Below are 69,743 nucleotides of genomic sequence, written 5' to 3'. Positions count from 1 at the left end.
CATCAGCTGAGAGTGTGTCTCCTTTTATCCGAACCATGGCTTGGATTTGGATGTGGGGAAATGAAACAAAACACACCACGCACCAGAGTCCCGTTTGGCCCTCAGATGAGCCCGAGGACACCCACTGGAGGGCCCCACTTGCAGCTCCCCACCCCAGCTGGCCCCGGCCCCAGCATGGCCACAGCTGTTTGCAATGCCTTAAATGTGACATTTATTTTTCTCGTCTAAGTGCAGAGTCAGGTGAGGTTATAGCAAATAGAATATAGAAATATTCATTTTTCCTCTCAACAAGGATCTTAAATGTCAAATCAAATTAAATGAAATCATTGTATCGGGCAGAGCACATATAAGCTGCAGATGGTGTAGTCCATCTATAAATTCTCCAACCCCACTGCTTCCCCTTAGAAGCATTTTATTGACCTGGGCCTGTTTAAATAAAGTTCAAACACACTTATTAGTTGAGCAAATGCCATTTGCTAGAGTCTGAGCAAAATTCATTAGCTAACTTCTCCTTCCGGGCCGCCCCACCACCCCACTTTGCATTTTCCTGCTTGGCTTTCTTGCTGGGCTAATTACGAGGTTTCTGACAGTGAGTGTGCATGCAGAGGGTTAGCTCCAAGGTCCACCTTTAACACCTGAAAATGATCAAGCAAAAATTCCTGGTGCGCAGCATCCAGGCGTCCTTGTTTCTGGGCAAAGCCTCTGTGGGGATCCGAAGGCTGTGGAGGGCAGGAGAGGCAGGGAGCCACGCACAGGACTGCAGGGCTGCGGCCCCCAGGAGAGCCTGGCCTGGCCGCCCCACTCCGTGTGAGCCAGTGTGGGAGGCATGGCCCAGGGATAAACAGGCCCAGCTCAGAAAGGCAGGACCCTGTGCACAGATGTTGTGATGTTATGAGATAATTTCCAGCCCTCAATGGGGTGAAAGGGTGGATTTGTCGGAGCCGGCTACCTCTGGGGGTCTTTTCAGGGCGCAGCACCATGACTTCATTACCATGTCAATTCCTGGGAGTAAGCCTGATTTAACACAGCGGTCGGCTGGATGCATATGGAGTGGTTGGACCCCTGAATGAATAGTGAATGGAAAACCGGCTGGAATCTGCCTTCAGCTTTGTCTAGGGGATGACCAATGTAAGGGACCCCAGAGCTTGAAGCACAGATGGTAGGAGGGGACAGGGAATCTGCTGGGCTTCTCTTCTTTTCTTTTTTTTTTTTAAGAGTTTTATTCTTGCAGCATTTTCGGGTACATATTTCAGTTGCCTAACTGAATTTACTTTAATTTCCTCACTTCACTAAAGCAAAATTAGCTTTTGGGGGGGAATCAGAGATGAAATGCTGTAGCATATACAGCCATAAACATTCAAATTGTGTTCTTTATTAAAATTGAAGTTTATGAGGCCCGGTTTTGTGAGGTTTAGAAGTAATTGAAATTGTCATTAAGAAATCATGAAAACGACAATTAAAAGTTTGAATGACACATTCAGAATCTCTCCTGGAGTTCTCTGGTGGGAGGGAGTTCAGGGATTCTCACATGAACCCTGTGTGTCCCGAAAGGACAGGCTTTGAGAGGCACAGCGGTGTCCGAAGGGCAAGTACTGTAAATCAAAGGCCTCTCTGCATTATCTAGTTTCTTTTCTGCTTTAAAAGTTAGAACAGATGTCACAAGGGAGGACAAAGTGGATTTTACCCACCAAGAGGGGCTTTTCTTGCCATCCTTAATAGGAAGCGCCTTGAAATGTTAATGTACACAGTTGTGTTGCCGGGGTTTGCATAGAGATGGTGGGAAACAGCTCTGATCCCAACAAAACCTTTTGTTATTAATCAAGAAAATCTGGTCTGCTGAAGCAGCAAAGAGCTAGAAATTAGCCAGCCCACTGGCAAGGAGACCAGCGTGCGAAAACGCGGCGAGGATTCCAGTGCCTGGCAAGACACTGTGTCCGGGGCCAGGCTGGCGAGGTTTCCAAGTGTCCCTTACTTTCTCGGACTTCCCCAGCTTCTGTAGATAAAAGGGGAAGGGATGTTTCTCTTGCATCTTGTGCTTTAAAATCGTGTGTTTTCTTTTCTAGCAATTTCAAGAAGCAGGCTGGGAACATCCATCAAAAGCGTGCTAATGAAGTGGTGCTAAGAAAAGCAAGCTGAACGCCACAAAACCAAAGTGCAGCATTTTGCTTGGCTAATGGGCTTGATTATGAGATTTTACAGGCCCTTTTATAAACTTGAATTTTATTTTGTGCTGGGGAGCAGGAAATTTCTGTTTGGTTTTAAACATACGTGATCATACCACCAAATATTCCTAATTTAAAATCTGTGAGAGTAGAAGATGTCATGCCTCGGGAGAAAGGGTGAAACAGCCCCCACGAATCGCTGATGATCAGCACAAGCTCCAGGCCTCTTCCTTAAGAGAAGGGAAACTGAGGCTCAGAAATACAGCATGGGGCTGCAGAGGCCCTAATGGTCTCCATTGCCCCTGGTGCTCACTGTGCCCTTGGGGCTCAGGCCAGCCCCCTTTGCCGTGCCTAGAGCAGGGGTCCTCAGCCTTGTCCCTAATGATGTTTTGGACTCCATTATCCTTTGTTGTAAGGGGCTGTCCCTTGCAGCAAAATGTCCTTGTAGGACATTTACCTGCGTCTCTGCCTCTACCCCGCAGCCCTTCCACCTTCCACTGTGACCACCCAAAATGTCTCCCGACATTTCCAAGTATGGAGGGGAGGGCGAATCACCTCTGGACACGTCAACCTCTGAACTGAACAAATGGCCTCTCCTGGGGGGAAGGAAACCAGGCTCTGAACATTCTGGATCCTGGCAAGTCAATTCCCAAGAGTAGGTGGGTGCTGCTTTCTCTTTCCCCACAACTCCCGTCGTCTTGCATTTTCCCTTTTCTCTCCTCCTGTTGGGCTGATGCCCAGGCGTGGGCTTCCGGAGGGGAGTTCAGGGTCTGGTACCCAGGAAGGGAAGAAAGGGCTCAGCGATGGCAGGGAAGGACATTCACTGAAGACAGATGTCATCCCCTCTGCGTTTCCCTCCAGCTCCCCTTCCTCCTGTCATTGGTGAAGGAAACCAGCAAGTCTAGGGACCGAATCAAAGGTTGTGGGCTAGCCTGGGACTCACAGAATCGTGTAAACACTCCTTTGGAGAAACAGAAGGCTTTGCATTGGCATCATTTAACTTCCCAGTGATTTTGGGGAACCCAGCTCTTAGGTGGATCTGGGTGAGAGGGAGGAACCGGCAATAGGGGCCCCTCCCCCAATCTCTTTCCCAGCCTGATCCTGCTGGCCTTGCTGACTGCCCAGGGACACAGAGCACCAGTCTCTCTCCCACTGACCTGTCCTTACTGAAGTGCTGGAAACTGTCCTCAAAAGCAGCTTGCTTTACTCTCATGAAGAAAAGAGCCTGTGGCATTTGGAAAGTGGCAGAACATCCTCCCAGACTGGGATTCCACTGCTGAGGGCGAGCCTGGAGCAGAGAAAAGGCTCCATTATAAACACCTTAAAAACAGAGCACAAAGGAAATGCTGACGGGAGATGGCTGGGCCCCAGCCCGGGCTCCAGTGGTCAGTCAGGGGAGGACGGGTTTTGTTTGGAGTTCAAAGCCCCAGGGAAAGCTAATGAGGAACTTTGTATTTGGGTAAAAGACAGAGCTTATCAGAGAGGAGCGTTCAATTACCTCTGTTTTCTGCAGAGTTTTCAAAACCAGTCTTTGGAGACCCTCGAGGACTTGGAGACCAAAGGACTCGGTTTCCCTGGCGATGGCTTCTGGGGCTCCCTTTAGGGGGCAACACAGAGACGTGTGTGTCTGCCCTGCATGAGACAGCAAGGTGCTTCTAGAAGCATCAGGATGGGAAAAGGAAAGTGTGGGAACAAAACTACCCCGATACTGGCTTGAGTCTTGTGCAAGTCAACACTAGTGAGATGGTTCATGTTTTGGGGAGCCATGGGGTGGGCTTCAGACAAGTCTTGTCAGTGGGAAACCAGAGCTGACTCTTCCTTCTCTGGGTGACTCTAAAAGGGACCATATTCTTTGAATCCCTTGATTCTAAATTTAGGAATACTGGACGAAAAATCAATTGTTCTAATTTAAAACAACATTGTCAATATGTATTTATTTGCTGGTAGGAGGAGATCCCTCTACAGATTATAGATATATATACAACATATATATAATACAAAATATATAAATTATATCATATAATATACTATTATATGTAATATGAATTATAATATGATAATATACACACATTTAAAAATATAACCATAACTCCCAGGGATAAGACCAGCAAGAGTAACAATGTGGCCATTTCTGCTACTGTTCACCGCAGAAGCTACTTTGGCTTCTAGAAAGTGTCCTGTTATCAACTGGACATGGGTCCAGCACCAGTCCCACACCCCCACCCAGGAGTCCTGCCACATGCTCTGAGAGGAAAGACCCTTTCTGTGCCCAAGGGACTCTGGGTTGGGACAGCTGGTCACTGAAGGGTGTTTTGGCTGGTGGCCCTAGGGGACAGGCGAGCAGACCTGGAAGCTGTGTCCCTCCTCAGGGAACTCATTTCATCTTGCACACCCCTGTCAGATGTTCACCAAATGGCTCTAGAGTCCCTTGTGTTAAGAAGTCTCTTTTTTGCCCTTTCCACTTTTTCACATCCACTGAATGAGAGAGACAGCAGAAACAAGAACAAAAAGCTCCTCACAGACGAGACAAGAGAGACCCAACATGTCCACCTGGAGAGAGCTGCACCCTGTTCAAGTGACCTCGGAGCAACATGAAAGATCATAACAGGAGTGATGTTGAATGAGTGATAGAGAAAGAAAAATGGCAATAGTTATATGGCAGGTTTCTGGGGGGTCCGCTCAGCCCCTCCAGTGCGGTTTCTCATTGGCCAAATGTTGTGAGGCAGGAAGGCGCTGGATCCTCTCCACTCAGGGTTTCTTTCACCAGTTCTTACAAGGGCTCCAGTTTCCATAATGGAAACGGAAGGAGTGGAGGGTGGGCTTGCAGGGATCACGGGCTGGGGGGGGCATCATAGGAACAGAGGATCGGGGGCATCCAAACAGCTTTGTCTGTCGTGACTTAACAGACGGGATTCTGGGCAGAGGTGTGCAGGCCCAGGCACAGTGCAGGCAGACCCGTGGGCTTGGAGGGTGCTGATGGCGGGGTGGAGATGCAGGTCTTAGGCCCAGTGGGCAGGCGAGGCTGGTCTGGCTTTGCGCCAGCATCTCCACTACCCAAGTCTTCAAGGTCACAAAGCCTCCTGCGGCATTTTCCAAACAAAATCAGTTTTGATTCACTTAGAGGTTCTTAGGCTGGGTCTTGGTGGCTGTGGTTCTCCAGCTCCAAGGGGTCTGTGCCTTCCCCAGGGTGTTCTGAGCAGGGAATCCTCAGACAGCCCTGTCCCCGGTCTCTGCCTTCTGGGGTGGAGAGCTGACCTCCAGGTCTCTGAGAGCACTCAACCCCTTGTGAACCAGCAAAACCTTCCAGCTCATAAGGAATGCCTGTTGGCTTTGACTGCTGGATTTAGGTTGAAGTCTCTCTTGCCCAGGAGAATTCTTCCAAAAGTCTTCAATTTTGTACAACGTAAACAAGTTTGCCTCAAATTGCCTCTATTACTTCTATTTACATTGCACAAAATTGGAGACATTTAGGAGAATTGATAAGAATGAACAGGCCAGCACCCAGCAACCCCTGGCCCCCAGCCTCTGCCCCGGCCAGCCAAGCGATCCTTTCACAGGCTCGGCTCCACCTGGCTTCACGACCCCAGGGTGTCACGTTGTTGCCTCACAGATGAGAAACGGAGGCTCAGAGGGCCGGAACAGCTTGCCCACAGCTGTGCAGTTGACAGTGGGCTGGCACTTGGGCCAGAACCTGAGCTCTGCCACCTGGGCTCTAGGGAAGGGGTGAAGGGACAAATGCTCCATGAGTAACTTCTGTCCTCTACACTGAAAGTTCCTAATTGTATAAGGGCAATTGACAAGTTGCACGAAAATTGTGATTTGTTGTGAAGTGGCATATTTCGCCAGTGATTCCTTAATTTAAAAAAAAAAATCTGAATTAGCACAGAGTCTAGGTTTTGGCTAGAATATTATCTTTCTCACTCCAATTGATTTCAGGAGAGAGAGGGAGGGAGGGAGATGGAAAGGGGTGGGGAGAGAGGTAGAAGCAGCTGCCAGCTAGAGGTTCTACTTGCAGAAATGTTCTGTGGGTCTCGACAGGAAGAGGTTGAGAAATTCAAGCTGAGAAGTGACTGGATTCCACCTACTTCCTTTGATGATGTCTTTGCCACCTCCCTGCAAGTGCATCTTAAAGGTCAGGAGATCTAGACTCTGGCAAATTTGGGACTTGCCCAGGGCACCTGGCCAGTGCTGTGGGTAGAGTAGTATCCCCCAAATGATAAGTTCACGTCTTGATCCCTGATGGCTGTAAATGTGGCTTTATTTGGATACAGAGAGTTTGCAAGGCATAGAGAAGATGAAGCCTTACGGGTAGGGCCCTAATCCAGTGATGGTGTCCTCACAAGAAGAGGGAGGTCTGGCCACTCTCAGAGGACACCAGGTAGTGATGGAGTGATGTGCCCACAAGCCAAGGCACATCAAGCAGTGCTGGCAGGCGGGAGCTGCAGAGAGGCAGGGAGGGGACTGCTCCAGCACCTTCCGTGGCAGCGTGGTCCTGCTGACCCCGCCCAGTGTTCACCTCGGTCTGCTGCGTGCTTTGATGGCTCTGCGCCAGCTAACTTGGGGAGGCCACAGGGGAGATGCTGTCTGTAAGGAGCAGCGAGGGCAGCTGGGAGCCGCGTCTCTCTCCAGCAGAGGAAGAGGGATGGAGGCAGGGACCCAGTGGACCTTCAGGAGGGAGCTGAGGGGGAGACGGGGAGGGGGCTTCGCAGACGGAGGAAGAACTGAGCAGGGGCAGGGAGGCAGACAAGGCCACCACTTGCTCAGACCTGGGGATGCGCAAGGTGCAGCCGGGTGCCAGAGCCAGGGGCCCGAGCCAGAAAGAGGACTTGAACTTGGGTGCTGCATCCATAATGGGGAGCCTCGAATCTAGAAGAGTGGCTCAAAGGAGCAGAATGGATGAAAGGACCAGGGACAGGCCAAAGGAGGGAAATGCTCTTCCCTGTGACCCTGGTGGCTGCCCAGAGGAGGGAAGGAAGGCAGGAGTTCCCTCAAGAAGCAGGGTGCTTCAGAGGAAAGTGGGTCAGGCAATGATCTGGAGGTGGCCAGAGCTGGTGACTCAGACACTGCTGTCCAGGAAAGGGCAGGGTGCTGAGAAGTGCTGGGGGACCCTGGGGTGAGGGAGGGCAGGACCCGGGAAGGAAGCAGGGCGGAGACTGAGGGCTGGGGCTGTTAAGCTACAAATGAGGTGTCCACACAAGAAGACTTTGCGGTGACAAATAGCTGGAGGAGGAGTGATTCCCAAAGGAACAGGGGGTGCTCATGTCATGTGGGCGGCCGAGTTATGCTGAAGGAGAGGAAGGGTCAGCCTCTCATGAATGTGCGTGGGAGGCTGGCTGCATCCGAGAAAGAGTTAATGATTAAGCTGCCTGCACCACTGCCCTGGGCAGGGGCTGACCCCAGTCCTCGCCCGCCCCTTTGGTATGTGGCCCACACGGGGAGACGGCAGGAAGCTCAGACCGTGGCCCCCAACAGCAAGGCGTCATAGTTGTGGAAACAGCCAGGACCGGAAATTAGTGAGGCTGATTAGGAAAGTCAACTTGGCTTGACTCGAGTAAGTAAGGAGAAGGAGAGAGCGAGGGAAAGGGAACCGGCATTCGATGGGTCCTCAGGTGAGGCGGGATCTGCAGGACTGCGGCTCCGAGTGTTAAGTAGTTGGCAGGAGCCTCTGCAGCTGGCAGGGCGGCTGAGATGGGAACGAGGGAGCAGGCTTGTTGTGCCCGACCTCAGCACGAGACCCCACAGCTGCCCAGACTTCACCAGGCGACTGAAGCAGCACAGCGGAGGCTCCTGGCCCCTGAACAGGAAATGGGGCCCCCAGCTCCCCCCTGCCTCAGCCCCTGGGGATTTTCTGGGAACAGCCACCATTACCTGCTCGGTGACCCTGAAGGCCTTGTGGCTTCTGGAGAAGGGTTAACGGAGCCTTCTTCCTGTAGGTGGGTGGATCAAATGAGGTTTCAGGATGCTGTTTGTCTGAGGGTTGCATATCGCTGGTTTCTAGAGACCTGAGCAACATTTAGGGTCTTCTGGGTGGAAGGAGCAGGGCTGTGCCATGCCCCTAACTCTGGTGCCCCTAACCCAGCAAGCCTCTCCCAGGCTGTGGCTGCTGTCGCTAGCTCCATCCCTTCCCCACGTGTCCTGAGTGGGGGCCATGTCCAGGCCACCCTCTCTCTCTGCCCTGCCAGGCCACCCTCTCTCTCTGCATCTGTGATGGGTGCCGCCACCCTTTTTGATAATGGTACTTGTGTCCCAGAGGCCCTCCTGAGTCCCTTAGGACTCTCATAACAATGCTATCTCATTCCTACTTCTGGGCCCCTATTGGTGTCCCCCAGACACCCTCATGGCCTGAATGCTTCCTGTTCTCCAGCTCCATCTCCCCTCTAGGGACCATGACCTACATACCAGGAGTCTTCTCCCCACACTCAGCCCTTGTGGTTGATTCCCGCCCATGACTTACTAGGAAAGTCACCTCCTTGAAGAATGAGACACCCAAACAGGTGTCTTCACAAAACAAGATCTGTGGGGACTGCACCCAGGGACTTTTGCTCCCCGATTACAAAGTCAGCCCAAGGTGAGGGCCCTAAAGTCAGCTGGCTGCTCCCAGGCTCTGGCCTGGACCTAATGATGTCTCTGCGGTCACAGAATGTCCTGTAGGAATTACCTGGACTCTGGTGGTCAGAATAACAGCCCTCAGGGATGTTCGTGCCCAACGCCCCAGACCCTGATAATATGGCACACACCTGGCAAGGGGACTTGGCAGATGTGAGTAAGTTAAGGATATGGAGACGGGAGATGATCTGGGCTACCAGGTGGGCCTGATGTAATCTAGAGGGTGCTCCCATGCAAGGCAGAAGATTGCTGATGTCCTCATGATGTCATGCGAGAACCTGAGTGGCGGCAGCTGGCTTTAAAGGTAGCAGGTAGCCAGAGAAGATGGAGAAGCCGCGTGAACAGGTCTTCCCTAGAGCCTCCAGTACACACAGCCCTGCCCACATCCTGAGTGGCCCACTGAGACCCGCTTCAGGCCCTGGCCTGCAGAAGCTGGGGGTGATAAATCCGTGTTCGTGATGATGTGTAGAGCAGCAGTAGAAAGCCGTCTATTCAGGCATCCTTCGCCTGACATGGTTCAGGGAGCCGTTCTCCATGTGCACAGGCCTGTGGCGAAAAAGGGGCCACAGGGCGTGAGGAACCCGTGAACCAGAGGTTCTGGAACCTTCTCTCACCTGGTCTTCCAGCAGGCAATGCCTCATTAGGGCCCTGCTCAGAGAACTGGGCTTTCTTCACCCTCCCCTAGCTAGCCCGAGCCCTGCCGCACAGCACTCCTCACTCCTCACGTCTCTGGGCCGGAGCTGCAGTAGGTGGCCCTTTTCTGGTTCTGGAAGCTGATTGCTCAAGCTGAGCAGATAAGCCTGGGCCCCACAGCAGGAAGAGCAAAGGCCAGGTGTGAGCCCCCCGTCTTCTCCCAGGAGACCATGTCCCTGAGGCAGTGCCCACCACTGTGAAGCCTCCGTGGGCCCAGCCCTTCTCCCAAGGGAGGCATGTGGTGAGTGTGGGGTGGCCTGGGTTTGTGGGGCCACGAGAACGCCGGTAACTTTTTATCCAGGAGCAGTTTGCTTGAGGATTAACTGGGGTTCGAAATGCCCCAAGGTCTTGTGAAGGACATGTTTATGAGACTAAGTGGCCCAGTGAGCAGACCTGTGTGGGAGGAAGCAATCTCTCAGGGGCTTTGGAGGGATCTTGGGTCCTGGGGAGACCATGGGCAGAGCAGGACAGAGTGGGGGTCCCGCAGCAAGAAAGGCCACCGTGGCAGGAATCTTTAACTTCCCGATTCCAAGCAAAAGAGCCCAGCTTCAAAACCTTCTCACAAGTCTTCTCTGTTCCAACAGGGTTGGGGTTTTATTTGCTTTCTTGGGGACTTCAGTCCATGCCCTGTGAGGTGGACCCCTAAGTTCTGGGAGTTTCTAGAAGGTGAATGACTCATTTTGGATGAAAGTGATCATATTTAGGTTCACTCAGAATAGGAGCCTTTTTTTTAAAACTTTTATTTATTTATTTTTATGTGGTGCTGAGGATTGAACCCAGGGCCTTGCACATGTGAGGTGAGCGCTCTACCCAGAATAGGAGCCTTTTAAAAGTAATGCTCCTGGAAAATAAAAATTTGAGACTTCTGAGGTTAAAATCAGTAAAACCAATTGCAGTATCCTTTTTTTTTTTGGTACCGGGATTGATCTCAGGGCACTCAACCACTGAGCCACATTCCCAGCCCTACTTTGAAATTTAATTTAGAGGCAGGGTCTCACTGAGTTGCTTAGCACCTTATTTTTGCTGAGGCTGGCTTTGAACTCATCATCCTCCTGCCTCAGCCTCCTGAGGCGCTGAGATTACAGGCATGCACCATGGCGCCCAGCCTGCAGTTCCCATTTTAAAGTACATTTGTTAGCACATATTCTATTATTTTATGAGTAAAAATCTTGTTTCCTGAATCTTAAAATGGAAGGCTACTTATATATATCAGAGGTAGCTTGGCCTTTACAAGAAATTTTCAATGAAAGTATAATGTCCATACAGAGACATTTAATAATTACATGTGTATTGCTACAGGAAAGATCATGTCCCCTGCCGTTGGACCCTTAATATGACATAGAGGGTAAAATAGACAAACTCATAAAAATTTATGTAGGTGCTAAGAGTCTTTTCTATTGAACTTTCTATTAACTTCTTCCATCAGTTGCTGATCATCTATTGAGCACAGTCCTTCTGGGTTGTGGTCATCGGCACAGTTTTTGGAGGCCCAGCAGCCTGCTGTGGTCTGCACACGTCATTTCAGTCTGTGGTCACCAGGGCTTACTTGGTAGACTCTACAATGACCCTCAGTTCAGAGATGGGGAGATGGAGGCACAGCTGGGGTCGATGGCCGAGAGTCACAAGAATGGCTGCTGCTGTCTTGCTGTCCGGGTGGCAGGGAGGGTCTGCATCTCCTTTCCTCCTGCATGTGGCAGTGGCCAGGAGGTTCTGGGCATCTGGGATGCACCCCGGTGTGGAGCAGGCCTTTGTCATGTGTCTCCCCTGCCCCAGGGGCACGCAGCCTGCTGGACGAGGCAGGGCCAGGCTCCGACCCAGCACTGGCCAACTTTACCCCATCCATCGCACGGGGCTGCAGCAACGTCTCGGCCATCAGCGCTCAGAGTCCTGGGAGGAAGGGAAGTGGGAAGGTGACACATCTTTCATTTTACATTTGCTACACCGACGTGTCAAGTAGAAATTAGAACCACGCTCGTTTCTGGATGTTCACACACCTGAAAAAGAAGAGAGGTGACAGGCAGCACTTGCTCACCTCTTAGGTGCATACACATGACTTGGTGACTTAAAGGCACAGGGAGCCCAGGCTCAGCAGTAGTGGTGATGTTGCCTTCACATAAGAACCCTGGGGGAGAAGCCCAGGCCCTGGTGTTCTACAGAGGAGTGGTCCCTGGTGGTGACCACTTGACCCAAACATTGCCCCTGGGGTGACGGTTTGCCCGCTCCTCGGGCCTGCGTGGCTGGACACACTGACTCCCTGACCTTCCCTTCCTCCCTGGTCTCTGAGGGTGGCGGTGGCTGAGCACGGCTGGCCTCCTTCCGCTCTTAGAAACAAATGCTCCTGTATGACAAAGTGTCCGATTCCTTCTCTTCCAGGAAGTCTCATTGGGAGATGACTGTTGCCACCAAGGACACAGGGAGGACACAGAGTCGAGACTCACCCTCACCTGCTCGAGGCAGGCCCGGATGCCAAGGATGGTGACTGTGAGTTGTCCTCCGGGTGCCTCTCCTCCAAGCCTCACTGGCAGGTGGACCAAGAGACCGGCGGGGGCTGGTCTGCTCGGACACAGACTCTGTCACAAGGTCTGCCTGGGAGGTGGGCCGGGAGAGACCAACGGGGCCCGGGTTTATGGGCAGAACCGAGCATGGAGGAGTGAAGCTTCCACCCCTCCAGGTGGCACCTGGAGGTCCCTCACTTCTGAGAGGCCTCGAAAGGTGGTCTTGGCAGTGACTTGTGAGTTGACTATCTGATCACAGTTGGGGCTCTTCTCTTGGTGGCTGTGTGGCAGCTTCCCCAAAGCACAGAGCACACCATTCCTAATGCCATAGCCTATGTGACTCTCCTGTTCCTCGTGCTGCTGCTGGCCAGCCACAGCTGGGGGCTGGCTCTGGTCTGTGCCTGCCGTGAGGTGTGGGTGGGAGAAATGCATCTCTCTAAACGCGATTCACCGAGAAGGCTCAGTGAGTCCAGTTCCACAAAATCAAACAGGAAAACTAGGCAACTTCCACACTTGGCTGGTCAGTGTGCTGTCCAGGCAAAGGGACCATGCGGCCTGGGGCTGAGCAGTGCCCTGGCAGCTCAGACCCGAGCCTCTGGGTGTTTGGGCCTCATCTGCTGTGTGACCTCAGATATACTCTAGAGGAACAGCTCTGGGCTTCCCTGGCCTGCTCTGCAGAGTGAGAGGAGTGAAGCACGTGGGTGGTGGTCCATTGAGGCCTCAGCTGCCCCTTGTCCCTGCCTACCCACCCCCGCTGGTCCCATGATTCTCTCTATGGTTTCAACCCTCTTTTGGCCCTTATTATTTGTGTGGTTGTGAGCAAACATCACGACCTCTCTGAGCCTTGGCTGCCTGACCTGTAAAACTTCTGTGATGATCCTTGCTTCCAAAGGTGCACGAGAAGGTGTGGGGCATCTGAGCCGGCTGGCAGGCGTTTGCAGGGGATCAAAAGGACGTCACTTCTCTAACTTCCTGCTGTCTTTAAAAGTGGTCCCTTCTTTGCCCCTTTCCTGCTGTCCACACATTTCTGTCTCGGGTGGCTCTACGGAGCTTGGCCTGTGGGTCACCCTCTGCTGCACCTTGGTGGGTGCTCTCCCTGCCTGATGATCCCTCCTTGGTTCTAGCCACTTCTACAGCCCCCAGACCAGGGGAAGGGGCTTGGGAGGCCAAGAAGAGGGAGCTACAATGGCGCCTCTGAGCACCATGCCAGGCTCCCCAGTTAGGGCCTCCCGGCCTGGGCAGGGGCAGGCCTGGTGCCCCCTGGCAGGATGCTGGCAGCACAGAGCGCTTCTGAATACGAGGTTTCTTTTCTGCACAAAAGTAAAGAAGACCACGTTTTCACAGGGCTTTTCAGATGCTGTTGCCAGTCTCAGGGTGGCCTCAGGCACATGGAGACCGGGGTAGGAGGCTCCTGGGTCCTGAAGACTCAAGGACATGTGACGCTGTCCTGCAGGGTGTGAGCAGTTCTGGAATGGGGTCCTTTGGAAGGAAGGCATCAAAAAAAGGAAGGAAGAGGGACCTGCTATCTCCCCACCCCTGGGCTGTTGGGGATCTGCTTTTGACCTGGTCACCCCTCAGAGGCTGGGCTCCTGGCTTGGGGCCATCTGTGTGGCTGTGTGTCAGGACTGGCCTTCTTCCCTTAAGGAGGCCGTGGGGACAGTTGCTGCGGTGAGAAGGGAATTGGAAGGGAATTGCAATGAGATCCTGACCCTAGCACCCTGGCGCCGGGGAGCCTATTGAGGCAAGACATGGCGGGGGACATGACTCCAGAATAAGCCTGGGGTCCCATCTGTGGCTTTCTGTGCTCTGAGGTGGCAGCAAGACCGGCTGCTTTAACTCTCCCTTTCCTTTGCTGGCTGTGAGGTTGGGTGGCTGCGAGGGCGAGGGGGTCCCGGTGAGGCTGCTCCCTGAAAGGTGGGGGCCTTGATTGATTCGGCTTCCTCCGGGGCCAGTGCCAGAGATCTGCCTTCGCTCCCCAGGCCTGCTGGCACGAGGGGAGGCTGAGGTGTGGCAAGGCGTGTGGCGGCTCTGCACCTGGGCCCACGCCCAGCCACCGGCACTGGCCCTGACCCTCCTCAGCAGCCAGGCCCTCAGCCTTGAGATTTTATGGGGCAGGCAAGGGCAGGGTCCTCTCTGTTTGCCCACCCCACCTAGGTCAGTGCGAGCCTGACGGAGGTCACACAACTCTTTATCACACCACTCCCTGTGTAGAAAAATCCCTGTAATTTGGGGATTTTCTTTTTATCTTTTAGTTTTATGGTTAAATGACTATGACTATGGTCTGTGTGTTTAGCTGTAGAGTTAAATTCCATATCCACTGAGATTTCTCTCTCGCTCTCACACAGACTTGGACACAAAGACACACAGACACAGGCAGACACACAGAGCTCCTCTGCTCTGGTCTCCGCTGCCCCCTGTGGAGCTGGGATCATCCTGCTCTGGGTGCCCCTGGGCTGGTGGGTGCTTGTGAGGCCTGGGTCCCAGCCGAGGGGAGCGGGGTGGGCTGCTGGGGTGTGGGTGCTCTAGCCAGGGCCTTATTTTCTCTTTGGCTTCACTTTTCTGGTTTGTTTGCTGGAGCTCTTTATGAGGTTTCAATCGAAGAAATAGTTCTTCTGCTGAAAATCACTGGCCCACGTCTCACTGTGCTGAGGCCCTCAGGAGGGTGCAGCCAGCACCCATGGTCCCATGCTGATGCCAGCTAGCGGGTGGCTGACATGGGGGAGCCTGGGCTGTGGGCCGCAGCCATGTTAGGGGTGGGGTTGGAAGTGGTGCTGGGGCAGGAGACCTGGCTCTGCAGAGGCTTCCTGGGGAGGAATAGGGCAGTGTGCTCTCCTCGTGCTCTCCCCCCGGGGTCCACCCATCTGTCCATCACCCATCTGTCCATCACCCATCTGTCTGCTCTAAGCCCCACCCACAGTCCATACACCATGCAGGCCACCACCAGTCCCAGCCACTGCTCCTGGTGGCTGTGAATTGAGGGCCCTGTGGGCTGAGCTGCATGACTCAGGTCATTGCAGCCTCTGAGACCAGTGGCCATGGACCTGGACCACTGCAGCAGGGCCTGAGGCCAACAGGAGGGACCCGGTCCAGGCTGGATGGAGAGTCCAGCCCTGCAGGCTGATCAGGGTGGGACCCAGGGTGGGCAACAACCAAGGCAGAGGTCCCAGAGTGCAGGCTGCTCTGAGAGGCCTCCTCTTGTGGTAGGGTGGTCCCTGCAGGACAGGGTCACAGGCGGGCATCTGGGTGGGCTGGGGGGCAGGGCCTCAACTACGAGCCTGGCCAGGCAGGAGTACCTGGGCAAGGTGCAGCCCTCATCCTGGCTGCTGGCACATGCCCAGGCTCAGAATCAGGGGCTCCGGGGTGGACCAGACGTCTGGATTGTCGGGTTCCAGGAGGACTTGGCAAACACAGCGGCTGCACTCCCAGCCCAGAGGCGCGCTCCTGCGCCCCCCACCCCCATGGTCTCCCCCTGCCCCCTTTCCTCCCTCTCACCTCTCAGTCAGGCCCGAGTTGACAATGCACTTAATGTTCAACCTGCCCTGCCTCCCCGCCCGGGTGACCTTCCCTTGTTCTCCTTCTTGGTGTGACCCTTAACCTACTGCGTAACTCATTTATGTACCAAGTCTGTCACTTATTATCTATCTCCCCCCAGGTCATGGATCCTCCACCAGTGCCTATTCTGTGGATGAATTAGGCCTGCAAACCCTGAGCTTGGCTCTTGGGGACAAGGTCAATCCTTCCCCCACCTCCTATGAGGTGTGATTGTTGGAAATACGTGCATCTATCAAAAGGACATGAAATGCCTGCTCAGAGCCTGCATCCCTTCCAGAAAATACTTCAGGTAATGAGGCCCCATGAGTAGCAAGACTTTCAGTCACATTGTTTGTTCTGGGGCAAAGAAAAATGTCCCAGGTACTGGCAGAGAAGGAGAGGCACCATTACTGTGCGAAAGGGATGCATGTTAGCACCCGTGGTCCCAATGTACCACTGTCCCCCCTTTAGAGAGAGCAAACTGAGGCTCAGGGAAGTTGACATCGTCCCTCCAGCAACTCTTGGCTTGGGCGAGTTTGCTGTTCAGGCTCCTCCAACGCTAGAAGCCTCCACCTGTGCCCCTCACCCCACTACCCTCCACCCAGATCAATGTCGCTTCCTCATTCCAAATTCTCAGGAATGACCTGACACTTCCCTGGTTGTGCTGTGCCTCTGATCCCTGTGGTTCAGCTGTCCCTGAGGGGCAGCACCGGGCCTGGGGGCTCTTGGCGTGAGCCGCTGAGGCTGGTATGCGACACCAGCTCCTGGCACCAGGCAAGCACACAGGCCTGGTCTTAGCCTGGGGGAGGCCTGGAGATGCAGCTGAGTCCCTTTGGTCCTGCAGAGGAGCTGCTAGCCAGCCCCCGTCTCAGGCCACCTGGGGGGTCCCATGGTGGGAGGACCTGTTCCCACAGACCCTGGGCTTCTGTTTTCTCTGTGAGGTGAAGTGGGGCAAGACTGGGGACAAGGTGGCTCTGAGCTTGAGGAGTGCAAAGGGGGTGGTCGTGGTCCCCTTGGGGTGGCTGGAAGAGTCACTGGTTGGAGGAGCTGACTCCTGAGTGCTGCAGGATCCTGGGGATGGGTGTGAGGTGGGCTCAGTATTCAGCTTCCTATCCTCCGGGTAGGCCCCTGTCTTCTGCTGCACCCTGTCTTTTGCTGGTGCCTGGAACTTCTGCCATAGACACTCTCCTGCTCCCCTCTCTGGAGAATGGACCTTGTCTCTGCTGGGGTGCAGGGTGGGGGAGTTGAGGACCTAATTGCTTCTGAAGCACATTTTCAAGCAACTCTGATCATAGCCCCACTCCCATGATTTTCAGAAGGAGCTGTACCATCATCCCAAGCCCATTGTGGATTCCGCTGGTAAAACTGGTAGCTTCTTGCCTGGAAGGTCCTTGGCTGAGACTTTAGAGTTCCCAGGTCCCTCTACTAGTGTGCTCCTTGCCAAGGACTAAGGACTTGCCTCTCAGAGCCTGCATTCCTTCCAGAAAATTCTTCAGGTAACGAGGCCCTGAAATTCCCCATCCTGTAGGTCCCAACCCTGCTCCTGTGCTGCCAGGCTAAGCCCCCCACCTGGGTGGGTCCTAAGTCAACATGACGATGTGCTTATAAGAAGACAGCCATGTGAAGACAGAGACGGGGGGACCCTGTGAGAAGCTTGAGAAATGCCTCTCCAAGGAAAGGAGTGGCCAGGATTGGAGGCCATTGCCAGTGCTGACCTCTGCCACAGCCTCAGAAGGAATCAGCACCAGGGAATACATCTCTGTTGTTAAACCCAGCCAGCATGTGGTCACTTGTTACTGCAGACCTAGCCAGGGATACCTGGCCTTTCACACCATCAAGAAGGTGTCAAGGGAGAGGACAGAAGAATTTTTTAAAAACCTTTGAATAAAGTTTATCATCTTGGTTTTAGAGTTTTTATTTTTTTTTAAGAGTTAGGCTCAGTGGCCTTCTTTGTCACTCTTGCTCAAGTCTTGCGTGTGGTGGGGTGAGCTGGTAGGCTTTCTGGGTTCCCCCAGCTCTTGCTGAGGACTCAGCCTCCCTCTGTGCGCCCTGCCAATGCCCACTCACCTCCTTGGCAGCTCCAGCCTTTCCATGCTGTGCCCCACCCCCAGTCTTTTCCCTGTGTCTGAAGCAGTGCTGCCAATAAGATTTTTTGTGTTGAAGAGAATGTTCTTTATCCACACTATTCAATATGGCGGCCACCAACTACATTGGTGGCTATTGAGCACTGGGGATGTGGCTGTTGTGACCTAGAAACTGGAATTTAGAAATTACTTAGTAAAAGTGTTAATCAGGCTCATGGGGATAGTGGCTGCCATATTGGATAGTACAGATTTATGCGGCAAAGCCAAACAAAATTTCTGTTTGATGGATTTGGTATGACAGTAGAGGACTATGTTCTATCTGCCATCTTTACCTTAGTATCTCTTGCAAGTCTCAATTTTATTTCAAAGAGATCTTAGAACTAAATCAGCAGTAGTGAGTTAAAGAAAAGAAAGTACTGGTTCTGTACAGCTGGGCCCTGTCATGAGGGAGGCAGCCTTTGTGGCTGTCCTTCCTGTCACAGGCTGAGACAGGTCGGGGAGAAAGGAGCTGTTTGTGAATTACTTGGGGTCTTTGGAGAGCTGGCCCCATGGGCTGGTCTCAGTCTCTTCCAGGTGGGCTCACAGCCTCCAGGGACAACACTGGCTAACCTGGGGACTCCTAGCCACCCAAGTTGATCTCCCAGGCCCTGCGGCCACAGGCTGCTAGAAAACAGATTGGGTTGGTAAAAATATGTGTGTGTGTTCTCAGGGAACCTGAGAAAATCACACCTCCACTTTGACAAAAAAATCTGTTTGTGCCGCTCCAATAATCACTTGGTGGCTGGTGGGATAGCGGGCCATATGTCTGTGAAGTGGCTAGCCCAGGAGACACTCTACCTCCACCGCGCTTTGCAAAATACCTTTCTCTAGCTCATCAGTTTCAGAATAGAAAGAAATGAAGCCACTGGCCTTGGCTTCCAAGCACCAAGCAGGAGAACATTGGCTCCTGGAGAGGGAGAGTGGGCCTGATGGACGGCCTCGGGTGTCTGTGACGCCTGCGGGCTTGGGGGTGAATGCAGCCAGCAACATTTTTAAGTTTGTCGGGGGTAAGGGAAGATGCTGGCACCCAGAGAGCAGGAAGCAGTCCTTGAGTGAGCGAGGAAGGCTCCATCTGCAGAAGCAGGACTGTTTGGGGGTGATTTCGCCTCCTGGGAACGCGGCTTCCATCTCCAGGAAGTGGTGTGTCTGAGAACCTCGCGGGGCTCATGATGTTCCATCTTGTAACAGGAGGAGGCACCTGTCCATTGCAAGACTTGCTCTTTCTCTATGTCCCTGTCCCTTGTCTGGTGTCAGCTGTTCTGGGATAATGAGCACCCTGCCCACAGCTGCTTCCCGCTCGAGCCTGCCTCTTCGGCTAGCTTTGGGACCTCAGGCAGATACGATGCTGTAGGTCTTGATGTTCTCACACGTGACCCTGAAGAATAGCCCCAGACGACATCAAGAAATGCAGCAAAAGCTGGGTGCGGTGGCCCACGCCTGTAATCCCAGCGGCTCTCAAGTTCAAAGCCAGCCTCAGCAATTTATCTAGGTCCTAAGCAACCCAGCAAGACCCTGTCTCTAAATGCAATATTAAAAAGGGTTGGGCATGTTGCTTAGTGATTAAGCCCCTCTGGGTTCAATCCCAGGTACAAAAAAAAAAAGCAAACATTTAAACAAGTAGTTGACGCCCATGTCCATTTTAGTTTTATATTAAAAATCTGGGTTTTCAGTTTTCTGTGTGTTGTAATCAAGATGCCCCCTCCTCCTTTCATTAATAAAGTTCTGATGACTGTGGGGCCTTAGGTCAATAGCTCTGCTGAAGATCTGATTTGGGGACGTGGTCTCAGCCAGTCTTGAGCTGCCCTGAGCTACCAATGCTTGCTGATTCTGGGGTCCTGCTCGAGCACCTTTCCATCCCCCCAAGGCAAGAGGAGACCCTGGTGGAGCTCTGTGCACATCAGCTTCCTGGTGCTGCTGGCCCCCTGTGGCTGCTGGGGGGCTGGAGTACGGTGCCCGAGAAGCATTGCCTGGAGGCCACCCCCCAGAGCCCCGCTGGCTCCTACCTGAACTGGGGAGGCTCCCATGTCCTTCTACTCCTGCCTCCCAGAGGGCCACCCGTTCAGTCTGCAGATCTGACCCACCTCCTCCTGCTAACCCCCTGCTCTGGGGAGATAGTCCTGGCTGGATCCTCTCCACTTCTCCCAGCTGAACGCAGCTTTCTTTCCAGTCTCGTCCCCCATAGGCAGCACTGCTGCAAGCCCCCGCCTCTGTCTACACGCTCTCTCTCCCGGAAAAGACCCAGAGCCCAGCCAGCGTCAGCTCAAGAGGCACCACTATGACCTGTCTTTACACACTGCACCACAGGCAGAGTCTGAGGCTACCTCTGCTGGGTGTCCAAAACTTCCATACACCTGGATTAGAACATTCTGGAATTTTTATCTGTATGTTTTCTTTTTTAAGGCAGGATCTTAATATGTTGCCCAGGCTGGCCTCCAGCTTATGATCCTTCTGCCTTGGCCTCCCCAGTAACTCAGATAATAGGCACGTGCCACTGTACCTGGCCACTCGTGGCATTTTCTTGTAACTGCTTTTTAGAGCCTGACTTTCCCCACTAGATAGGTTAAGGGTGTCACTGTGTGCCAGTCACTGGGCCAAGAACTGGAGAGTGCCACCATCTGTGAGAAAGGTACTAGTGTAATTTCTATTTAAAATTATAACGGGGAGACTGAGGCACAAAGAGGTTAAGGAACTTGCCTGAGCTCCCACAGCCAGCAAGTTCCAAGGCCGTGGGTGGGACTGCTCTGCTTTATCCTCTGTGGCCCACATTGTACCTCCTGAATGCTGGTCCTCAGTGCATGCTCACTAAGGGCCTGTGGTGCGCTCTTGGGGATGAGTTCTGTTCTCAGTTTTCCTCCATCCTCTTGTACCTGCTTCCACCTCGGCTTCCCTTAGAAATCCCCCTACTTCCCCTTCCTGGTGAATTTCTTAATTGTAAGGTTTTCACCATACTTTGTTGAAATTTGATTTTGTTCCTAAAAGTGAGCACTGTTCCTCTTACCTAGTCACTCCCAGGGGTGCCAGCGCTGCCTGGGATACTTTGATTGGCTCCCTTAGGATCTGATGGCACTCGGCTCGGAGGCCATGCGGGGAGACGGTTTCCGGGACATTCCATTGCCGTCTGTGCAAAGCTGACGTCATTGAGGAGATGCCACTAACACCTGCTCCCTGAGTACTTTCCCCAACATCTCTTTAAAGCATGCACTTTGAAGCTCTGTACCCTGAATGGCTGCCATGTGTGGGGAAGCAGAGGGGATGCTGTCCTAGGGCGGTCCTGACAGTGCCACAGACCGGGTGGCTTCAACAGACGAACTTGTCCTCTTAGCACCTGGACGCTAGAAGTGCAAGGCCAAGCGCCAGCAGCGTGGCTCTCTCCAGAGGCCTCTCTCCCTCTTGCATGTGGCATCCTCTTTCTGTGTCCTCACGTGGTCAACCCCTGTGCATGTCAATGTCCTAATCTCTTCCTAACAAGGACACAGATTGCATCAGGGTCCACCCTCGTGACCTCGGTTAACTTTCATAGGCTTGAAAAGCTCTGTCTCCAAATGCAGTCCCCTTTTGGGCTACCAGGAGCTAGAGTTCAACACAGGGATCTTGGAAGACACATGTCAGCCCCAAAGGACGCTGGACGAAGCTCTGGCGGTTCCCGGCTCTGCACCCAGCATTCTGTGGCCTCAGCAAATCCCTGCCCCTCTGGATGTCCGTTTCCTTATTATGAAGGCAGAGGGTCCGACAGGGTCACCCTGGGCCCTCACAGCTAAGCCTCACTGAGTGGCGTGGTGAAGGACACACTGCTCCCATGACCCGGGCAACAGGGAGTTTTCACCCATCAAGGCCACTAATCCCGTGAGCGCTGATGTTTCTCAACATTTGACAACAAACTTTATGATCCCCGTTGGCAGGTGAAGTGCTTCTCCTCAGCCGGAGCGGCCAGCCGCAGTGCCCAGGCTGGACACATCCCGGGGGAAGCCAGGTCTGGTCTTTTCCAGTGTTTAGTCCCGAGGTGGCAGCTCCAACTCCCACTGAGGGAAAGAAGGTGTCTGGTGTTTTCTGAGGGAACAAAGGCATTTTCTGTTCAGGGTGGCTCTGTACACACGCACTCCTGAAGATCAAAGCCAAGACAAACCAACCGGGGGATGAGAGTCAGAGAGGACAGACAGGCCCTTCTTGTTGTGGGTGTGGAGGGGGACTGGCCCGGTGACCACACGGCTTTGGCCAGCCGGGAGCCCCGGGTGACTTTCAGGATCCCGAGGGTCACATGTGCACTCAGTGCTCCAACACAAGCCTGAAGCAGGGGCGGGTAGCCTTTCCCGTGCTGAGCAGGAATGTGCCGGGTTGTGCGGTGCCCGGGCTCCGTCCTGCCTTCCCAGGTGGCAGTTGAGTTAGACCAAGCTGGTGTCCTTTGTCAGGGGCAAAGGGGACAAGAAGCAGGTGTTTAGTTCTCTCAACAGGACCCTGCCCTCCCTCAGTAGCTGACCTGGAGGGGGCTCCTTGGTTTTCTTTTTACTTTTTGAAGTCAGTTTTTTTTTTTTTTGCAGGTAACTGAACAGAATCTTCACTTTGTTATCCACAAAACTGCCACACTGACACCCAGGAGGAGCCGTAAGGACAGATGAGGCCTTGGGATGCAGAGCCAGATGGCAGCCCGGCCTTACTTGGCTAGTTGGAGTGTCCATTGATCTGGGTCAGACTGGCTGTGCCTGCGTGAGGGGATCTTCTTGTCGAGACACTGTGTTAGCTCTTCTTGAGCCCAGCGTGGTCATCTTCATTTTTTCTTTGAGGTTCAAAAAGTTTTAATTGACACATAATAGTTGTGCATATTTATGGGTACAGTGTAGTAATCAATACGAGGATACCTCCTACAAGGATCAAATCAGGGTGATTAGCATTTTCAGTTCCTTAACATTTGTCATTTCTTCGAGTTGGGAAACTTCAGATTCCTCTCGTCTGTTCTTTAGTCAAATATGAAATACATCGTCGTAAAACTGTAGTCACTTGACGGTGCCATAGGACACTGGCACTTACTCCTCCTGCTCTGCTGTAGTGTGGTCATTTGTGACCACCTGTGGTCATAGAGTCTTCCTACTGTCACGGCGTGGGCAGGCTTTCTCTTCCCTGACCCTCTGAGATCAGTGCTGTATTTCTGTTCAGGCTGTTGCAGATCAAGTGGAGGCCATCACGGCTTACAGTTGAAGGTCACTCAAATTATAAGAGAACAAGGGAAGACACTAGGACTGCTGTACCCAGGGACCAGGCTTGCTCTTCAGTCAGCGTCTCATGGACTTGCCTGCAGGAACCTGTGTCAGCCCTGCAATGGCCACTGTGGCCCTGGGGCCTCTCCAGTGCGTTGCTGGGCATCCGAGCGTGCTAGCTTACATTCGGTATGGATACACTGTGCATACGTCTAGTTAGCGGGGTTGCTGTGTTATTGAGGGGTGCTCTCCACATTTGTAACACCATTTACGTGTGATCCACTTAGAAGAAGCGTGACACAGCCCAGTGGGGCCTGATTACTTAGGGGTTATTTTGCATATTTCCAATGTTCGCAAAGGACCAGTGTATTCTCTGGTCGTGGGAAAAAGTAAATTGACGGAGAATGTCCCCAGCTGGAATTCCAGCAGGCAACAGAAGTTTGGTTTGTGAGAGGTGACAAGGGACAGGCCGGTGAAATCAACTGCTGCTCTGTCTGCAACTCTCTGTGTCCTGCAATTCCCCCGAGCACCTGAGGTCCTCGTGGCTTCGGGATGGGCCTTAACAGGGCAGGAGTTTTCTCCTTTGACAGTGGACTTTGCTCTCTTCTCCACCCGCAGGGAACAACAGAGTTGTCAGATCAGCAGGGAGTTGTGTGAGGTTTTGCCCTGAGGAGGTGCAATCAGAAGGACTTGTACTTTGCTCTTCCCCACAGGCAAATGCCTTCCCAGGACAGAGGGCAGGTAAACAGAAACTCCAAAATGCATGTGACCTTGCAACCTTTGCTTTGGGCTTCTGCTTGAATTGTGCCGACTGGGGGCAGATGTAGCAAAATCCAAGGGACACACACCTCAACATGTGAGAAGGGGTGCCCTCCCGTCCTGACACGTAGGAATCTTGGCACCACCCACAGAACTGGTAGTACTTAGCACACGGCTGGGGCCGAGAATGTCTCCCGGACTGTTTTGGAGAGTCGGCTTGTAGGTGGTAAGACCAAAGGCTGCCAGGGCAACAGAACAGGAAGACGCCGGTTTTGGTAGTTTTGAATCTTGTTCTGACACAGACCCAGTGACTGTTATGGGCTAAATTCTGCCTGCCCCCCCCCCCCCACACCATCTCCATTCACATGTTGAAGCCCTAACCCCCAAATGTGGGGGTATTCAGAGATAGTTTTGGCGTGGTGATGGAAGTCAAGTGAGGTTGTAAGGAAGGGGTCCAAATGTGATGGAATTGGTGACATTATGAGAAGGGTAAGGAAGAGAGAGAGGAGAGAAGGGGGGGGAAAGGGAGAGAATTCTCTCTGTGAGGATGTAGCAGGAAAGCAGGTGTCTGTAAGCCAGGAGGAGGTCCTGCATCAGACCCCAAGTTTGCCCAAACTTGGGTCTTGCCCTTCCAGGCTCCAGAACTGTGAAAAAATGAATAGGTGTTGCTTAAGCCACCCCATGTGTGGCCCTGGTTCCGACAGTCCAAGTCAGCAACATGGTGACTTGAGACAGTGTTCCACCTCTGGGTGCTTCTCAGCAACCTCTTTATGTCACATGAAGCTCATCACCCTGGCCTTGAAGGTGGTCGACGTGCAGTGGAATGACATTTGCAACACGACTGTCTCACCGAGGATGCACATGAAAGCTGTTTTCTGCTGGTCTGTGACCTCCCACCACCAAGGCCACACCTTATCCATTTCTGTGCTCTGACGCCTGACACAGGGGAGGTTCTCAGTACATGTCAGCTGAAGAATGGACGGAGGGTGGACAGACCAGTGGGGGCCGGTGCAGTGAGCTGCTGGGGTGCCCTGGTTGGCTGTAGTGAGCCCGTTAGTCACAAATAGTTGTGACAGGGAATCCCTGGGCATGGGGGCGCATGGCCCTGCCCAGATGGAAACCCAGCCCAAGGCTTGCCCTGAGGAAAGCCAAGAACCAATCTCAACGAGGAGAAATGTTCCCCACATATTTTCTAGGCATTGTTCCACTGGGATCCTTGACTCAGCCTCTCTCCTCAGGAGGAGGGAGCAGAGGAGGAGACTGAGCCACCAGGGAAGGCCATGGGTGGGGCCTCCCCTGGCCTCCAGGTCGCTGGGCAGGCTGGACCCTGCTACTTACATGCTGGTGATCCCACTCAGGTTAATCAACCTGCCTGAGCCTCAGTTTCTTCATCTGGAAAATCGGGATAGAAGCCCAAGGTCGCAGGGTGTTTGTGAGACTGACGTGCTGTGGCGAATGCCAGTGTCAAATGCTGCTTGTGGGAGCTTTGAGGTGGGCGGTGATTGAGGATTTGGGAGTCCTGCAGGGAGAGGGAAATATCGGGAGGAGAGGAGGGGTGGCCATGGGGACACATGGCCTACCGTGCCCAGGGCTGGCTCTGGCTCTGCAGACACTGTGGCCCCTGCATCCCTGTAAACTTCTACTGCTTCCTCTCTGTGCCAGGCTCTGTGCTCCGTGTCACTGAGCCAGGGACCTTGTCCAGGGCAGCCCAGGAGGCTGGCCCCCTGGACGCATCAAGGAAAGACAAGAGGCTCTGCTGTGGTGCTGTGCGGGCAGCTTGGGCCTAGAGGCCCCCCGGCTCATCGGGCAAGTGCTGTCCCTGCTGCTCACCTCCCTTTCTGCTGCATTTCCCACCCTTAGGAGCTGCCTGGGATTCCCGCCCGTCCTGCCTGCCTGCCTGCCCCGGGTCCTGGGCCACTCCTGCAGCTACGGGGGGGGGGGGGGGGGGGGGCAGGCTCTGGCCGTTGCTCACTCTTGGTGGCTTTTCCTGTAGCTCCCGAGCCCTGCAGGCGTTGGTCCACCCTCTCTGCTGCCCACACAGACAGGACTCGGCCGGGCTGGGTGGAGGCGGCCCTGGGAGCTGTGACTCAGTGCTGTCAGTCCGACTTTGGGTTTCTTTTGAAACAGGGCATAAGGCATGCTGGAGCAGCATCTTCTTGGTGACCCCCGTGCTCCTGGCAGTAGCTCCTGCTCCTGAGCACTGGACATCCAGTCACAGCCAGGAACCCAAGACCCCAGGATGGAAGCTGCTCCGCCTGGCGCTGTCCCCTGGGCTCTTCCGTGCACCAGGCCAGCAGCCCACTCCCCAGACCCAGCCCAGCCCCCACCACGAGGCACCATCATGTGATCACACCCGCAGAACCTTCTCCATCCTTTCTGTGTCCTCAGGGTCTCTCCAGAGTCACAAGACGTCACAGCATCAGCCAGCACCTCGGAGGGATGAGTGGTTCTTGGCTGGCAGAGTCACCAAGTTAATTTATGATGGCATTTTGTTTTCTTTACAAGGAATACGGGAAAGGCTATCTTTCTAAATCCACAGAGCCCATGCCATCACTGCTCATCTGGAGGAGCGAGTCCTCATTGACTTTCTGATGGGTTTGGCTGGGCAACATGAGGGTTTATCATTTAGGGCATTTGCCCATCTGAGGCCTGACGGAGGAGCTCCGAACAAATAGAGCTGGGTGGGACACAGCAAGGCCATTAGGGTAGAGAGGACCTCGGGGATCATAGCCCTTTCTTTTACCAATGAGTACAACCAGGAGTGGGGACTTGTCTACGGTCCTGTCCATGGTGAGTGGGACCAGGCCAGAACTGCTCCACTTACCAACCTTCCAGAGGGTTCTTATCCAGGTGGAGCTGGGCAGGTACTGCCTGAGTGAACAGAGGAGGGCTCAAGAGGGAGGGACCCTGACTTAGCGTCTGCAGGGGAGAAGGGGAACCAGAGCAATTGCCCCTTGACTTTGTTAGCAGAATCCCATGCCCTGAAGTATGCCACGGAGATTTCTCTCCAAATATAGACAATAAAGATCTGCTTTGGGCTGCATGGGACATCTCTTAAAGCATTTCTCATTGAACACCGTGAGAAAGTGGTATTCAGGATTTTCTTGCTACACTACAGGTGGTTTGAGTGTGTGGCCACAGGTTCTGCAGTGGAGACGCGGGGTAGAGTTTGGTCCTCCTCTGCTCTCAGTGTCACTGAATCCGGGTCTGGGCCTGGTGGCTGTAGTCACACATCTGAGGGACTTTTCCCTAAACTGGGGCTTTACAGCAAAGAGCTTGAAACTAGGGGCAAAGCCATAGTGGGTCAGATACCAGCCTCGCCTGAGCAAGAATGCAAGTCATAGCTGCCTATTAGACCGGGCGTTGTCCCAGGGACAGAAGGCCATCCACCCAGGATGCTTCCTGGATAGATTCCCGGCTTGGCAGGAAGGCTGGGCTCAGCACCCCCATGTCCCCCATCTCTGGGAGCATCTGGCCTTCAGACCTTCCACTGTGGTCCCAATGGCCAGGGGACCAAAGGGGAGAGTTCTGCAGCTTTCCTGAGAGGAGCAGATCTCATCCATCTGTGAGTGCTGGTTCTTCAGCCTGAAGCAGCCCTGTGTCTTCACATCGCTGTCACCTTCACTGGGGACCCTGTGCCAGGGAAGCTTCTAAGAAGGTTTCAGAGCACAGTTGGAAATACAGGTAAATGTGAAGCAGCTTCAGAAGATCAAAAAGTTGATGGCCTATTGTCAGCAGATATTGGGCCTCAGAATTCTGCATCTTTTCAACAATAGGAGGTGATGTCTGGTACCGAGAGGCACAGAAAACAGGGGAGCAGGAACCTGGCTGGACAGGCAAAGCAACAGGACTTGCAGGGGGTTGGAGCTGCTATACTGTGCCCCAGACATTAGGTTCATAATAAAATAACAATAATAAAAATGCAGCAGGCTTGGCAATTCTACTAGAGTGCACATCCAATGTCCAACCAGTTAAATACTTAAACCTAAAGTTTGGAGATTTGATCACCTTAAGACAATGTGGCTCCCCCCAGTCACCAGCAGTATCTGCGATCTCCATGTGAACATGGCCTGCTGTCCCCCATGGAGGGGAAGCATCTGGCTTTTCTGCTGAGATCATCAGATGTTTTCCTTGAGGTCATCAGTGGGAGACCCAGGAGTCCTAGGCTGTGGTGTCCCCGTTGCACTATCTGGGTTTGAAAGGGCCTGTAAATAATGAGTCTTCACATTTGCTCTCTCTTTCACACAAGCACCATATTTTCGAAATTGTGATAGAACTCACGTATCATAGAATTCACCTCTATAAAGTGTACGCTAGAGTGGTTTTTAGTATATTCACAAAGGCGTGCAAACTTCACGACTAATTCCAGAACATTTTTTCTCACTCCAGAAAGAAACCCCACACGCCTCAGCCGCAGGCGCTGCCATTTCCTCGGGCCGGCAGCTCCTGCCACCCACGAATCGACCCCCTTCTCCAGGGGTTTGCTCTATTCCCTATAAATGGCATCACACAGTATGTGACCTTTAGAGTCTGGCCTCTTTCCCTGAGCACAATGCTGTAGCCTGTGTTAATCAGTCACCCATTTAGTGGCCAGCAGAGTCCCGTTGTGTGGACATGTCACAGGTGCTAGTCCATCCTCCACGGCGGGACCCTCGGGGCTCCCTCACGCCCAGGATCAGCGGGGCTACTACGCAGGTCCCTGTACAAGTCTTCACGTAGACACGTTTCTCTCCCTGGGGAACACACCTAGCCGTAGAATTCCTGGGTCAAAAGGGAACCTTATGTTCAACTCTTTGAGGAAATGCCAAACTGTCTTCCAAAATGGCCACAGCATCTCACACATTCCTGCCACAAATGTGCAAGGGCTCCAGTTTCTCCACATCTTTGCTACACTTGCTGTGGCCTGTCTTCTTAATTTTAGCTCTTAAATGGGGTCTCAGTGTGGCTTTGATTTGCTTTTCCCTAAGACTAGTGGTGTGGAACATTTTTTCACTGAATTCACCATTTGTACATCTTTGAGAAATGTTAAATCAAATATTTTGCCCATTTTTGAATTACTTGTCTTTTAATTGTTGGCTGTAAGAATTCTTTATGAATTCTGAATACTAGCCCTTTATCAGATACTTGATTTCCAAATATCTTCTCCCATGCTGGGTCATATTTTCACTTTCCTGATGGTGTTCTTTGTCACAAAAAATGTTAAATGATTTAGATAAAGTTCAATTTATCTATATAGCTTTTGTTTTTGTGCATTTGGTGGTACTTGTAAGAAATAATTGTGTAATCCAAGGTTATGCAAATATATGTTTGTATTTTTTTCTAAGAGTGTTTTAGTTTTACCTCTTAACCCTTGGATATTTTTATCTTTAAATTATCTGGCTTTGGGCTGGGGATGTGGCTCAAGTGGTGGCATGCTCACCTGGCATGCACGTGGCCCTGGGTTCGATCCTCAGCATCACGTGCATATAAAGATGTTATGTCCGCCGAAAAATAAAAAAATAAATATTAAAAAATTCTCTCTCTCTTTAAAAAAAATTATCTGGCTTAAAAATCAGGGAACACTTCTATGCTCAAATAATTTTTATTTCTATAAAGCAAAAAAAAAATTGTTGGGCTTGGCAGTGCAGTCTGTTATCCCAGTGACTTGGGAGGCTAAAGCAGGAGAATCTTAAGTTTGAGGTCAGCCTCAGCAACTAAGTAAGGCCCTAAGTAACTTAGCAATAAACTGTCTCAAAATATAAATAAATTAATAGAAAGAGCTGGGGATGTGGGTTCTCTTAGTGGCTAAGAGCCCTGGATTCAATCAGATCAGAAAAGCCAAACCAAACCAAACCAAACCAAACCAAAAAAAAAAAAAAAAAAAAACCTAAAGAAAATAAAAAGGAAAAAATTATAGAATAGGAAACAGTCATTAAAGCTACTTTTGCAATTTGCTTTGTCTATTTAATGTATCAGATGCATCTCTATGTTATTCTTCTTCTAATAATTCTGATTGGAAGCACTGCATTCCATTGTGTTTAACCAATCCCTTATTATTGGACATTTGTTGTTCCCATTAAAATACAGTAGAAGAAGTAATACAACAATGAGCAGATGCTGGCTTCCTTAGAGTGAATTCCCAAAGAGTTTTTAAAAGTGTAAATCCCCTTGGGCTGGGGTATAGCTCAGTTGGTAGAGTTCTTGCCTTCCAGACACAAGGCCCTGGGTTCAATCCCTAGCAAGACACACATATACACAAGCATAAATCCCCACTTCCAGCATCCTATGAAAACAAGTAAGTGTACAATAGTCCTCTTCAGAATTTTCTGGACCAAAGTGAAGGACATTTAATTAGAGAGTTAAATGAATGACTTCAATGATGGTCTTCATTTTTGGGATGTGCTTTCCTGACCTTGTCCAATATTCATATATTTTCTGTAAGATATTATGTAACAATATGAAGACCATATACTTTGTGACTATAGTTATCACAGTTACCGTTTTAATTACTGCATGGCATTATTGATTCTATGTGACATAAATTACTTATGACGTCCAGATGTTGAACATTTAAGTTGCATTCAATTTTTAATTTATAGAGCCCACCGTGGTGAACATATTTTATGCATATAACACTTTTCTTTTGAGTGCTTTCCTTAGGGCAGGTTCCCAGCAGGGGAATTCTGGGTTAGATTTTTAAAATACTGAGCGGAGCGTACCGTGGAGCTGTCCTGGAAAGGCTTGCCTGGGCTCCAGAGCTGGAGGCTGTGTGAGGAGTCATGTTCAGGGGCCTCTGAACTGTGTAATATTTAATGTCCATAGAGGGATATGACAGTTTGCCAGATTAAAAAACGGGGTGGCTCTGTCCAAAGGCAAGAGTCTCCTATCCTAGTATGCACACACGAAGTTGCCACCAGCCACAGCAGCTCAGTGTGCTGGGTCACAGCTGTCTCCGCAGAAGCCTTTGGTTGCCCGGGTGGGATGATGAGCGGCAGTGTCCAGGGGAATCGGTCACCCAGCACAGCACAGGCTGTGCCACGTCTGCCTCAGAGGAGGCGCCCTCCGCTCTGGGGACTCACTGTCCAAGACTGCTAACGAGAATCCCCTGCTATCATAAAAGCTTCTGATGGCCTAGAATGTTCTGCCAGTCATTTCCGATTAAGCAGGCATAGGCAGGTCTTTCCGGAGGGTGCTGTTGCCTTGTGCTTCAGAAGAGAGGGAAGCCAGCCCTCCCTCGACCACCATAGAATCCTGGAACCTGAGCGAGGGGCAGCTGCCCAGAGGGGGCCTGTGTTGTGTGGTTTAGAGAACTTGGGGGGAAAGAGCCCAGCTCGAGGGGGAGCTTTCTGTCAGAAAGCAAGGGGTTTTCTGTCAAGTTAATAATAGCAGAGAGCAGCTTTCCCTGTTGCTGGGGAAGCTGTGACAACAAATGGCGTTCCCTTTGGTTACTGACCTTGGTGCATTTGGCTGTGGACCAGGCGCAGATTCTCAGTGTCTGTGCAGAGGCTGGTGCAGGGACCCGCTGAGAGGTCTCATGAAACGCAGGTCATGTGGGACCCCTGAACCCGACCCTGGAAGACAACTTTGCACCTGAGAAACCAGCAAAGGCCAGCAGATCCCTGCTCTGGGCCTGGTTCCTGAAGCATGTTGTCACCCGTCTTTCAGACTGGCCTGTCACCTGCTGACCCCTGGGCTGCGGCTCCCCTGTGTGGTCCCGCTTCCCACTTCTGGGCTTTGTGTCTGTTGAGTCCAGGACACCTGCCAGCCCCTGATGGACCCTCTGAACCTGCCTGTCTCCACACCTGCCCCTCACCATGGTGTGAGTGGACAGCAAGTGTCCTTTTCCGTCTACCCCTTCAGAGGGGACATGAGGAGCATGCTTCCTGCACAGCAGCTCACCTGTGTGCAGGTGATGCCTCTTCAAACCCTCCTCCACCCCAGAGATGACAGCCGCAGCTGGAAGAGCCAGGTGGGCTCTGCGAGGGCTGCCGGAAGCCACAGGCTCAGTGTTTCCAGGAGGGTTGAACTGCTCCTAGGGCTGCCCTTCGCTGTCTTAGAGAGGGAGCCCTGGCCCTGGCTGTCCCCAGACTAGAGACCAGACCTCTCTTCTGGCCCCTGGCGTAGGCCCAGCCTCCCCCTGCCACGCAGCCCTGGCTGAGCCTCCCCGGGGTCCAGCTGCCCCTGTTCTTGTTTGCGCTCTCTGCCTGGCTGCGGGCCTCACGGCCTCTGTGTGCCGGGTGTGTGCTGCACGTGGACCTTCACTGTATAGTTTCTGTGCATCGAGTGAGTGCTCAGGTATGCTGCGTGTCCATTGTGTGTTGTGTGTGGCATTCTCATTGTCACTGGATGTCACCGGCTAGTGACATCAGCGCAGCAGGGCTCCCAAGTGAGCTGCATGCTGTGCCAACCCTCGTGCCCATGCCTTGATCCTGTTCTCTTCAGGCTCACTCCAGGGCACCACAAGCACATGAGCTTGGACTTCCACACACGTGCTCATACACAGAGCACACACCTTCACACACAAAGAACACTGCAGGGTGAGCACGCTCACATAGACACACCGTATACATTTACACATGTGCACCCCATAGCACACACAGCACACACCATACACACAACACAGACCCACAAACACACACTGCACAGACACACACAGACGTACCACACATCACATAGCCCAGGAGACGCCGCACACATACACACCCCAAACTCCACGCACAATCCCCCAAACACACACATAGAAACACGGTCCGCACACTCACACTCTTGAGCTCCTTGGATGGCAGGTTGGCCCAGGAGTGAGGATCCTGCGGCAGTGTCAAGGGCGCCTCCGTCATCAGGTGTCAGAACCTCCCCTGGATCTCCTCTCGTGGCCCATAACCAGCAGGTGCTGGCTGTGTCTCCAGACCGTCAGGTCATTTTCCTGGTCGACTGACAACAGTAGGTCCAGGCCATCCTTGTCCCTTGGGTGAGGGAGTGAGAGAGGGAGAGAAGGAACAGAAACGGGGTGCAGGCCACCCACGGGCCGGGCACGGGGCGAGGCAGGCGCAGCCGCTCTTGGAGTCTGACCTGCAGGCAAGCGCTGCGTCCTCCCTCGCTGCCTCTGGCGGGACCAAGCCTTTAATTTCCTTGTCTTTACTAAACGTCCCAACTTCTGGTCACATGGTGACATGTCGTGTAATGAAGGCGGCTGCTGAAATGCACAAAAAGACGAAAGAAAAGCTGGTGACTTTGCGAGGAAGGACTGTGGGCCACGTGCCTGGTGTGAACCGACTCCATCAGATGTGCGGGTGGGCGTGAAGTAGTGTGTGTGCAACTGAGTGTGTGTGCGCTGTGTGTGCACTTGGCCCCGAGCCAGCCTTATTCCGGAACGTGGACTGGTTGACGGAAGTTGCCGGGGGACACTTCGGAGCACAGAGTTCCCGCAGTCACTGCAGGAATGTCTCACTTTTTGTGAGTCCTGTCCATCATGTCCTGGCTCGAGTGGGACACTGTTAGGGAGACTGTCCTCTGTCCTACCCAGTGGAGCCTTGTGGTGCTGCTTCTCCTCAGAAGACTCGGCTGAGAGGAGACCAATGCATGGCTGGTCGGCTTGCCCGTGGCCTTGGGAGTGGGATGAGGGGCTGGCACCGGGGGGAAGGCAGGCCCATGGAGGGCCAGGCTCCGTGTCAGCCTGCTGGGAAGCAGGCAGAGCAGGAGGGTCCTGTGCAGCGTCTTCACTGCATGGGGCAGGATGGGGACCGCCGGGCCAACCCAGAGGGAGCAGCCAGGCAGTGAGGGTGGGCCTCGGTACTTGAAATGGATCCCCTCCTGCTCATTAGGATTTGTTGGAGCAAAATATATTTTGGAACAACTTGCTTGGGGAAAGTATGACAGTTGACATTTGTCCTCTTGAATTATCTTGATGCTAAATGACTCTTCAGGAGCAAATAGGGATAAGGAAAGAAGGGGCATGCGAAAGGGAGGGGACAAGAGAAATTCTGTTCTGGGCAGGGGACTCTTCCCCCAGGAGGGGCCACACTTATAAGTTTAAATAACACGTGTGAATGGGGGGCTGTGTCCAAAGGGTCTTTGGAGGCAGAGTGTGAATCAGACGAATCGCAGAGCCTTCTAGTGGCCAGCCTCTGGACGTGGTCTTCATGTCCCCCGTGTGACAACTGGGCAGAGACTGGGGCTGCCTCTCCTTGGGCCCCAGTGGTCCCGACAGCCGATGACGTCCATTCTTTTTGCTCTTACTCATCCTCACGTCCTTCCAAGGAAAGCGTGTTTCTCAGAAAGAGAAAAAAAACAGTCAACTTGCTATTTACTTGATTTAAAAATTATGTGAAACCCGCATGTGCCAGGACAAGACTCATTTGAATAAAGAGAAACATAAATTTTTGTTAGGGGCTGGGCTCGAGGGCAGTTTTGGCATGGATGCTTATTTAAACCTCGTGTTGTGTTTCCAATAAAATAACATTTTGAAAAATTAAAAGACGATTTTACGGTGTATTTTTTCAAGGGTTTTTACAGTTTTCTTCAGGTAGAACTATCCAGAAAGAAAAAGGCCCCGTGATTGCTTCCGTACCTTGATCTCCCTGGGATCTTTGGAAAGTTTACAAGGAGAAAAGCTGACCTCGGCGGCTGGCTCTTGGGAGGTGGACCTACTTTCAGCTGCGCTCAAAGGGCAGCTGCTGTCTTCAGAGAGACCAGGGAGCAGCTCTGACCCCAAGAGCCCCGGCGTTCTGCATCCCTGATCCTGGGCAGCCCAAGCATTCCCTGTGGGGAAGGGCGAGCCCTGGAGGAGTTTCAGGGCCACCTCCGGACTCCGTCCTGCAGAAGGCACGTCCCAGCCAGCTCAGCCCTGCTCGTCCACCATGGGCACCAGCCAGCGCACTTGAAGTCACCCCAGCACTCCCTGAGGACACGTTCTGGTGATGAAATAAATCTGCTTCTCAATTCATATCTGCACCATTATTGACTGAAAAGGAAGAGAAGATTCATTTTCTCCTCCAAATACCTAGTTACGGAAATTCTTGGCAAGTTCGTGATGACCCAGGGAAAAGTTTGCGGATGAGGTGAAGGGTCACCTGAGGGTGAGGAGTAGGCCTTGTGGGGGAAAAGGAGAGGGAACCAGGGTGGTTTATCCACAGGTCAGCTGGCACCCGAGACCCTATTGTCACATGGTAGAGAAGCTCTCACATTTGTAAGGTTGCCCCTAAATGAAGACTTACCCATGGACCACGATCAATTCTCCACTTCTAGGAGTGGACATTTCTCCACTGGGGGATTAACAGATGGAGGGGCAATACATGTATGTATGTGTGTGTAGAACTATCTAGAAAGAAAGGGGCCCCATGATTGCTTCCGTACCTTGGTCTCCGTGGGATGGTTGGAAAGTTTACAAGGAGAAAAGCTGACAGGGCCTTCTAGTGGCCAGCCTCTGGACGTGGTCTTCATGTCCCCTGTGTGACAACTGGGCAGAATGGGCTGCCTCTCCTTGGGCCCCAGTGTGCATGTGTGTACGTGTGTGTGTGCGTGCGTGCGTGTGTGTGTGTGTGTTTCCGTTTCTTGCTCAGCTGAGTGGGGGACACAGCTTATGGCTCTCCCTCACAAGGGGAGATTGCTCAAAAAAGAAGAAAGGTTAAAAGCTTAAGGGGACAAGTAATAATGGGGTTAGTTTGCTAGTTCTGCCAAATCCAAATCCCGCAGACTGGGAGGCTTAAACAACAGGCATCTCCTTTCTCCCAGTTCTGAGATGGAGGGAGTGGGGTTGGTTTCTCCTGAGGCCTTTCTCCTCAGCTTTCCGACCACTGGCTTCTCAATGTGTCTTCCCAAGGCCACCTCCCTATGTGAGTCTCTGTCCCCATCTTCTCTTTGTATAAGGCCCAGTTAGACTGGATTAGAGCCACCCCAGTGACCTCACTTAAACTCCATCACCTCTGTAAAGGCTGCTCTCCAAATGCAGTCCCCTTCTGGGGTACAGAGGCTAGGCTTCACTAGATGAATTTCGAGGGGGACAGAATTCAGCCAACAGCAGTGCGTCTCAACTCTGTGATGGGATCAGGGATGCAGAGCTTTGGGTGGTAGCTGGCCTGGAGGAGAGGCTGCTGCATGTGTCCGTCGCTCCCTGGTCCCCTGTGAGTCCCGTCTCCCCGTGGAGCAATCCCTGGCATGGGGTGAGCCCGCACAGAACGCTGGCTCCACTGTGGTTTGAAAATTTTCCACTCTAGCCTTTGAGTCTGTGTTAATCGGCTTTCCTCGCTGTGACACAAACCTCAAGAAATCAACTTAAAAGAGGGAAGATCTATCTGGGTTCATGGTCAGAGGCTCAGACCACTGTTCTGGCACATGATGAGGCAAGACATCATGGCAGGGGGCTTGGCGGAGCAAAGCTGCCCACCTCCTGGAGGTCAGGAAGCCAGGGGACTCAGGGACAAGGGGGAACTCTTCAAAGGCTCACCCCAGTGACCTCCTTCCTCTAACTAGGCCCCACCTCTGGGGACCAAGGCTTCAGTGGACATTTAAGATCCAAACCATAACCAGATTGTTCTTAGAGGAAATTTCACAATTCCTTGCTGAGATTCTAATAGAGTCACTGCTCTGATTCATTCAGAGTCTGGGTGACAGCCCCAGCTGAGGATGGAATTTGGTGGGGCCTTCAGAGTCCCATGAGTACCTTGAGCCTTTACAAGGTAAGAGGGGCTCTGGAAGGGTGCTGATGGTCCCAGGCTGAGCTGGTCAGAGGCAGTGCCCAGGGCTCTGGACTCCTTCTCTTTCTTTCTACAGCCTCCAGATCCTGCAGGCGCCTCCATCCTGAAGGTGCCTCGGTTCTGCCACTGAGGCACCTGAGAAGCCGGGAAGCCCCTCGGGGTAGGAGGAAGCTGTCTGGCAGGGTTTGGCCTCTCTGGATGCTGCTGAAATTTTGTCTGCATGTCTGTCTGCCACCAGGGTCGTTCTGTGGCAGGTGGAAAATTGTGCACAACACCCTAGACTCGCCTTACTGTGGATTAACTTTAAGCTCCCAGAATTCAGGGGTGGTCAATGACTCAGCCTCACATGCTGCTAGGCTCACAGAAGCTTTTTTTCTTTATGGTCTTAAATAAACGAACAAGATGATTTTTTTTTTTTTAATTTTGGTACCAGGGATTGGACTTGGGGTACTCAACCACTGAGCCACACCTTCAGCCCTATTTTGTATTTATTTAGAGACAGGGTCTCACTGAGTTGCTTGGCACCTCCCCTTTGCTGAGGCTGGCTTTGAACTCACCATCTTCCTGCCTCAGCCTCCTGAGCTGCTGGGATTATAGGCATGCGCCACTGTGTCCGGTGAATGAGAGAATTTTAACATGGAATTTTGGAAGTGGGAGAAACCTCATGTTCCTTTTTCCTGACATCTGTAGAAATTTCTATGATGTTGCTGACTATCCCTTGCACACTCCCAGGGATGAGGCGCTCACTCACAGAACAGTGATTTGCCTGATGGCTGTTTTTAGAAGCAGCTGACTTCTGGCTCTTACATTTACCCTGTGGTCTCGCTTCTGGGTGGGAACTTTGAGAGGTCTTGTCCAGGGATTCTCAGTAGGGGAGATGCCTCTGGATGGGCAAGTGGACCAGAGAAGTCAAAGATCACTTGAAGAAGCTTGTGCATTACATTATTTTATTTTGAAATTTGTAAAATGAAAAATCCCTATTATTTTCACAATGGCAACAACTATTGACAATAAACGGAAGAGTCATTACAAGGATCAGGGGCAGAGGATGGGTGATAAGTGACAATCAGGCCCAGGGTGGCAGCCAGATTTCTCTGCCTGGTTGTATTGTTTTGAATTTTCAACACATGAATGCATTGCCCATTCAGAGCAAAAATTAAATAAAATGTTAAAATCAAGCAGAAAAAATCCTAAAAGACAATTTTTGCTCTTTTGGAATAAGACCTAATGATTCCAACAATGCACCACCCCATCCCTCACTGTTCTCCAAAGGTGACGTGTGTTAACAGAGTCAGCAGGCGCTCAGAGGTCAGCCCTCTCTTTTGAAGAAGCAATGTGGAGCACAGGAGGTGAAGTGTATGTCCACCTAAAGCTATCTCAACTCCCCGCTTCCACAAGCTCAGCTGGCAGATGGATTTGGTAGAAGCCACCCTGGACATTATGTTGGTGAGGTCTGTGGCTTCCCCGACTTGGATCTGTCTAAGTTCCTTACTGTGGCTGACAGCAGGTACAGCTGACTGCTCCATGGTTACTGATACTAATACTTTAAAAAGTGTCTTTACTCTCATGAGCCTTGTCTCACTCACTCAAACAAACCAATACTTTGTGAATACATGACAAGGTGTTCAACCTCACTGTTTCATACAGCAAATCAGAACAAGGTGTCATTTTCACCCATCACGTTGGTGAAGGTGAACATGTTTGATCTTCGGCTGTAATGACAAGGTGTGGAGGAATGGGGCTCTCACTCACGGCTGCTGGTGGTATTAACTAGTTCAGAGTTTGCATTTTTTTTGGTGGCAATTTTACACTATTTATCAATATTACAAGTGCCTGTTTTCTGAGCCTTCCAATGCTACTTCTAGAAATTTGCCCTTCAGATATACTCTGGGGTGCAAGCAAAGCTACCCAAATAAGGGTGCTTACTGCAGCAAGATTCATAAAGACAAGGAATTGGAAATTCAGCAAACAAAGAGTTTTTTTTTTTTTTTTTTTGTATTGGAGATTGAACCCAGGGCCACTTTACCACCAAGCCACATCCTGATCCTTTTTATTGTTTGTTTCGAGACAGAGTCTCACCAAGTTGGCTTTGAACTTTTCCTCCTCTTGCTTCAGCTTCCTGACTTTCTGGGGTTACAGGTGTGTGCCACCACACCTGGCTTCAGCAAAGAAATTTGGATATATCTGCAGATGGAAGCACGAAGAGTTGGTGGATGGGGAGCCATCTGTCCCACCATCCAGTGACTGTCCTTACAAGGGAGAGAAGAAGAGACCTGGATGTGACAGTCCTCACGCTGCCCTCCGGCACATGCCACTGTCACCTACCTTCATCTGCTCTGGGAAGCAGCAAGGCTGAGATGCTGTGAGTTTGGAGAAGGTCATGTAGGAGCTGCCTGGGAGAAGGAGGGTGACCAAGACCAGTGTCAGCAGGTGACACTCTTTGGAGAGACCTGGAGTCACACAGCTTGGGCTCACATTCCCACTTTTCTACTTAGTACTAGTTGGTGGCCCTGTATCTTCTCCGTGCCTTCATTTCCCCTCTGTGAAGGGGAGAAGAACTGTGAGGCTGCCCGAGTTAAGGGGCCGAGTGCCGCGGAGATGTTGGGTGGGGACAGCCAGGGCCGCGTGGCGGGAGGAATTGCGGATGGGCTGGCTGCAGGAAGACCTCGGGCACTCCCCGCCTCTCTGGTCACATTGGGGTTGCCAGGTTGTTGTGACTCAATTGTTTTGAAGACTTGTGACCTTCTGAGGGCCTTTGGGACCCCATGGGGGCCACGGAGCCTGTGTGGAGTGGAGCCCGAGCAGGGGGTGCGGGGCCTTCACTCATGCACTTGCTTCCCACTTGGAGCCCTCTGAAGCCCGGTTTTGGAATCCGCAGGATGGGGCTGACTTTACACCAAGTTGTCCCGAGCTCTGTCTTCCAGCCTGGGACCCAGTTGTGCCTCCTACTCCTGGCACTTGATCTGCTTGGCCTCCCCTCTCTTGGTGTCAAGTGTGACTTCAACCTCAGGGCCCAGGGGGACACCCAGGAGAGGAGCCTCCCTTTCCTGCAGAGGTGAGGCTGCCTGACATGGAGGCCTGGGGTTGTGCTGAGGGAAGGGACTGCCTTGACTGTGCATATCTGGGGGTGTCACCGTGTCATTTCAGGGGGGATAGGGTTGCACACTCAGGAACCGGCGTCTGATGGGTTACCAGGTGCTCTCCACTGGGTGACCTTTTCTCCTGTGTCTGAGCAGGATGGCTTCTCAAATGTCAAGAACTTTAATTCTCGAGTAGCAGCATCCCTGTGAGGTGACTTACAGCCAACTTGAAGGTGGGAAGTTCAGACATTTCCAGTGTTGTGAATAATAGTATTAAGCAAGATTCCTAAAACATAATAAAAGGGCCCCAGAAAATTCAGTTTTACAGATCCCAACCCAGTCATGCTTCTTCCTCAGAAAGTGTCAGCTGTCAGGCTCCTGTTCCCGAGAGGAGCACATCTCAGGTGCTCTGGCCAAGGGGAAGCTCGAGGTAATAGTGAGTGGGTCATTTGGTCCCAAGTGGATCAGGAAAGTTGCAGCCCCCCAGGACAGGGGGACACTCGCTCCCCAGCCGGCAGGCGTGTTGGCCTACCCTTCCACGGCAGGTGTGGTTGCTGCTGTCCTCTCTTCCCCCACTGCCACTGTGAGCCACAGTGCCCTCCAGCCCAGGGGTTGCTCATAGCCACATTCTGTCTTCTTGACGTGTGCCCAGGACAGGAATGATGGCCTCCGACCACGGGGGTGTAGGGGGTTTGACTCCTGTCTCTCCATGTGAAAGTGACTTAACTTTGCTGATTGTCATTTTCTTCTCTGTAAAATAAGTAAAAATACTTTTCCCATTGTTATAAAGATTCAGTGAAGTGAGCATGAGCTCTGTTTAATTTCATAGCTGACACTGGTCAAGTGTCTACATGAGCTGGTCGTTGGAAGCTCTTTGAAGCCCTGTATGGGCTCCTCTAACAGCTCTATCAGGTTGGTATTACTATTATTTCCATTATTTTTTTTCCCTAAAACAGTTTTACTGAGATGAATTTGCAGGCCATACAAGTCGTGTGTGTGGAGGGTACAGCATGCTGCGTTATTGAGATGCCAGGAGGAGTCTGCCTGTAGCTGTCCAAGCCTAACCAGTAGGATTAGAGGTCAGCACGAACTGCAAGGCTTGGGGCTGGGCATGCTGGGGCGTGGGGTGGAGAGAAAGATTATGTCTAGGCCCAGGAGTAATGTAAGGCCTTAGCAATGATATGAACTAACACGAAATGGTTTGGGGCTGAGAGTGCAGCGCAGGGGTAGAGCTCTTGCGTAGCCTGCGCAAAGCCCTGGCTTCCATCCCCAGCCCTCAAAATCAAAAGAGGTGATTTTGACAGGTGCGGCTGGATGCCAGGAGGCAGGACAGGGATGGGGTGTGTGCCGAGAGCAGCAGGTTGTTCTGGATGACGCTGAAAAGTAAGCGGGGAGGTGCTGCTCGGGAGTGGAAGAGGCCCTGGGTGGGACCTTGAGCGCGAGGGAAGGAGCGTGGGAAAGGCTGGGGCGGGGCGGGGCGGGGCAGGGCAGTGGGCGGGGCGTCTCCTGAGCCCCGCCCCCGGGGTTCCCATCCCTTCCCTGGAGCTTCGGCCAGGCGCAGGGGCCCGCCCAGAAGAGGAACCTGCCGCAGGCGCCGGCCCTGGCTCGCTGCACGACCTGCTTCTGTGGCCAGCCCGGAAGCGCTGGTGCAGGTGGTGTGTGAGTGCGGTTCCTCTTGGCGTCTCTCATGTCTGGAAGGGGAATTCAGCAAGGACTCGGGTCTGGCGCTCTGACTCCAACTTCCTCCCACAGGCGCTTAGAGAGCAGCTGTGAGGCCAGTGTGGGCCGGCCTCGGGCCTGGGGAGGAGGCACATTCCCCTGGGTTTGGCTGCCTGGGGTCTGCATGCGGCCACACCCCTCCCTAGGCCTCCGCCCCTCCGGGCCATCCCCAGTAGCACAGGCCAGGTCCTGCTCTGCGTTATCATCAACATTGGTTCTGTTCTTGTCCCCTCTGTGAGCTCCTGAGTGCCCTGGTCCCCAGCAGGAGGCCTGGTGCTGAGAGGGATTAGAAGGTGCCTAGGAAGTGAGTAGAGCGAGCATGGGACCCCGTGTCCTCCGCTGAGCAGGCCTTGGGCAGATCCTGGCTCTACCTGACCAGGCTGGCCGCGCAACACTCCCAGCTTCTCTTCTGCAGGAAGGGGGTTACCTCCTCCCACCTGGGGTCTAAGCAGTTTCTCTCCTTTAGGTCGTGGGCTGCAAGGTACCCTCAAGTCCTGTGTCCTCAGGGTGCTCCCCTCCCTTGTGGATGAGAACTCAAGCTCCCCTCCTATGTGGCTGTGGAGTGCCCAGGCGCAGGCTCCTCCTCCAGAGGCAGCCTTGGCCCCCGCTTGTCTGCCCTCTGCACAGGGATCCTCTGTGCACAGTAGGAGCCTGTGACAGGCCAGTGCCCTGTTCTTGCATGTGAGTGCTGTGAGAAGCAGCTCTGACTTCCTCTACGGTCCTGGAAAATGGTCTTGGTGTGCTGGAGGAGGGGAGGGAGAGCCTGTTTCTTGGAACACAGCTCACTCAGTTCCCCATGTGAGGCCTGCAGGCCACCCTCAGCTCTGACCGCCAGGCCCTGTACAGGGGCCAGACTGTGCCAAAGCTGCCTGTTCCCTCCTGGTGGGCCTAGAGTTCTCAGTGCTCCCTGTCCTGGCCTGGGCCCCCTCGGATGGTACCTTTCAGCCCCACTGTGATCTCTGCCTTTTCCCCACACAGCAGTAACCTGAGGCAGGTCCAGGAAGCCTGGTGAAGGTTTGGGGGGCTTCCTGGGAACTCCCGGAGAGCAGCATTTGTTGAGGCTAAAAATGGAGTTCCTGGACAATTGTGCCTCTGCCCAGCACCTTGCCACTACCTGGGGCTGGCATCTGACTGGCATCTACCCCTCCACCCTTGTTAGTTGCTTCTAGCCCGCTGCCTCCAGAACTAGCTCAGGCTTAGCAGGGAAGGACCTCGAGTTTAGGATGGGGAAAGCTGGCGTCCTTCATGCTTCAGGGTTTTTCGTACTCTCTGGGCTCTGGAGCTCATGTGTCCAAGGAGGGTGAGTGTTATGTTATTTGGAATCAGAAAGAGCTGGCAGCTTTTGACCCCTTTCCTGGAGGTGGTTGGAATTAAGGCAAAAAAAAAAAAGGGGGGGGGCTCTTCCCAGCAGATTGCTGCTGCTAGTCTAAAGCAAGAAAAGAAATGTTTAAAGAAATAGGTAGAATTGCAGAGACATGGAGTGTCAGGCCTGGAAGTCACCTTGGTGACCCGCTAGCCCAGTCCCCTTTGGAGAGCCGGGGAAGACACTGAAGCTCTGAGAAGTTCAGAGATTTGCAAGAGTTCGCAGAGCTGCGCCTGGAGCTTTCTGCAGAGTTGGTCATGGTGGAGGGAGCCCCAGCATGTTGCAGACTCCCTGCAGAGTGTCCAGCAGGCTGCAGCCCTGGGCCGCCAGTTCCCCACCCCACTCTCAGGGCCAGTGCTGTCCTGCATACGCTGGTGGGATGTGTGCACCATGCCGTGAGTCAGCACTGGGGCCTGGCCCCGCCCCTGCCCCTGCAGTGCTCTGGCCTGCAAGGCATGTCGGGCCTGTCCTCCCTCCCCCTCCCCCTTCCACAGTGCCCCTGGCCTTGATGTTGTGCGTGCTTCCCTCCAGGGTGCCCTCGTGGTAGAGGGTGATCTGATAAGATGGTTTCCTAGGACTTGGGGTCAGAAGATGCCTCAGGGACACTTCTCTGAGGAGGTGGCCATGGCGGGCCCTGGTGCAGGCTCTGTGCCCTGGCCCTGGCTTCTGCACGGGATACACTGAAGCTGTTGAAGTGCTTGCCCTCCTGCCTGCACATTCCTCAAGGGCAGGGCCCAGGTTTTGTTTGTTTGTTTGTTTTGAGGTGGGGCCTCCCAGCGTTGCCCAGTGGCTGGGACACAGGAGCTTGCCACTGCCTCCGGCTGGGTTTTTGGACACTCATATGTGGCTCTTGGTGCAATGGCAGCTCTGCAGGATGCCGGGAGATGCCGCCCCCTCTGCTGGCTGCTGTCCACCTCGTGCTGAGCCCCAGCCTGGTGCTGGGTGGTGATGGGTGCTGGGACTGCCAGCCTACCCGCAGGCGCTCTGCATCTCACCAGCACCCTCTGCTGAAGAGCTGGTGAATCCTGGTGTCTCCCAACAGTCTCCACATCCTTTCCTGTCCCTTCTGGCTCCCAGGTCACGGAGGATCGCCTCAGCCCCACATATAGGCCAGCATTTGCAGAGGAATTCTTGGGCCAAAAGAATCCGTCCACCCCAGCAGGCTGCCTCCCACCCACCTGGCAGCCCATTTCCTTGCTGATGTGACTTCCGTGGGACTTTTTCCTTGCTGCCAGCTCTTGAGCCGCTCTCTTCTTCCCGTCCTAAAGGCAAGGCCGCGAGCCCACCCCAGGGACGCTCAGCAGCGCCGTCCCTCCTGTCAGCAGCTTTCTGTCCTCCATCAGGGTCAGCACGTTCTCCTCAGCATTTGACCTGTTGCTTCAGCCCCAGGGTTTGGAGACACCTGCCTGGTCACAGCTGCCCACATACCTGCTCCTGTGTCACCTGTGGGCTTGGCCTTGAGGAAAGGCTGCCAGGAGGCTCCTGTGGGACCAGACTTAAAGGACAGTGAGAGTCATGGCATCTCCCTCAGGGTCAGGGGCACTTTGGCTTGGTCACTGAGGCTTCCCCGAGGGAAGTCCTGATTTTCACATTGCTCCAGAATCAAATGCTCCATAGGACAGTGCCTTTAGGGAAATGCGACCTCATCTTGGGGACAGGTGCCTCCTGTCTTAATGATCACTGGGAAGCTGCGAGCTGTCTCCCACCTACCCTGTGCTCTGAGGCTCATCTAAGATCACATTTTTTAAAGGTCTGTTTTGCTGTGCTGCAGTGTTCTGCCTTCCAAACATGGGTGATTGATTCAGAGGTTCATCATCCATTTGTTAAATACTGACATTTATTGAGTACCTACTATGTGCCGGGCATGGTGCTAGGTAGCCTGTGAGGATGAGCTGTGCACAAGAGTGACACAACCCGGCCCTCGTGGAATTGTTGGTCAATCAGTTTGAATTCCACTTACTGTGTGACTGTGGGCTGTCCTGAGTTTTTAGACCCTTGGAAGAGACTGGCGGAGTTGCTTAGTTGACCCAGGTGTGCCAGGCTGCTGGCATAGCCCCTCAGGCTCTTTGCTACCTCTAGTCTGAGCTGTAGCTGTGTCCTGTTCTAATTTCAGTTTCTCTGTACACTTTGTAATTGGGCCACTCTTTCAGACAGCCTGAGCAGTTAATGACCTTGAGAAATGATACCAGTCCTGCACATGGGATCCTGCTCTTTGAAGGCACCCACTTTCTTTGTGGGTCTGTGCCTCTTGGGCACGCCTCCTCTTCCAGCTTTGATGGTGCCACTGTAACAACAGGGTTTGGAATTATTAATTCCTCTGCACAGCAAGGTGCAGTTTTATTACACAAAAAGGGGGAAATATAATTGCTATCTTGAGTAATCATTTTCCGAAGGCTGAAAGCATAACCTTTAATTAATATTTCATCTGCAGCTGGGGTGGGTAACTTGAATAGGGCCTAAAAATATTATTGCCCCTCTGCATGGAGAGAGCTTGAACTGTGAGACACAGAGCCAGTGTGTGCTATTCTGTTCAGTTATTTCTAAAATTAAAAGTGCTTAACCTGTTAACCCGTGATAACATGGGCCACAGGCTGTGACGATGCCGGTCTTATTGAGTGGGCCAGAGGGACAGTTATCACAGCCCCTCACAGAAGCCATCGCACCTGCCTAAGACATGAACGCAGGCAAGGCCTGGGGGCCACTGAGCCCTGATCAAAGCAGCCTCCCAGGTCATGTCCACGGGCCCTGTGCCAGTTGGACTTCCACAGGTCACTGGGTTAAGGCCTCGATGGGAAGAGCCGTCTTTGATGTTTCTGGAGCAGGCACTTGAGATGTTCAAAGTGCTTCCTGGGAGACAGCCAAAGGGTGTTCCCTGGGTGGCCTGGGAACCCAAGAGACTTGTGCTCTGGGGCCAGAAGGAGGCCAGGCAAGGGCCCCATCCAGGGCCTGGTGAGGGACGGTGAGAGGGGAGCAGGGCAACAGCGTAGAGAAGCCGCTTTGGTGGGTGACCTCCCAGCCTTGGGGATTCAGCTGGTAAGGGTCGTAGGGCTGGCTCCAGGGAGGGGACAAAGTCCTTAGTGAAACACACTCGGCACAGCTTGTCATTGTTTGCACATCGTTCCACAGACACCAGCTCATCTGTGTGTGGCAGCAGCCCTCTGAGACTTGGGCAAGCTCTTGTCCCCGTCCACAGGCCTTTCTTAAGCTGGTTCTGCAAGCACACAGGGCGCAGCGCCCTGGCTCTGCCTGTCAGTCCTGAGAACAGCCAGGAGGAAGGAGCCGTTTCCTGCCAGATGACATCTGAAGTCACTGATTTGCCCCTTCATACATGGGGTGTGGGCTGGGACGGGACTTCAGTGGCCTGGTTGGGTAGGGAGGACAGTGGGGTCCCCGGGGCTGTGTGGAGCAGTCAGGTTTGGTGGTCACTGTGAGGCCCACTTTGCCCAGATGCTTTGACATCTCCCTTTGATTCATAGGGATACTGACCCGTACCCTGGGACAGACCAGCACATTTGGGCAAATCATTTAACTTTATAAACACCAGTGGGATCATTTAAAATTTTTTTGCTTGTGGAACCCTAGAGTTACTTTCTGTGTTCTTGAAAAAATATTTTAAAAACATTGTGTACGGCCACGTTATTGATCCCAAGGAGGCTGTCTGAATTCCCGGTCACCTGCCGTGTCTGGACACTGGCCACAGCCGTCGTGTGGCCAGGAGCCCCCTCCTCGGGGAGAAAGGCTCTGGTCCCGGCACAGCCCGCTCTGGCCTCTGCTACCTGCTCCTGCAGAGGGATGGCTGTGGCCAGGGCCAGGGATGGCAGGCCCGTGGAAAACTGGAAAAGGTGAGTTCAGTGTCTGTGCCGCGTACAAGAAGGAAGAGCAGGCGGGCCGATGGCGGCCGTTCTGCCATGTCACGTGCTCCTCTCACTCGCCCTGGGGTGGCCCTGCTGCGGGTGGCCCTGTCTTTCCTGTTGACAAACAAGGAACTGAGTCCTGAGGGACGAGACCCCCAGCCAGGCAGCGCGGTCAGGAGGGAGCTGTGCGGGGAACCCAGCCTGTCTGTCTCCTCCCAGGGGAGAGCCCAGCAGGGAGGACAGGCCTCTCGAGGGACGAGGGACGCTGCCCTTTGTTCCCTCTCTGGGGCTCTGCTCCTGTGGGCTCTGTGCTAACTGAGAAAACGGCTGGAGGAGGGTTTCAGCAGTGACTTCATCCCGTGTATCTCCCCTCTACTTGACCCCTTTATGAGGAATCATGACCTTCTGCTTAGGGTGCGCTGAAGGAGCTTCTCCCCAACCACCCGTCGGTGGTGCAAGGTTGATGTCTTCTGCCCAGTTTCTGTGCAAAGTGAAGCCTTAGAGATGGATGTAAGCGTTGGTACTCAGAACTCTTTGTACCAGGTGAGTGTGTATAGGCAGGTTCCCTACAGCAGTGTTTGTGAAAGCTAAAGCCCCCAGACGTGCCCCTCCAGGGGGGTTCAGTTGGACAGACCACAGCACAGACGTTTAATGAAATGATTACTGTGTTTTTATTAGAGAAATACAAGGTTGCTCTCCACGTACAGATGTGAGAACTGCTTAGGTATAACTGAGCTTCAAACATGGGAGCTGAACTCTGTGCCGCATGCGAACCCACTTAATTTACTGTGCCTGCTTTACGTGGAGGCAAATGCCACTCAGGCGGCCTGTCCTGATGCTGCCAGTTTCTCCTTGGGACCGATGGCAGTTCCAGAGGCTGGATTTCTTTGGGCTAAGCTGCCTATGACATTGAGACGTCTCCAGAGAGCCCTGAGTTCTTTAAGGGGAGGCCGAGTCCACAGCACTGATTCAAATAAGGTGGGTACTTTTGCAGGGTTGGAAGAGCAGGGGCTGAAGAGCAGGGTGGGGACTGTGATGACCCCACACTTGGACTGGAGCGTCTTGGAGGGCACTGCCTCACCACTGTTCAGATGACCACATCAAATTGCCCTTCTTGCGCTGGCACAGCCCCAGATTTAAAGAGGTGAGGAGATTTCTTGGAGGTCATGCAGCAAGGTAGTGATTGGGCTGGGGCTAAGGGCCTCTCTGGAGGTGATCCTGAATGCTGCGTGTCTCAGGGAGGGGTGGGTGGAGACCAGGGGTGTCCAGTCTCCTCTCAGCCTTCCTGGGTGCACCTCAGAGCTGGGGCCTTCCGGGAGCTTGTGGGAAGTCCCGTGAGCATCCTGGCTCGATGCGTTCCCCTTGCAGCTCTCAGGTGATCCTGGTGTGTGTGGTGTGTATGTGCATGTGTGGGTGTGAGACTGTGCATGTGTGTGTGGTGTGAGTGTGTGGCGTGTGCGTGCCTGTGGGAATCGTGTACACGTCTGGGGTGTGTGTGTGTGTGGTGTTCTGAATGTGTGTGCACATGTGTTGTAGTGCATGTGTGCACACGTGTGTGTGTGTGTGTGTGACAGGAGACGAAGGGGACTCACCACAGCGCGTCTGGCTGACCCAGGTGTAGGGCAGCCCAGGCTGTCAGCCCTCTTCTGCTGGCAGCTGGTGGGAGTCTGTGCACAGCCTGGGTGGAGCCTGAAGCTGCGGTTAAGAGGGGCCAGCTCTCCAGTGGTATCCGATGTCCCCTTATTGATTCAGGTAGCAGTGACCCATTCTGAATATTTGGCGACTAATTATTTTTCCAGTGGAGGTGGCAGGGTGAAGAGTACTTTGCTCTGACCTGATCCACTTTCCCGGCTCCCCTAGGAGGGCGAGGGGGAGGCTGGAGGAGGGAAGGTCTCAAGGTGACCTCGGGAGAGAAATCTGCTCAAAGTCTGGGGCGCCCTTCAGCAGCCAGGGTCTCGGCTGCGAATCTCTGGAAGGATAAAAATAGTCCGCCCGCTTTGGTTTGTTGTTGCTGTCTCGTTGCGGGTCGTTTCCTCTGTGGGTGCAGCTCCTGCAGCCTACCTGGCAACACAGGTGGAGTGACAGGCCAGAGCTGCCCTCCTGGCCCAGGCTCACCACTTTAGGAGCTTTCCTTGGAATCCTCTGGCGACTACAACTTGGACTCAGGGACAGGGTGCTCATGGTGAGGGCACCCAGGAAGGACCCAAGAGGATGGGAACAGGGGACAGGTGGGAAAGACCCACAGGTGACCGCTGAGCTGAGCTGTGAGCTGAGGTGGAGCCTGTTTCTTCTCAGTTGCTAAAACTCCTTGGTCAACAGCTGCCTTTGTAGCTCTTGGGCTTTCTTTCTGGTAAGAGCTGCCCATGTCATTATCTCATTCAGGGGCACCTCCCACAGAGGGCTCCAGCAGACAGCAGGTTTGGAAGTCCAGGCCAGGCCAGCAGCCCTGGGAGTTGGAACACCCTTGGGCAAGAATCTATTTTGGGGAAGGGCAAACAGATTGGTAAACAATCGTCTGCTCTACCCTTCCCTGTGAGGCCATGGGGCTCAGGCACTGGGAGGGGATACAGTCAGGCCCTGCAGTTGCCTGCCTATGGGACCCAGGGTCCCTGGGCAGTCACACAGGCTTTCTGCTCAGCTTTGTGGGAGTTTGTGTTCTGCTCAGGGCAGGACGCTCCAGCTGGCTCCCCTGCAGCTGTGTCCTGTTCTGGAGACTTCTCTGGCTGCGGGCAAGGCTGGCCACCAGAGCACTTGCTCTGCAGAGACAGGGGTCCTCTCCAGGCGACTGTGGCTGGGTCAGCACTTACTGTGCTGTGGACTGGGTCCTTGACTCTGAGCACGTGGCTGTCTGTCTGCCTGCAGCTGGGCCGGCTCTGCTGAGGCGGGCCTGTGGCTGTGGTGATTCGCACAGTCATACCCGCCACGCCCCACTGCTGGTCATTCAGGGACCTTGTCTGTGAGTTTGGGGATTCCCCAGTGCCCAGGCTCGTGCCTTTGTCCTAGAGGATGGCCAATGCCTGGCCACATGGTCGGGCTGGTTCCCTACACAGGGGGAGCTGCAGTTCTGTCTGGGAGGCCCAGCGAGGTCCAACCAAATTGCAGGAGCCTTGGGCACACCTGGGTCCTGGGCCCTTGTCCTTCCATGTTGTGTGTCCTTGGGCGATGTCCTTCTGTGCCTGGGTATTGTTGGGATGTTTGCCGCAGGTGGAGCCAGGTGCTCGGACATCCAGCAACATGAACAGGGCCTGCAGGGCAGGGACTCTGCCTGCGGTGACCCTTGCAGCCTGCAGCCTGCAGCCTGGACAAGTGGCCTTTTGTCTCTGTTGAGTCCCTGGAGTCTGTGGGGAAACAGGGTGTTGCTCCCTCTTCTCTGGAGCCAAGAGAGCTCCTGTCTGCAGCTGGGAATGTCGTGGAGGGCCCCAGGGGAATGGGCAGCCCAGTCTGGCTCAGAGTTGAGGTCAAGGGTGGCCCTAGGCATTTTCTGGGCCATCCAAGAGTTGGTTTAAATAAGCCACAGAATGCCCAGGCTGGGATGTGAAGTGGCGCTGAGACCTAGACCAGCTTGTCCCTAGACGTGGGCCAAAGCAGGTCCCTCCAGGCACACCTGACAGCGGCCCGGAGCCAGTGCTCACAAAGCTTCACACTCGATCCCTGGGAGATGCAAAAACACCAGGTGCAGGGCTGTCGGTTAGAGTTTCCATTTACATTACCTGGGGCTTTTCTGTCCAGCCTGCCCTCCCCCCACCCCAGGAGGACTTCACTCACACAAACCCAGTGGGCGGAGGTTCTTTTTGGACCTGTCCACCTGTGGAATGCGACCGCCAGGTAGGCTTGGCGGCTTGCTGTGGGCGGGATGCAGAGCTTCCGCAGAAGACCTGGCACCAGCTCTGGAACTTGAACCTGCAAAGGCGGAGCCATGTGATGGCTGTGCAGACGGGTCCTGGGTCCAAGTCCCTCTCAGGACCTGGGTGGCCATGGAGATGTCAACCACAGAGGGGTTCCCATCTGAACTGGGGTCAGGAACACTCCCTGAGAGGCCAGGAGGGGGGATTGGATAAGTGAGCACTTCCTAGTGTCTTGACGGAGGGCAGCTGGTAACAATGGTGGCAGTCACTCGGCAGGGCCCCCTGCACCTGGCTCCTTGGAATGCTCGGCACAGCGCTCTCACCATGATGAGGAAACCGAGGCAGCTGAGAAGCAAAGTAATGTTACCAAAGTGACCCAGGTAGTGAGAGGTGGCAGGCAGGCGGCTCTGGAGCCCACATGCATGGCCCTCGGTGCACTCCGCTCATGTCTGTCGACCTGGACCACCTCCCTGAGCTGACCTCAGGGTCCCTGGCAGCTTCAGACCTCTCTGGAGGGTCTGCAAGGGGGAGTCCTGGGGTTGCACGGAGGCCTGGTCACTCTGGTCAGCTAGCTCCACATGCTCTGCTGTCCCTGCCCAGGGCCTGGGAGCAGTGGGGGAGGATGTGGGCTCCTGAGCCAGGGGCCTGGCTGTGATTTCTTGATTTTTATCACTAGTAGGAGTGTGACAAAGAGCAACTACTGTGGTCAAGGGCATTTTCCCTCCTCAGACTTAGGCAGGTCCCTTGCTGTGGCCTGGTTCTTTCCTGCTTGGTCCACTCCAGGACCTCTCTGGGGGCTTTCCCATAGGTTTCCAGACTGGCCGGCACAGTCCTCTCACCGCCTGAGCATGTGTTGTGTCGTCCTAAAGGTGCGGGAGTCCAACAAGGGGGCGAGGCACCCAAAAGGCTGGGGAGGGAATTGCCGGGGTGCTTGCTGGCCCTGGAGGGTGCAGGGGGACCGTGTCTGCCTTCCTCTGCTGGTTCTTGGTCCACCAATGTGCCTGAGCCACAGTAGACACCCAGGAAGGTTTGTTGAGTGGCTAGGAGGACACCAAGGACAGTTCCTAGAGCAGGGGCGTTGAGATTAGGGGAAGACGAGGGGCAAGTGGAGTTGGGCTCAGATGTGAACCACCAGCCAGAGACCGATGGCCGCCATGTGCAGCCTGGCAGGGTCCTGTTGGGGATCTGGGAGCGAGTCCTGGGGGAAAGGAACAAAGAGGCTCTGTTTGTTCAACCAACATTTACTTAGCATGGCCCTGGGCCTGTCCTGCTCAGTGAAGGCCGTGATGAGGCTGTGGATGGTGCTGGCAGGTGAGTGGGGGTCAAGCTGGGAGCCTCCCCAGGTGGCTGGGGTGCTGAGTGGGACTTCTGCAGTACAGCCCCCTCCCCCACCAGAGAGGCAAGCAGGAGGCAAAGGGCAGAGTCCAGGAAGGAGGGCGACTGCAGCTGTGGCTCCAGGGCCCCAGGTGCTGTCTAGGGAGGCCAGGGAGGCCATGCAGGTTCCATAGAGGGACCTGAGAGCTGTGGCCATGGGGCAGCTGCTGGCAGGGGGACTGGCCTCCACCTAGAGGCTGCCCTCTTGATTGTAGGGCAGCTGCATTTGGGCTGCACTGAGCCCAAGTCCCCTGGGGAAGGGCACAGCTTCAGGGTCCCACTCACTGAGTGTCTGATTGGGCAGGGGCCCCAGAATGTGCATTTTAGTTTTGTGGGTTTGTATTTGGAACCCCAGGAAATTCTGATCCTAGTTCTTTGACACAGAAGCACCTCTCTGTGAGCACTTCCGGCCACTAACGCCAGAAACCCTTTGAAGCCCACGATGTCGTTTCTGTGGTGCCAGAAGTCATGTCCCCAAACTGCCCCTTCTTACCTGGCCCTCCTGGAGCCGCGAGGCCTCACGGGAGATGAGCAGGGTTGACCTGGGGGATCTGAGTTCTCTCCTGTCAGGTGATGGTCTCACAGCTCCAAGTTCAAGGGTGTCCCTGTCAAGAAGGACTCTCAGATGGCTTCTAAGTACAAAAACATGTGCCTTGGTGTAAATTAAAAGTGAATTAAAAAAAAATAGCAGAACCAGGGAGGAGACGCACTGGGGGTGACAGTGCTCGGTTATCCAGGCTGTCACTCACCAAAACTTCTTCCAGCTCCTTCAGGGTCACAGACGTCCTGGGGGCTGTGTGAAGGAGCAGACTGAACTGTCAGTGTCCCTCCCAGGGCAGAAGCCTCACAGCCCACAGGAGCCTAGGCCACCAAATCCGCCCTTGATCTGGTCAATACAATGCTCTGCTTCTCCCAAAGGGAGGAAGGATCTGTGCAGGCTGCAAACCCGGCCTGCCCTGCCCTGCCCGGGGCTGCCAGTGACCTTCTGTCCTGTGAACCGGTTCCTGCAGCTACTCGCCAGGCCAGCCCTGAATGGACCACAGCTGGCTTCAGGGCATTTGTCCTCTGATCCTGACCTGAGGTTCTCAGGTGGCCACCCCAGACTCAGGGGCCTCCTTGGAGCCCAAGGGGACTCAGAGGCCGCCACCTTCGAGGAGTGGGAGAGGGAGCAGGCAAGGTTGTGTTTGCTCTGGGGTCCTCAATGGAGGGTCACTTAGAACGATGGCACCAGAGAGACTGCTGGACTCTCCTGTTGTGGGTCAGTCTCTGTCCATAGCCAGCTTTTGTGTTCCTGACAGGACGAATCAACTAATGGGTGAATGGAACTTTGCGCCCAGCTCTTACTTCACAAAAGGAAAACAAACTAATCAGCGTCAATAAAGGCCCCCAGGGAGGGAGAGTGCTCGCGGTTTCTGTCTAGAAATCCATCCCAGGGAGCCACTCGGGGCAGCTGTGGTGGTGACGGAAACCGAGTTTTGGGAATATTGCAATTTATTCTTTTCCCGGGATCTTTCTTTTCTCTCTGAATTTGAATTTCCTTGGGAACTAACCAAATGCAGCATCTGGGTGCTTTTGTGTTCTGTTTTTGTTTTGTTTTTTTTTAGGTCATGACTTTCTCTAAATAGTAATTATTAAACAAAACCAAAGGGGAGTCTTCGTGAGGATGCTGTTTGCAAACACTTGCTGGTTTACCATCTCTGAGGTGGCAGCGCGCAGGACCCTGAGCTTCTTCTGTCTCTCCAAAGGACGCGCCGGGGCGAGCGGGGCCTTCTCAGTGGTGCCTGCCTCGCTCAGGGGTGCTCTCGGCAGGACCTCAGAGCGCGTCTCCCCTCGCTCCCACCCCACTCTCCTGGGACCTTCATGCTTTGTCCCTGTTGCAGGGTCTGGAATCCTGGCACTTGGTCAGTGTGCTGGGGTGCCAGGGCGCCAGGTTTGGGCACATCACTTGGACTCACCATCCTGTGGCTCATTTGCCAGGGACCAGTGTCTCTTGGAGGGACTGTGGGGAGGATGAGGCAGAGCTCAGGGGACTGCCCGTGTGCCCTCAGGAGGGACCCAGGCCGTGGGTCTGCAGCACCCTAGGAAGCCCATGGGGGGCCAGGTGGCAGAACTGTGCCGTCTGTTTCCTGTGGGCACCTCTGTGCACCCAGGGTCTTGGATGCCCAGAGGAGGGCAGCAGCAGAAGAGCAGGATACACCAAGGTGACTCCAGCCTGCGGGGACAGCACCCCGCGAGCAGTGGGGCTGGGTTGGGGGCATGAGCTGTCGTGGGCAGCAGCTCTGGAGAGGGTGACGAGCTGGACTGGTCTGAGGCTGCAGGGGCTCCTCTGGGACAGAGCTGGCGTTTCAGGGCTGGCCTCACACTGGGGTGCTCGGCCATGTTCCTAGAGGACCAGTTATTGGGGAACTGGACCCGAGAAGGACCTCTCTCCTCCTCTCTCTCTCTTCCTCCCTGTTTCTCTGTTTACCCCTCTCTTCAGCTGTGATCTGTGGACTCATTTGAGGTGGGGGGTAGTGGGTTCAATACGGACCCCAAGGCTCTCTGAATCTCGGGAGGATGCCTGGTAGGTGCACTTAGAGTTCATACCTACCAGAGTTTGACAGCCGCCCTCTGAAGCCACAGTCGTCTCTTCCCCTGGGTGCAGAGGTGTGTGTGTGTGTGTGTGTGTGTGAGAGAGAGAGAGAGAGAGAGAGAGAGAGAGAGAGAGAGAGAGAGAGAGAGAGGTGAGTGTGAGTCCAGAAACTGCAAGATGGGCCGGCAGGGTAGAGGCCTGGCGTGTGCCGGGTGGAGGCCTGGTGTGTGCCGGGTGGAGGCCTGGTGTGTGCAGGGTGCTCAGTTGATATTGACTTAGGGAGGGAAGGAGGGAGGACTTAATTTTAAAAAGTAAAGATGGCATTAAGGAACACTGAGATATGACCCATGGGTATAAAGTTATATAAGACCCCCTTTACCTAAGATGTGCACACATGGAGACCCCATGTCGACGGATGGCCAGGAAGATGCAGGCTGTCCTGTGATGCTGACACCTTTGTGGAGCCTTTGTAGGGAAAGGCTGGGGCCACAGCTCCCGCCCGAGGCCTGGCAGGATCTCTCCTGCTCTAGGGAGGTCAGTGTTGTTCTCTTCAGGCCTCAGCTGGCGGGATGAGGCCCACCCTGTGATGGGGGCCAATTTACTCACACTCTACTGATTTGTGTATAGATCTCCCCAAAACACCCTCATGGGAACATCCAGAATACCCTTTGACCCAGCCATGTTGACATAAAATTAATCATTGCAGCCTCTAAAACGTTATCTTTCAGGTAGTCAGAAGTTTCTCTGGCTGTAGAAAGCTAAGGCCACGTGAGGCTCCACAAAGGGGTCAGGCATCACAGGTCAGCCTGCGTCTTCCTGGCCATCCGTCGACATGGAGTCTCCATGTGTGCCCGTCTTAGATGAAAGTGAGTCTTATATAACTTTATACACATGCGTCATATCTCAGTGTTCCTTAATGCCAGTCTTTACTTTTTAAAATTAAATCCTCCCTCCCTCCCTCCCTCCCTAAGTCAATATTAACTGAGCACCCTGCACACACCAGGCTCTTGGCCAGGGGCTGGGGAATCAGAAATGGAGACACCCCTGCTGCCTGCAATGAGCTTAGAGTCCAAAAGGCCCCTGTGCAGAGGGGCCATGGTGCAGAACTGCCACCGGTGTCCTGGAGCTGTGGGCTCCCTCCCCTTCTCTCAGTCCTCGGCAACGGTGGGGATCAGCTCTCAGCCTGCAGCGCCCCGTCCTCCGGTCAGCACCACTTCCTTTTGTGATGCCTCTTTTCCTCTGTGCAGAGGTGCCTCGTCCTTTTTTCTCCTAAAGCTGGGGTTGAGGACCCCAGCACTGACAGCACACACAGACCCCAACCCAGACCTCTGAGTCAGACTCTGCCTGGGAACAAGATCTGCCTGTGATTCCTGCAGTTTCCATCACGCCCTGCAGGTGGAAAGAAAAACTTCCATGTGGGATTTCAGAAGAATGGATGGCTTGGTCAAGGGGCTGCCCTGCTCGGGATGATTTTAAGCAAGTGTAAGAGGTTGGAATTTTTTCCTGGGTGAGGTTCCCTCTTCTTGGGCTCAGAGGGAGGCAGCCTGGCAGCTGCTGGTGATAGGGAATGGCAAGGGCAGGCTGCCGGGAGGCCAGCTCGTCTTTGACCCCCCACCGACTCCTGGAGCTGTCTTGGGCCACACGCTTCTCCACGATAGTTCTCTCCGTTGTAATATGGGGATGATTAAAAAAGAAAAAGTCTGGGTTTTGGGGGAATGAGCAGGCCCATAGCTAGTGGGTATCTGCATGATGTGGGCATGGCCATGACTGTAGGACAGGCAGTGGGTGGCACTGGAGGGAGTCAAAGTTCAGGAGTTTGATCTGGGGAACTCCTGGCTCCTCATCTTCAAAGTGAGGATAGCACCTGCTCAGGGCTGTCTTGCGGGTTAAATGAGATTATGCATGCCAAACGCCCAGCAGGAGCTGTTATTTTTGTAAAAACAATTGGTTTGGGAAACCACCCTGTGTACGCAGAGCTGGCTCTCAGCTTCAGGGCACCAGCACCAGACTCATGCCCAGAGACGGGAGGCGCAGGTGGAGGGAGGGGCCACTTGTGACTGTGGCAGTGTCTTCTAGATTGTTCTGCAGGACATTTAGACCTAGATTCTCGAGAGAATCTGTAAGGAGTGCAGAAATTAACATGACATGCTGCTAAGTGGATTTCTTTCTCTTCAAGGTAATGGCAGCTATGAGAGTCGCTCGTGGTGACGGGTTTTCTATTTCAAAGAACCTAATGTAGTAAGTTCGCCTATAAATATTCTGTCATAGAAGGTGAGCCTCCTCCAGGAAATTTTGCTGATGGATTTTGCTCCTTTTGGATCCATATTTCCAAAGCTGATTTTATCTTGTGCCTCTGGTGATTGGCAAGATGGGGAAGCCACCGCCTGTATTCAGAACAAAATTCACAGAGCACACGGTCACTTTTGTTCCTTTATTAGGGTCTTCTCAAGAACTGAAGGAGAGATTAAAAAAAAAAAAGAAAAAAGAAAAGAAAAGAGTTCTTTAGTCACTGAAGCATTTAATTAGGTGGTTTGGGATCCTCTGAGATCCTGCAGCTTAGGAGCAGAGTCAACTGCTGGCCAGGACCTTAATTCCTGAGGTCTTATTCAGTAAGTGCCTACTGGGTGCATTGAAGGTCATGTGCTTGGAGCAATGGAGGGTGGGATGGTGGGATGTGCTGATGAAGGGGACATGGACCCTGTCCTCCTAAGCCAGGATGGGAGGGACAGGCAGAGCCTGGCAGGCTCTGGGCGAGGCTTGGGCTGCTGTGGAATACAGCTGCCGTCAGGAGATGTGTGTGGGGAGGGCTGGGTTAGTGCCAGCCGAGAGGAGGGCCTGGGGAAATGGTGACCTACGATGGGCTCTTGAAGGATGGGAAGGACCCCAGCAGAAAGCCACGTGGGAACAGGCCTGTTCCCCTGGGGTGGGTGCCGTCAGCTGGCCAGAGCTGAGCAGTCTGGAGAGACCTGGGCAGGGACTGTGGAAAGCAGCAAAACCAGAGAGGTTCCTGGCCGCATTCCTGGTGGCTGGTCCAGCCCTGAGGGTTTGCGCCTCCCCTGGGCCTCGGGTGAGTTGAGGAGCCGTTCTGCCCAGCCTCTCGGGCCTCCCTGTTCCCAGGCAGCAGGAAGGCCCTCCTCAGAGCGGCTCTGTTCTAGGCCAGAGTTCTCCAGGCTTCCGTGGGGCTTTCTCACGTCCCTGATGCACACCCCCCGTGGGTCTCCAGCCCCAGCCAGATCTGGCCAGGAGCAATCCTGGGCCTTGTTCCTCTAACCAGGCTGCTCTCACCTGGCCCAGAGCCACAGCCATAAACCCAGTGCTGTCTGCGGTGCCCCAGGGACATCAACCTGCCAGACCAGAGGGTCAGGAGTGCAAGGACTTGAGGAGTGGAGGCTTTGCCCGGAATGTGCTGGAAGCAAGCACACGAGTCCCTGGACGCTCTGCGGCAACACGAGGGACTTCTGGGTCACCATGATGTGACCAGACACCAACCAGCAAAACCCCACGAAGGAATGACTGGAACCTGGCAGGGACAGAGGTGTCCAGCTCGGGGTCGCAGTCCTGCTGGGGACCTCACAGGGAGGGGACGGGAAGGCTCCACACAGGGGGCACCTCTTCCTGCCTTGGATTCTGTGCCCGCCCCCCCACTTGGTTTCCCACAAGACGAGGGGAGCCCCAGAGCGTCTGCTGGGGGGAGCCCCAGAGCGTCTGCCGAGGGCCACACCATCCATCCTGGGCAGGGCGCTGCACCGGCCCTCACCTGCCCTCCCAGCCCCTACTGGCCGCTGCGGTGTACCTGGTGTACCTGTGGGCGACTTACCAATGCCAGCGTGGGACCTCCAGCTGTGACTCACTCCCACGGGATTTGAAAGATGAAGCCAAAACGTTCATTTTGTTCCAGAACATAAAATTGATCCATGTTCAGAGCTCATAGCACACAATTTGGAAATTGAGCTGGGGTGGGTGGGTGGGGGAGGGGCGGGGGAGAGTTCGTATTTTGTAGCGCCGACCGCTGTTCCTTTTTTCTCTGTCTGCACATTTATTTCCACCTTCACCTTCCTTTGGCCAAACTGGATTTTACTCCGCGAGCAACTCTGAAGCCACTTACTTTCCATTCGTCCTGTCTTATGAACCCGCTTCCTTGTGAGTTGACCTTCGAGTGCCACACCCCTGGTGGCTGCCTGTGTCTTGTCAGTGCTTCCTCAGGCCTGCTCAGCCCTGTCCCTTCATCCCTGTTTGCTCCCAGGACTCCCCGTCGGCCTAGGCCCAGCCTGCGCCTGCTGCCCTGAGTCCTGATGGTTTTGACGGCATCCAAGCCATGGGCCGCCCTGTCATTGTCCTGTGGAGCCTCCTGTCTCTGGTGCCAGCTCTGCGCTCACCTTCCAGGGCCCATTAGCTGTGTCTGCTCTTCCCTGATGTGCAGCCCTGTGCCGTCTGCCCGTACCAGGCCGCAGGCCCCAGGGCGGCCCTGTTCTTGTTCCAACCATGGCTTTCTGATCACAGATGCAAAGATCCACCCTGAGGTTGGAGGCGTGCACTGAAGAAGCCCTACCCGGTTGGTGCATTTCCTGCCCTGACCTTGTCCAGGACTCCCTGTGTGAAATCTAAGGAGGTAAGGAGTGCTAGGTGGCCTGGATGTGCATGTCCCCAAGGACATTGGGAGGAGAGGGAACCACCATCTGCTGGGCACCTCTTGGGATTTGGGCTCTGGCACGGACAGCTGCATGTTGGCTAAGGTCTGGTGGTGGACCTGAGATTTGGGCTGCCTATCACGCCTTGCAGGTGGCCTAGATCTCCACTCACAGGGTGCCTGAGCCTGGGCACGTTCTAATGAACAGAAACTTACATGGTTCACAGTTCTGGAGGCTGGGCAGTCCAAGATGCAGGCGGCTGCATCTGATGAGGACCCTCCTTCTGTGTTATAACAAAGTGGAGGGCATCACAGGAGGGGGCATCCTCAATTTTATAACAAGCTCACTCTCTCAGGACCCACATTAACCTGTCAGGAGGGCTCTAACCTTAGAGCCTGTGTGCATCTGAAATGCTCCCCTTCTTGCCCTGTTGCATTGGGGGTCATGTTCTAATCTCATGGACTCTGGGCACACAGTTGGCCACAGCGGCCTGTGGGAGGGTACCCTGACCCCTTGTAACCCACAGATCTGGACCCAGCATGGCATTGAGCACACAACTCAACCCAGAGGGACTTGATCTGGGTGACTGTGTGAGAGGCCACACAGCTGGCTGCTCATGGCCAGAAAGCCAATCGGCAGTCCCCGGGGCTGGACTGACCGTGCAGCCTTAGCCAGGTCCCCAGCCACTCTGTGGTCGAGACTCACGCCAGCTGGACTCACAGTACTGATGTATCCATCAGATGTCAGCTCATTAGTATTATTGTTTTTATTGTTCTACCATGTCAGTGAGGTGTGATTCCTAGGCCGAGGGTACATGTGTTTGTTGTGTACAACCTGATGAGTTTGGAGATGAGTATATTTCTGTGAAACCATCACCACAATCTATGCTGCAAACATTTCCACATCCCTGGACGTTTACTCCTGCCCACCGTCATCATCGGATGGTATCACCTTATGTTCTATTTTTTGTGATAAGGGCACTTAATCTAAGACTACCCCTTTAACAAACTTTTAAGTATATAATAAAAGTATAGATAACTACAGGAGCCATGCTGTACAGAAGTTCTCTAGGACTTGCTCATCTTTTGCTTTTTCTTTTAGGGACAGAAGACTCCATTGGGACATAATTATAAATGCATGGAATATATCTTGTTCTAATTCAGTCCCCAGTACCTCTCCTTCCCCTTACCTTCCCGATTTGATCTTTCTGTCATTTACCCATAGTTACTTTTTAAAAAGTTAATTTCTTATGGACGTCCATGATGGTGAGATTCAGGGTGGTGCATTCATGTATGTACGTAGGAAAGATATGTCCGATTCAGTCCACTGTCTTTCTTTCCTTTTCCCATCCCCCCCTTCGTTTCCCTTTGTCTACTCCTCTGAACTTCTGTTCCCACACCCACCTCCCTTATGTGGTTAACTTCCGCATAATCAGAGAAAACATTCAACCTTTGGTTTGTTGGGATTGGCTTATTTCACTTAGCGTGGTAGTCTCCAGACCCATCCATTTACTGGCAAATGTCATAGACTCATTCTTTATGGCTGAGTAAGACGCTATTGTATATATACACCACATTTTCTTTATCCCATAGGACTTAGTCATCGTTCATAACTGAAACTGTGTACCTTTTTTTTTTTAAAGAGAGAGAGACAGAGAGAGAGAGAGAGAGAGAGAGAGAGAGGAGAGAGAGAGAGAGAGAATTTGTGGTGCTGAGGATCGAACTCGGGCCGCATGCATGCCAGGCGAGCACGCTACTGCTTGAGTCACATCCCCAGCCCTGAAACTGTGTACCCTTTGACCAATAGCTCCTTTTCCGCCTCTCCTCATTCCCAACAGCCAGTATTCTACTCTTTCTCTCTGCATTGGACTATTTATTTTTTCCCAGATTTATTAGAAAACAAAAATTATATAAATTTAAGTTATAAAATCTGATGTTTTGATAATGAAATGGTCATGACAATCCAACTAATTAACTCATTCATCACCTCACCTAACCTCCCATATTATGTTTGTGTGTGTGTGTGTGTTGGGGGTGGGTGAGAACACTGAAGACCCACCATCTTAGCAGAGGTCAAGCACACATGTGTTATCATCACCGGTAGCCACCAAGCCGAGCATTGGTTCTCTAGAACTGACTCATCCTGCATCATGGAAACTGGGACCAGCAGCCCACCCTGCCCCAGCCTTGGAAGCCACCATTCTGCTCTCTGCTTCTAGGAGTCAACCCTTTCAGGTCCACACGAGTGAGCCCAGTGGTGTTTGTCCTTCTGTTTCTGCCATTTCCCTTGGCACAACATCCTCCAGGTTCACCCACATCGTCACAAGCGATGGGACTCCCTTCCCTTTGGAAGAGGCTGTGTGCATGTGTACATTCGCTGTTTCCTTTATCCACTCGTCTGTCAGTGGACGCTAGTTGTTCTTGCTCTTGTGAATGATGCTGCCTGGTAACTGGCAGCTCTTCAAGGCCCTGATTTCAAGTTCTTTGAATATATACGCACAAGTGAATTTCTGGATCACATGGCAGTTCTGTTTTCCGTTTTCAGGGAACCTCTATAGGGTTTTCCGTAGTGGCCACCTGATTTACATTCCCACCAACAGGACGCAGGTGTGGCCTTTTCCCCATCCTTGCTAACATTTGATATCCTTTTTATTCAACATTTTTAGTTATAGATGAACACAATACCCTTGTTTTACTTGTTGATTTTTTTTTATGTGGTGTTGAGGATCAAACCCAGTTCTTCACACTTGCTTGGCAAGCGCCCTGCCTCTGAGCCTCAACCACAGTCTTATTGTCTTTTTTTTTTTTTTTTTAAACAGCAATCATCCTACCAGGCACGGTGTGATAGCAGACTATGGTTTTGATTTGCATTTCCTCTGATGATTAGTGTTGTTCGGTACATTTTCATATATCTAGTGGTCTTCCCTGAAGAAATGTGTATTCAGAGTATTTGCCCACTTTTCAATTGAGTTATTATTATTATTGCTATTAAGTTGTAGGACTTCCTTCTATATTTTGGGTGTGAACTTTGTATCAAATATGTGGTTTACAGATATTTTCTGCCATTCTAAAGATGTCCTTTCATTTTTTTTAAAAAACTTTATTTGTTCTCTTTAGTTATACAAGACAGTAGAATGTATTTTTGACATAGAATCCATACCTGGAACATACCTTCCCATTCTGTGTTTGTACATGAGTGGAGTTACACTGGTTGTATAGTCATATAGAACATAGAAAAATATGTCCGATTCATTATAAATGTCTTTCCCATTCCCATCCCCCTCCCCTCCCTTCATTCCTCTTTGTCTAATCCAGTGAACTTCCATCACCCGACCCCATTGCTTATTGTGAGTCAGCAACTGCATATCAGAGGGACTATTTGGCTTTGGTTTTTTGGGATTCGTTTATTTCACTTAACATGATAGTCTCCAGTTTCATCCATCTACCAGCAAATGCCATAATTACTTTTCTCTTTATGACTGAGTAATATTCCATTGTATACAACACATTTTTTGATCTATTCATCTGTTGAAGGGCACCTATGTTGGTTCCATAACTTAGCTATTGTGAATTGAGCTGCTATATATACTGATGTGGCTGCCTCACTATAATATGCTCTTTTTAAGTCCTCTGGGTATAAACCAAGGAGTGGGATAGCTGGGTCAAATGGTGGTTCCATTCCCAGTTTTCTGAGGAATCCATACTGCTTTCCAGAGTGTTGCACCAATTTGCAGTCCCACCAGCAATGTCTGAGTGTGCCTTTTCGCCTCATCCTCGCTAGCATTTGTTGTTGCTTGTATTCTGGATGATTGCCGTTCTGACTGGAGTGAGATGAAACCTCAGTGTAGTTTAATTTGCATTTCTCTAATTGATGCCCTTTATTTAGTTTTCTATTTCCTTTGCTGAGTCGAAGCTTTTTAGTTTGGCACAATCTCATTTGTCTACTTTTGGGTCTTCACTCTTTTTTTTTTTTCTCTTGCTCTGTAGTTCTGTTCAAATCAGTTGTTTCTTTATGGATTTGCTGTCTGGAAGGTCCATCTATTACAGTATGGTCTTGAATAGTCTAACAAGTTTGTCAAATTAGTTTAAGTTTTAAAAAACCAACTCTTGGCTTTGGTGTTTTTTCTATTTTTCTCTTTTCTGTCTTATTTATGTCTGCTCTGATCTTATAACTTCCACCGTTCTGCTAACTTGGTTTGTTTTTATTCTACTCACTTGAGGTGTGACATTAGGTCGTTTAGTTGAGAGCTTCCCCACGATAATGTTTTTGCTGTTCCCGTGTTTTGGTGTGTTGTGTTTTAGTTTAAGTTGTCCTGAGATGTTTTATAATTTCTCCTTTGAGTTCTTCTTCGACTCACTGATTGTTCAAGAGTATTGTTTAATTTTTAAGTTCTTGTAAATTTTCCTGTTTGACTTGGATTATTAACTTCTAATTTAATTTCATCGTTGGAAAAGGAACGATTTCGACTTAAACATTTTAAGATTTTTTTGGTGACCTAGCACGTCATCCACACTGGAGGATGTTCTGGGGGCTCTTGAGAAGGATGCTGCCCCCGTGTTGGGTGGAATGTTCTCGGATGTTCTGCAGAGTTGCTTAGTCTCTTGTTCCCTACTGCTCTTCGGCCTGGACAGCAGACTTGTCACTGAGAGCGCTGAGTCTTCCTGCAGTGACTGCATGGCTGCTGTTAATCTCTTCAGATCTGTAAATATTTACTCGACATCCTTAGGTACTAAGACTTTGGACGCATACATGTGAATTATTGCTAGATCTTCCTGTTGAATTGAGCCTTTGGTTATTATTTAAGGTCTTCTTTGTTGTGGGGTTCTTGACTGAAAGTGTTTGATTGATGTAAATACAGCTACTCTTGCTTTCTTTTGGTTTCCATTTGAATGAACTCCCTTTTTATATCCCTTCGCTTTCAGCGTGTATGTGCCTTCACTCTAGAGTACGTGTCTTTTAGACAGTGTGTAGCTGCAGCTTCAAAAAATCCACTCAGCCACTCTGCTTGTTTTGATTGGTGGGTTAATCCATTCATATTTGAAGTAACTATTCATGATTCAGGACTGACTGTTGCCATTTTGTTCACTGTTTTCTGTTTTGAACTTCTTTCATTTTTGTTTCTCTCTTCCTCTCTGTTGTCCACCTTTGTGATGTGATTTTTTTGGGGGGGGGCGGGTACTGGGGATTGAACTCAGGGGCACTCGACCACTGAGCCACGTCCCCAGCCCTGTTTTGTATTTTATTTAGGGTCTCAGTTGCTTAGTGCCTCGTTGTTGCTGAGGCTGGCTTTGAATCGTGATCCTCCTGCCTCAGCCTCCTGAGCTGCTGGGAGTGATTTGATATTTTTGAGGTGACATGCTTTGTGATAATTTTTTTTTTTTACTTTTTTGTAGGTTTTTTTTCTTTGTGGTGACCATGAAGTTTGCATAAAACCTTTTACAGTCAGAACAGTCTGCTATAAACTGACACTGCCCTAATTTCAATTGCATGCAATTTGTTTATATTGTGTATCTATTCACAAATTATAGCTATCTGTCCTTTTTCTTTTTTTTAAATATTTTTTTTAGTTGTAGATGGACACAATCCCTTCATTTCACTTACTTGTTTTTATGTGGTGCTGAGGATAACCCAGGGCCTCATCCGTGCCAGGCAGGCACGCTACCACTGAGCCCCAGCCCCAGCCCAGAAATCACAACTGTTCTTAATGCTTTGTCTTTTAACTTTCCTATGAGGGTTAAAAGTGATTAAGCACCACCGACCACCGATTAAAGTGTTGTATCACTCTGTTGTCTGCATATTTACCTTTGCCAGTGAGATGGATAATTCCATATGCTTTTGTATGGCTACCTAGTATTCTTTCAGGAAAAAGTCTCTGTAGCACTGATTATAAGGCAGGTCTAGGGGTGACAAACCCCCTCCATTTATTTCTTTTTTGTTTTTAAAGGCTAACCTGCTGTGTGGCGTTCTTGGGTGACAGTTCTTTCTTTCTGCATGTTGAACACACCGTCTCGCTCTATGCTGGGCTCAGGGTTTCTGCTGAGAACCTGTTGACAGTCTCATGGGGACCACTTTGATGCGTTGAGTCACCCTTTCGCTGCCTCCAACATTTCTTTGGCTTTTGAGAATTTGAGCATGATGCACCTCAGGGCAGACCTCTTAGGTCTGGCCTGTGTGGTGTCCTTTGTCCTTCATGAATCTGTATGGACATATTCCCCTGACAGTGTCCAATAAGTCCCATAGTTTTCTTCACTTTTCTCATTCTTTTTTCTATTACCTTCTCTCCATGGATAACTGAAGATGACCTCTTTGAGACCACTGTTTATTTCTTCTGCTTGCTCTAGCCTCTGTTGATGTTCTCCCGACCTTACAGAGTTGAGCTGGCGGGCGAGATCCACCACGTGCTGTCTGTAGGGGCCTGCGGGCTGTGGTCTGTGGGAGCTTGCAGGGCACCATCTGCAGGGGCACACACAGGCCAGGGGTCTGTGGGTGGGCCAGCTGGTTGTTGGGGTCCATCGATGGGCTGGCTGGTGTTTGTGGGTAGGCCAGCTGGCTGGTAATGTCTGTATATAAGCTTTCTGGGGAAAAATTATATATTTTTTGGATATTTCTGCCTTAACATGAATGTGCATGATTGCTATTGAGGTTGGACATCTTTTTAAATTTACTTTCCATTTATATTTCTTCTCTGAAATATCTGCTCACATTCACTCCCAAATTTTCTGTTGGATTTTTGCTCCTTTTGAATGTGTAGGTGTTCTTTGTTTTTTCTTTACATTAATAGTTTTGTTATTACATATGCAGCAAATACTTTCTATCAATCTGTCAATGATCTTTTAACTTTGTTTATGAAGCCCATGATACAAGATTTTTATGTTATGTGATTGAATTTGTCAATCTTTTTTTCCCCCATCAATTTAAAAATGTTTTTTGTATATAGTTGTTCCTTAGTATCCATGGGGTTTGGTTCTAGAGTGCCTCATGCATATATTGGTAAGTGCTTTAATCTTTTATGTAAAATAGCACAATTATTTGCATATAACTTATGTAATTCTCCCATAGACTTTAAATAATTTCTGGATTACATATGATATTCCATAAATTATTAATGTTACATATGTAGTTGTTATTCTATATTCTTTAGGAAGTTATGACAAGAAAAAAAATTCTGTACATGTTCATTACGGATGCAGCAATTAGAGGCCTAACTACATTGTACACATCAGCAAGGACATCATTTTGGGGGTGGGTGAGTACCAGGGATTGAACCCAGGGGCCACATCCACTGAGCCACATCCTCAGCCCTTTTAAAATTTTTTATTTTGAGATAGGGTCTTGCCAAGTTGCTGAGGATGGCTTTGAACTTGTCATCCTCTGGCCTCAGTCTCCCGAGCCACTGGGATTACAGGCATGTGCCACCACATCTGGCAAGAACACTGTTTAAATTTTTTTTATTTATTTACTTATTCTCATTAGGTATATATGACAGCAGAGTGCATTTTGATTCATTGTACACAATTGCAGCACAACTTTTCATTTCTCTGGTTGTACGCAATGTAGTGACGCATCATATGTGCAGTCATACATGTACCTAGGGTAGTGATGTCCATCTCATTCCACCATCTTTCCTGCCCCCAGAACATCATTTTTGATTCACAGTTGGTTGAATCTGTGAATGTGGAACCCACAGATATAGATGTTGATGTATTTTGTTTTGAAACTTTTAGTATTAAAATATTCATTTTGAATTACTTAAATTTCATTTTTCTATGGCATGAGGTAGGGTTCAACATTAAGAAATAATTTCTAAGTTTTTATACCATTTATTGACGGGGTCAGGGTTTTCTTACTGATTGGAAATCTCTCTTGCTCTGGTTGTCTATTGCCGGATAACAAATGACTCTAGACTTTGTGGCATAGAACAACTATCACTTTATTATGCTCATGAATTCTGTAGATTGAGAATTTGGGTGGAATGTGGATCATTGGTCTCTGCTCCACAATGGCTGGGGACACCTGAATGGCTGGGGTGACGTCAGCAGTGGAGGGCTGGAATCACCTTAGACTGGGATGACTCCAAAGTTGGGCTCAGCTGGAGACAGTCCCTGGAGCACTATACTGGGCCTCTGTGAGGCTGTGTGGAGGCCTCGGGGTGGCTCGACTTCTGGATGGGAGCTCAGGACACTAGATGTGAATGCGCCACAGAAGGAGGAGGAACCCGCGTGGCCTTCTCTGACCTCACATCGGAAGTCACGTGGCAGCACATTCACATGCCTGCCCAGATTCAAAGAGAGCGAATCTAGACCCCACTTATCAATGGAAGAAGTGTCAGTGGATTTGTAGCCATGCTTTAAAACTATTTCTTTATCTCTTGCCATGTTTTAAAATTCCATTCATAATAAATCTGCTTTTTAGAGTCTAATGAATTCCATGGGTCTATTTGTTTAATACTGCACAAATATCTCATTGCTTTTATCTTTATAAATCATCATATTTTGACATTTGACAGGGCAAGTCCTCCTTAGTAGTATTGATTTAAAATACATTTTTCTGAAGAATATATATTTTATTTTGATAAGTTCCATGGGACTTCTTTCACTAGTTTGTTTGGAATTACATTAAATTTATAGATTAACTTGGAGGAAAATGGACATAATTGAAAATGGTGTCTGACCACCCAGGAACAAGATCTTCCGTTTTCCTTCCTGTGCTGGGGACTGTACTCAGAGCCAGGGCCTGGTGCATTCTGGGCAAGTGCTCTACCACTGAGCAACACCCCCAGCCCTCAAACATGGTGTTTTAATAAGAAAACGTTGATGACTTTCCTTACGCGGGTCTCACCCTTTCTTATTAGGCTGCTCTTCCTCCCTCCCTCCCTCCCTCCCTCCCTCCCTCCCTCCTTCCTTCCTTCCTTCCTTCCTTCCTTCCTTCCTTCCTTCCTTCCTTCCTGTTTTCTTTCTTTGTTCTAATTAGTTATAGATGACAGCAGAATGCATTTTGATTCATTGTACACAAATGGAGCACAACTTTTCATTTCTCCGGTTACATACAATGTAGAGTATATTATGTGTACATATGTGCAGTCATACATGTACCTAGGAATTATGTCCATATATCGTTACTGCCCCAAAGCCGCCTCCCCTCCTGACCCTCCCCTTTGCCCAAAATTCCTCCATTTTTCTAATCCCCACCTCCCCATTGTGGACCAACATCTACTTATCAGAGAGAATATTTGGCCTTTGGTTTTTTGGGCTTGGCTTACTTCACTTAGTGTGATGTTCTCCAACTCCATCCATTTACCTGCATATCCATAATTTTATTCTGTTTTAATGCTGAGTAATATTACATTGTGTGTGTTTCTTTATCCATTCATATATTGAAGGGCACCTAGGTTGGTTCCACAGTTTAGCTATTGTGAATTGAGCTGCTACAAACATTGATGTGGCTGCATCACTGTAGTATGCTGATTTTAAGTCCTTTGGGTATAAACCAAGGAGTGGGATAGCTGGGTCAAATGGTGGTTCCATTCCAAGTTTTCTAAGGAATTTCCTTACTGCTTTCCAGAATCAGAAAGGCAATTATCAAGAATACAAGCAATAATAAGTGTTGACGAAGATGTGGGGGAAAGGCACACTCATGCATTGATGGTGGGACTGCAATTGGTGCAACCACTCTAGGCAGTATGGAGATTCCTTAGGCTGCTTCTTATAGATTTTTAAAGCTGCTGTGTCAGAAATACTTTCTAAGTTCTGCTGCCCTGTGGTAGGCTTTCCTTCTCCTGTCGTACTACTGTTACTTTCCACTTAGTATGATGACATTTTAAATGATTTCTTTATAAATTTTTGGTTAGGAAGCCTTATTATCTGTAAACAGTGATTGCTTTTTTTGTGTGTCCATTAGGAGTTTGTGGAATTTTTACGGTGGGTACACATGATGTACTGATGCCTCTTAGTTATGCCTGTGCTTCTTAGGAGGGATGTGGGAGCTGCTGAGTCCATCTGCCCCAGCCCCGACTGTCCATGCAGCAACACAGCCCATACAGACAGGGTGGCTTGCCCATGGTCCCTAGCTGTTGCAGGAAGGGCTGGCCCTGGGCCCTGGGGTCTCCTGACCCCTGCATGGTGCTCTGCCCATCATGGCTGCGGGGATCCTCAGCCCCCCAGCTTTTGTCAGCCGCCTTTGTTCTCCAGTAATGGTCTTGGGTGGTAGTTAAGTGCTTTGGTGACCTGTGTGTGTGATGCTCACAATAAAACAAGGGGCAAACGTGGGTTCGCTGTGACTTTCCCTAGAAATTTCCTACGACCCTCGCATTCCTCAATCCAGCAGCAACCTTGTGCAAAGAAAAGAGGAAGGCCTTGGAGTCTGAGGACGTCTGCCATTTGGGACACGTGGCCAGTCCCCTTGGTCCATTCCTCTGTGAAGGGGAAGAGTACTTTGGCTTCGGGCTTCCTGGGATAGCATGAGACGGTGACTGACAAGCATTCAGCACACACCAAGCTTTCCACGTGTGGCCACCTGCCTGTGTCCTCTTCCTGCTCCTGATCATCCTTTCTCCTCATTTCATGCACCCCTTTCCTCCTCCTCCTTTTCCTTCTTTGCAAATAAATGTGTCCGCTGCTTCTGATTCAGCTACATTCATATCCTTAGTTCATGTGAGTTTGAAAATAGTGGTTGGCAATATTGACGCAGACGTCTTGTGAAAGAAATGTGGGTTGGGCCAGGGTCATTGAAAGTTGAAAGTCACCAGTATTATTGGTGATTTAATTTTGGGTCGGAAGAACAGGAAAACACCAACCTAAACAGAGGCCTGGTAAGTGCCACCCTGAAGGACTTCACAGTGTAGAAGGTGCGGTTGACTGGCAGCTCCCCAGAGGTGCCTGACCCCCACCCCCTTTTGCAGGCATGTGTGTTCTGGCTCCGGGAGTTATTACCTGTTTTGCATGCACTTCCCTGTGAGTCACTTATGCCGACCCATCAGTCTTTGCAAAGTCCTTCCAGAGGCTGATTGAAATGGTCAATAGCTCACCGCCTGCCCTGTTGCCCTTCCTGTCTCTAGAACATATCTCATGGTACAGGGCCTGC

At 52.0% G+C, this 69,743-nt stretch overlaps 3 long non-coding RNA genes across 19 annotated transcripts; 2 read left to right on the top strand and 1 right to left on the bottom strand.

Annotated features, from left to right (window-relative positions):
- Positions 1-7,546: 7,546 nt before the first annotated feature.
- Positions 7,547-25,478, top strand: LOC124090566 (uncharacterized). 10 transcript variants are annotated; one of them, XR_009226529.1, is made up of 7 exons: positions 7,547-7,713; positions 11,835-12,041; positions 15,609-15,797; positions 16,804-21,580; positions 22,146-22,388; positions 22,759-24,916; positions 25,221-25,478. It is a non-coding gene; the product is annotated as an uncharacterized LOC124090566 (long non-coding RNA). The 10 variants fall into 10 exon arrangements; XR_009226527.1 differs by having other exon boundaries at positions 22,759-25,049; XR_009226530.1 differs by having other exon boundaries at positions 7,549-7,713; positions 22,759-23,540; positions 25,221-25,477.
- Positions 25,479-40,865: 15,387 nt separating this feature from the next.
- Positions 40,866-60,117, top strand: LOC124090565 (uncharacterized). 3 transcript variants are annotated; one of them, XR_006851131.2, is made up of 5 exons: positions 53,954-54,902; positions 55,284-55,518; positions 56,213-56,274; positions 58,537-58,645; positions 59,766-60,117. It is a non-coding gene; the product is annotated as an uncharacterized LOC124090565 (long non-coding RNA). The 3 variants fall into 3 exon arrangements; XR_006851130.2 differs by having other exon boundaries at positions 55,284-56,274; XR_006851129.1 differs by lacking the exons at positions 53,954-54,902; positions 55,284-55,518; positions 56,213-56,274 and adding an exon at positions 40,866-40,968.
- Positions 46,893-52,772, bottom strand: LOC131424068 (uncharacterized). Of its 6 annotated transcripts, none has more exons than XR_009226520.1 (3): positions 52,214-52,772; positions 50,011-52,096; positions 46,893-49,896 (listed from the first exon to the last, which is right to left on the bottom strand). It is a non-coding gene; the product is annotated as an uncharacterized LOC131424068 (long non-coding RNA). The 6 variants fall into 6 exon arrangements; XR_009226523.1 differs by having other exon boundaries at positions 46,893-49,583; XR_009226522.1 differs by having other exon boundaries at positions 46,893-51,288; positions 51,958-52,096; positions 52,214-52,721.
- Positions 60,118-69,743: the final 9,626 nt, after the last annotated feature.

Source organism: Marmota monax, unplaced genomic scaffold (assembly GCF_021218885.2).
Source record: "Marmota monax isolate L192 unplaced genomic scaffold, Marmota_monax_Labrador192_F-V1.1 WCK01_AAM20220418_F8-fsc00010, whole genome shotgun sequence".
Taxonomy (NCBI): domain Eukaryota; kingdom Metazoa; phylum Chordata; class Mammalia; order Rodentia; family Sciuridae; genus Marmota; species Marmota monax.
Note: the sequence above shows the minus strand (reverse complement) of the source record. Positions and strands in the feature narration are given on the sequence as shown.